At 32.8% G+C, this 72,089-nt stretch overlaps 6 protein-coding genes, 2 long non-coding RNA genes and 1 other non-coding gene across 9 annotated transcripts in view; 5 read left to right on the top strand and 4 right to left on the bottom strand.

Annotated features, from left to right (window-relative positions):
• The window catches only part of LOC25498084 (probable helicase CHR10), a 7,762-nt gene extending 3,916 nt beyond the window's left edge, over window positions 1–3,846 (bottom strand). Inside the window, exons 1-8 of the mRNA XM_039827909.1 lie at window positions 3,406–3,846; window positions 2,324–2,331; window positions 1,698–1,776; window positions 1,440–1,597; window positions 1,199–1,327; window positions 777–957; window positions 321–591; window positions 55–118 (exon numbers count right to left, since the gene is read on the bottom strand). Coding sequence (XP_039683843.1) covers window positions 55–118; window positions 321–591; window positions 777–957; window positions 1,199–1,327; window positions 1,440–1,597; window positions 1,698–1,776; window positions 2,324–2,331; window positions 3,406–3,592 — 1,077 coding nt within the window. The 5' untranslated portion in view covers window positions 3,593–3,846. The remainder of the gene's footprint in view (window positions 1–54; window positions 119–320; window positions 592–776; window positions 958–1,198; window positions 1,328–1,439; window positions 1,598–1,697; window positions 1,777–2,323; window positions 2,332–3,405) is intronic.
• Window positions 3,847–22,024: 18,178 nt separating this feature from the next.
• Window positions 22,025–24,189, top strand: LOC120577020 (uncharacterized). Its single transcript, XM_039827908.1, has 2 exons — window positions 22,025–23,809; window positions 23,884–24,189. The coding sequence occupies exons 1-2, from the start codon at window positions 23,579–23,581 to the stop codon at window positions 24,187–24,189; spliced, it is 537 nt and encodes a 178-aa protein (XP_039683842.1). The 5' UTR covers window positions 22,025–23,578.
• A 7,953-nt stretch (window positions 24,190–32,142) lies between these two features.
• Window positions 32,143–36,958, top strand: LOC120576875 (uncharacterized). Its single transcript, XR_005642954.1, has 3 exons — window positions 32,143–35,477; window positions 35,580–35,699; window positions 36,171–36,958. It is a non-coding gene; the product is annotated as an uncharacterized lncRNA (long non-coding RNA).
• A 1,321-nt stretch (window positions 36,959–38,279) lies between these two features.
• On the bottom strand, window positions 38,280–39,851 carry LOC112416488 (uncharacterized). The gene is made up of 5 exons (XR_005643242.1): window positions 39,715–39,851; window positions 39,478–39,635; window positions 39,264–39,384; window positions 38,738–39,141; window positions 38,280–38,638 (listed from the first exon to the last, which is right to left on the bottom strand). It is a non-coding gene; the product is annotated as an uncharacterized lncRNA (long non-coding RNA).
• A 96-nt stretch (window positions 39,852–39,947) lies between these two features.
• On the bottom strand, window positions 39,948–43,740 carry LOC120577185 (uncharacterized). Its single transcript, XM_039828306.1, has 5 exons — window positions 43,665–43,740; window positions 40,867–41,030; window positions 40,523–40,790; window positions 40,342–40,435; window positions 39,948–40,258 (listed from the first exon to the last, which is right to left on the bottom strand). Exons 1-5 carry the CDS (start codon window positions 43,738–43,740, stop codon window positions 40,090–40,092), a joined length of 771 nt encoding a protein of 256 aa, XP_039684240.1. The 3' UTR covers window positions 39,948–40,089.
• A 5,646-nt stretch (window positions 43,741–49,386) lies between these two features.
• On the top strand, window positions 49,387–49,493 carry LOC112416835 (small nucleolar RNA R71). The gene has a single exon (XR_003007348.1). It is a non-coding gene; the product is annotated as a small nucleolar RNA R71 (small nucleolar RNA).
• Window positions 49,494–55,998: 6,505 nt separating this feature from the next.
• On the top strand, window positions 55,999–63,128 carry LOC25498076 (transcription factor UNE10). The gene is made up of 6 exons (XM_039828025.1): window positions 55,999–56,370; window positions 56,699–57,425; window positions 58,350–58,451; window positions 58,741–58,806; window positions 61,460–61,846; window positions 62,854–63,128. Exons 1-6 carry the CDS (start codon window positions 56,261–56,263, stop codon window positions 62,938–62,940), a joined length of 1,479 nt encoding a protein of 492 aa, XP_039683959.1. The 5' UTR covers window positions 55,999–56,260; the 3' UTR covers window positions 62,941–63,128.
• A 1,678-nt stretch (window positions 63,129–64,806) lies between these two features.
• On the bottom strand, window positions 64,807–65,922 carry LOC120576860 (uncharacterized). Its single transcript, XM_039827435.1, has one exon. The coding sequence runs from the start codon at window positions 65,822–65,824 to the stop codon at window positions 64,922–64,924; it is 903 nt and encodes a 300-aa protein (XP_039683369.1). The 5' UTR covers window positions 65,825–65,922; the 3' UTR covers window positions 64,807–64,921.
• Window positions 65,923–69,470: 3,548 nt separating this feature from the next.
• Window positions 69,471–70,064, top strand: LOC120577019 (protein FAR1-RELATED SEQUENCE 4-like). The gene has a single exon (XM_039827907.1). The coding sequence runs from the start codon at window positions 69,471–69,473 to the stop codon at window positions 70,062–70,064; it is 594 nt and encodes a 197-aa protein (XP_039683841.1).
• Window positions 70,065–72,089: the final 2,025 nt, after the last annotated feature.

Below are 72,089 nucleotides of genomic sequence, written 5' to 3'. Positions count from 1 at the left end.
CCATTAACTACAAGGTGAAAGAAAGAAATAGAAAAAAGCAAGAGCTTTACTAACAGTATTCTGTAGTGATTGGTGATTTGATGTTCCATAAACTAATACTAACTGTTTGAAATTCCACCTTCAATGTGGTCCATCCCTAGCCGTCTAATTGCGGCATTTGGGTTACCTTCATTGCTGCCTCCAACATTTTCATCGTGTTCGGTGTGAATGGGCAGATTTATTCCCACATTGCCTAGAGATAAGGCTTTCGTAGTGTTTAGAAAGCTTGGGCAGCCCTCACCTTACAAGCCGGTTTGTAAGGTTGAGTTAGGCCCAATCAAAATTTTAAGATGATATTAGAGCCTATCCTAGATCTGATGTTGGGGTACAGGCATAATCCACGCTCCGAGCTCATTGGACCCGAGCACGAAGGGTTGTTAGAAATTCCAACTTCATTGCGATCCGCCCCCAGCCACCTAATTGCGGAATTAGGAATGCCTTCATTTCCACCTCCAAAATCTTCATTGTGTTGACTGTGAAGGGGTGGATTTAGCCCCACGTTGCCTAGAGATATGGCATGTGTAGTGTTTATAAAGTTTGGGCAGCCCTCACCTTAAAAGCCGGTTTTGTAAGGTTGAGTTAGGTCCAATCCAAATTTTAAGACTAGTATACAACAAATGGATCAATGACTACAGTAGAGAGCAATCAGATTCTATAAGTGTGCAGCAAACTTCTATGAGACACAACAATTAACAAGCCAGTAATGATAAATTATAGAACAAAATGATAATACTGACCTGAGGTAAGATCACTGATGTCCTTAAATGTAGAAAGAAACTGATCTAGTGTCCCAAAAACAGATGGCATGCAAAAATGCATCAACGCCCACAGTTCAGAAAGGTTGTTCTGAATAGGAGTGCCAGTCATCAACAACCGTCTTGGCATGATATAGCGATCTTTGAGAACATTAAATAAAACCTGTAAAGTTTAAAAAGTTTAACTACTGCAGTTTAATAATCTCAGAGGCAGTATGACTAAATTGTCTTGAAGTTTTGACTATCAAACTGTCTGAAATGCATGATTTGTTCCTATTACACCTAAAGATAGTCAAATATGATTATTGATGATCAATAAAAATGAAAAGTGAAACACAAATTTAACATTAAGAAGCAAATTCTTAATTGAATACTTTTAGGCATTTAAGTTATTTTCTACATACACTTGACGGGTTTTTAAGCCTTTGCGCTTCATCGATGACTGCATACTGCCATGGTATTTGAGAAAGAAAATCCTTATCCATTAGTGCAATGTCATATGATGTTAACAGCACATCGAATGGCAACATGACCTGCCAAAACATTTGATTGCAATAATTATTAGTGAACATTCATTAGGAAATAGAACTGTTGAAAGAAAAGCCATCCAGATTCAACGACTCAATGAAAATATAACAAACTCACATTATGTGTTGGCTGCTTTGTTACATGTTCATGTGTTTTCCTACGTAGACTGCGCCTATATTCTTTATCACCAACATATTTGAAGACTTCTAGTTTAGGGGCATATTTGACTATCTCAGACACCCAACCATCTGTCACACTTAAAGGACATATAACCACTGTAAAAAGTAAAATGAAAGCAGGAAAATGTTTAAGTGCTTATTTCAATAGAAATTTCGTGAAAACAAAACTATCCAAATCAAAGTTTATTTCACTCACAAAATGGCCCGTGTGACAACTGGCGCACTTTCAAATAGCTTAAAAATGAGATAGCTTGCAATGTCTTGCCCAATCCCATCTGTCGATAATTATAAACAGACGGTAACATAAACACATCAGGAATCATATTTTTCATTCCAAATAATGGACTGTGAAATTTGTTTTCGGTTCTTCATATGCTAAATTAGAAAATCTCTGACACTCATAATTTTCAAAAGCATGTGCAGTGCTTATCAGTAAACAATTTTCAGATAAATGCAACTTGTTGCATATGAACAAATGAGACACATGGCAGAGCATGACTAACAATTTACTATGCAGCTCAAAAGCAACAGAAAATTGTACATAACTCCAACAAAATTCCCTCAATTCATCAGAGAACATGACAGAATATTATAAGCAAGTAAATAGAAATATCTACAAACATATGATATTTAGGAAGCACGAAACCGCCTCTCTGTAGGGTATATGTTGATTTTACATAACAATGATAATAATAACACGGAAAAAATTGTCAGATAAACATTTAAGGTAATTTTATATGACTCTAATACCAAATAGATTAAAAGTTATCCATTTCACATTGCATAGAAGCTCTGATACAGATTTGAATGAAGAGTATATACCTCATCCCCTGCAAATAATGGAAACATTATGATCACTAACATTATCAAAAATTGTTTCTTCAGAAGTAATATCAAAACCAACTAGTATTAAACTTTTGAAACACAACAATAAAAATAAAAGACAAATGTTACATGAAATTACTATCAACAACAACAACAACCAAGCCTTATCCCACTAAGTGGGGTCGGCTACATGAATTATACGACACCGTAGTGTTCTATCAAAAACCATGTCCTTCTCCAATCTCTAGGTTCTTCTTAATAGTTTCTCTTATAGTTTTTCTAGGTCTTCCCCTACCTCTAGTGATTTGACTCCTCTCTATCTGATCTACTATATACAGAATCCACAGGTCTTCTCACTACATGCCCAAATCACCTAAGTCTAGTTTCTACCATTTTTTCTACTATAGGTGTCACCCCAGCTCACTCTCTCTCTAATGTTGTCATTTCTAATTCGGTTCCGTCTAGTCTTACCACACATCCAACGCAACATCCTCATCTCTGCTACGATTACCATGTGGTAATATTTTACTTTTAGTTTGTTATTTGTTTTGGTGAGGTGTCATTTGTGAGTGAAAAGAGTCTAGAACATTCCAATCTATCACTTTGTAATGCCTCGACAATATAGCTAGGCTAATTGATTTTGAATAAAAACAACTCATTTATTAATCACTCCAAAATTTCATTTCATATTACATATTTAGTAGTTCTATATTTCAATCATTTCATTTCAGGGTATTCTTTTCTTTTTTCAATATCAAAATAATCACCCAAAAATATAAAATGTGATTCAAATTTTAAGATTTCCCGTGTAATCAAACTGAGAAACAAAGTACTAATTGATTAAGGGCCCGTTTGGATTAGCTTATTTTTTACCTTGTGAAAAATAGATCACGCAAACAAAAAAATTGTTAGGTTAATTTATTTATAAGTCCTCACTAACGAAAATTGTATCTTCACAAGCAGTTTTTTTCATAAACTACTTTGACAAGCTTATATGAATAATACATAAACTTTTATTTATTTGCATAAGCTATTTTGCAAAAGATTGAAAATGAAAGGGTAATATCTCATTCACTCACCAAGAACAACGTTGACACCAAGTTTATATCTCCTTATAAGCCATGAAATTCCATCCACTTGATGAGGTTTCAGTGTTGCTTTAATCCCAAGCTCTTCTTCACTCGGCGCTGCGTCGCCGGAACTTTCGTCGTCGTCGAGTATTATTTTAGCGGCGACTTGGAGCCTCTGTTCGTATTTCAGGTTCATAGCGTCGAAGATGAGTTCGAAACTGTGAAATCGGTGGAGAAAGAGAGTGTGAGTGAGTTAGCGGCGACGTGTCGGTGAGAATGTTTTTGTTTCACTTTTTGCCGCAATTTTTTAGATTGTTTTTTGAACGGAAAAGTAGCGAGTGAATGAACTGAACAAAAATGATGATCAGAAAAGCAGCTCGAAGTGTTTATGAATTGGGAATAAAGTTTTTTTTTTTTTATTTCAAATCGATGTGTATAGATGAAAGAGGGAAAAAAATGATTTTATGCATCTTTGATAATATTGGCTCATTCTCTTTTCACCGTTCTTTTGAGTGTGATGCCATATGTTCTAATCACATTGGCAATAATATTAAATCTAATATTTAATATTATAAACAATGAGCAGTATTTAGTAACATATCATTTTTACCTAAGTGACAAGTATGCCAAGTGATATGAGGAAACCTTTTCCATGACAATATTCATGTGTACAATTACTTCTTTGTCCTCATATATATATATATATATATATATATATATATATATATATATATATATATGTTGAGGGACATAGATATTATCACCCTTTTGTATATATCAATATTTATATTTCTTGATCCCGAAATATACTGAATAACGAATAAGTCCAATATCTCATATTGACTTAGTTCAGCATGGCCATGCAACTTTACAGTCATATTTCATCAAGAGGCCTCAAGATATATCTCATGTTATGAGGAGCGACAAATCCCATCTAGGACACTCATGTCCCTCAACATGATTCATCAAGTACCCATTAGCCAACGTTATGGTTATCCTTTTACAGACAACGTTAGAATGGCAATAAAGAAATGTAAGTCCACATATAGGGATCATAGTGGTTTCAAGTCTAAGAGTGATATACACTATTATCAATCTGAGAATATCTTATGACATTTTCATAACAAACTGTGTAGTATTCTCACGGTGGGTCAATCCAGTATAAATATTACTCCTAATATTTATACCTACTAGACTCTTGACCCGTGCTACCGCACGGGTCCAACTAAGAAGAAGTTAAACGAACAATGTTATCAATGCAAACAAATTTAGTTAATAAAAGTCATGTAAAATTTAAAAGCCATGTTCAAATCTACGATAACCATTACAATACAAAAATAGATTGAAGAATACATGTGAAAAAAGATTGAACTTGAATGATCAAGATACATTACGAAAGACTTCGTGATAAACAACATTTGAGGTCGTATCAGTAGTCTCTCCATCTCCATCAACGATTAGAATTTTCAAACCTTGTTTTGAAGTGACTCTTGAGATTGCAACGTACAACTGACCATGTGAAAACACAGGACTTGGCAAATAAATTCCAACATTCTTAAGTGATTGCCCCTGACTCTTGTTGATTGTCATGGCAAATGAAACAGATATTGGATATTGTCTTCTTTGAAACTTGAAAGGTAACATCAGACGGTGAAAGAGATAACCTGGGTATGAACACTTTTTCCGACATAACAATAGACCAAGTTCGTGCGTAGGATTAATTCAATAGTTGAAAACTCATTTATTTTCCGAAGGTTCAACCTTCACACGGATCATCTTTGTTGATTTGTTAATAGATTGCTCTCCGATTTCAAGGCCACTAAGTCCAGGTGAATTATGACCATCAGATGATCTCTTTGTTCCTGATTTGCTTGATGGAGTGTCTAGCTTGTTAGAATTGCTGACAGAATCACCTCCATCCAAAATTTCCTACAAAAATGAGTCAGGCGTGTTAAAAAGAGCAATGTCGTAATTTCAAAATTATACAGATAAAATTATCACTATGAGTGTTAATATTCTCACCAAATTATTAGCATCACTTCCAAGAGCAGTGTTCTCAGGTGTGGTTTCAACTTGATCTCCCTCATTAGAAAACTGTTAACAAAAAATATAAGTGAATCGATATTCCTTAATATATTTGCATAGTAACTTGCTATATTGATATGCTTCTGCAAGTAAAGTGGCAAAATATTATAACCTTAATAAGACTATACTTCTTGATAAACTCATCAATGATTTCAACATCATCAGTCGCTTTTTTCACTCCATAATTTCTCCACTTCCTATTGACATTGCCATCACTAACTTCCACCTTAAACAACATTTTTTTGTCCACAAAGAAGTTGAATTCAGGCGGATACACATCTTTGTTGTCAAGCTGAGTAAAAAAAAAAGGTAATGCTCGGTAATCATTTGGTGTGATATAATTGGGCTTTGTACTGCTATATACAGATAAAATGCGGTTAGAAACTAATAAGAAACCTTGTTCATTTCTTCAATCAAGTCTTGGACGTTCCGTCCAATGAATTGTGTGACAGTACGATCAAAGAGGACAAACGTTGTCGACCCAGTCTCATCCATCACAATTAGATGCAGCTTGAACCTGACATGAATTGTGTGACAGAATAATTATGTGTGCAGATTTTATTAGCTTTGTTATTTAACACGTGAATAAAAAAGCATAAGTAAGGTAAACTTTGACAACTGATTAATGTAACACACTAAAATTATAACATAAATTAAATAGTCTAACATATTAAATATAACAACTGATTTCATATTACCGCTTTGGACTCTATAAGATCCTCTATTGTCATTCAATTGCAATCAAGAAGCTCCTCAGCAACAGGGCATGCACTGTATGAGGACATCTGACTAACACCTTGTGTTAGTTCAACATCAACATTCTCCATCCTATTTACAAACAATTGGGTGAATGTAAGTTTAAGTTAAAGTTCCAAGGGAATAAATTTGGATTTTATATGCACACTATATGGGTAAATTACCTTTCTCTGTAGTCAGCAACCTCAGGAAGATCACCATTAATTATGATCTTTGAGCCATAAAACGAATTCACGACACCCATGGCACCTATTGGTGATTATATAATTTAGTAACGTCTATTTGAGGCATATTAAGGCTTGGCTATAAGACTGTAAAGTAAATGCAGTAATGATGAAATTACCCATATACTTCAACAATGGCCCAAGTTGTAATGATGAATACAACAGGCTTAAAGTTATCATGAGTTTCAAAATACTTGTCAATATCAGTTGCAAATTCACCCCAAAGGGAGCAATGAATCCTAGAGTGTCTGCAAAAAAGAAAAAAATTATTTCTCATAATCTAATCTGTTTAGTAATTCAATAAAATGAAAAGTTGTGAACATTATATCTAGTGGCTTACTCCAAATCTTCTAGCATAAGATCAATGACTAAGCTTTTTCTTTCATTCTTTTCGGTTTCCTTTAAACTATCCCCTCTCAACAACATGACCGATTACATCTACAATCAATTTTATATGGTTATTTTATATCTAACAAACTAAATACAAATTCTTATAAATAGGTCCGGATAACATACCGGCAACTTTATCCTCCTCATGAGAGAGTAAAATGTCTTTGAAGGCCATAAACTCAAAGACGTTCCTTGGAATATTGGGTGCATTCACCTTAGCAAATCTGGCATTGTTCATCATGCTCAGCTTGTGCTTGTGAGGCAAAAGTTTGTATGACCCCTCGTTAAATCCAACCATTACATTCTCTAGCTTATAAGTGCCGCCTTCTTCGACCATTTTTTGAATAGTTGGCACCAAGTATTTACGAACAGTCGCATGTATCCTTCCTCGCTGAAACAATAACATGAAATTGGAGTATGCATAACGTGAAATCAGAATTGAGTTGATTGTTAAAATGTATGCAGAAAAAGTATTGTAAAAAACCTTCTCATCGACCAACATCATGTTCATGAAAATTATGTCATCTGAATTCTCCTTGTCACAAATTAGCCAAATATGGGCAACATGAACAATCAACTTTATATCTTTCTTACCACAAGAGATGGCTGAGATGGGGGTAAACTTGTTTGCCATTTTTTCAAGGGTTAAGTAACTGTATTGAAATCTGTAATTGGAACTGCTATACTCGTGATGACAAAGTCACACTTATATAGGTGACTTAAAACTGACTTTATGGGCGATAATTCATTAAAGTATGATAACACTTGTCTTATTTTTGTGTTCATCCATGCATTCTAATTTATTTTGAAGCAATTAACCAAATAGTTGTGCATGGAAGGGATTAGAAGAGGCATTACACAGGTATACATTTTTAACCAATTAAAGTAAGTTGAAATGTGTAACTTGTGATTAATGATCAATTGAAACACCTGCCAACTTTATGACTATGTTAGAAACCATGCAATTCAAATTTTAAAAGCAAAGAGTGTTATTACTACAAACTGCACGCCCACACCCTATAGCACATTGGGCCACACAATATTAAATTATGCCTTGGTGACCTTTCAGTTACTCATAGAGCAGCAGTAAATTCAAAAACCACCTGTTCCACTTGCATTTAATTCAAGTGCCTCTGTATATTCTGTCTTACTCGTAAAAATACAGACAACAACTTCATTCATTGTTTAAAAACTGCAATCCACATGGATCTACAAACCCCATGCAACCACGTAGGACACTTGAAAAAAATTACGATTGAGAGTCTTATTTGTTTTCTTTCATCCAACAATGCAAACCAAAGTCATTCAAAAGTTACATTCATTATGAGATTAATCCTAAGGTTTGCAGTATTGTGTAAATAGACTCAATTTGATCCATAACACAAAGTTATTGATGCTTGACAATAGAGACAACTAAGATGATTAATCCTGAGGTTTGTAATGTTCATTTAAATATGGGTAATTTGATAAGTGCAAGTTATTGATGATTTGATCGTAGTTTATATAGACAAAATCTGATGTCTTGAATATAAGAGTAGTACAAATATATGAAGGTTTGCAATTGAATTTGATGATGTGTTGAATCTTCTAAATTTCCAGTTATGTGAGATTGAGTTGAATTATGATCTCTGATTGACATATAAGAAGTATCTACCATTATTTTTATGCTGTAAATTTATTAACTTTTGAGTTTTTATATGCCACAACATAATATCATATATTGGGAGTAAAGTGCATTATGTAAACTCTTGATGTCAGAGACTGCTTATTTTAATTCGTATGCAGATTGTAAATATAAAACATATGTGATCGCTTCATGTTGAAGATTAGATTTGACATAGTCTTGAAACAAAACAAATAACCATATGAAATTCCATTAAGATTGATCAAGATTACATAAGCCAAAATTCTTGAACATGGTCAAGATTAATATTGAAATAGATGGTTCAAAACATTAACTGGAAACAGAAACATAAAGACTCCAAACTTAAATTAAAACAACTATTATACTAAAACTCAAACAACTGTTGGATGTTTCACTTCAATGTAGATTGTGTCGTTCTTTCCCGCGGGTCGAAATCCAACCTTGACCAGCACACCTTCTTCAAGTCTTCGCGCATCAACCATCCTTTTCCACCCTCCTCCAAGCTTGGTATGGTGGTGAGGCCTAGTTCCAAATATAGTGATGCAATTCCACTTGTTCCCACAATCGTCAAACAAAATCAATGAAGTTGTCTTCTTGCCAATGGTCAAATTACATATTCCTTTGTAAATAAGCATCTGCAAACATCTTGATGTGTTAATACAAACATCATATCCAAAGCAGAAATCCAGAAATATATGTTAAAAAGAACTGTTTATGTGAGCAGTACTAATAATTTCAAGTTATACCAGAAATCCAGAGCTAACATCATATACAGTCAACACTTTTTCCCAACTTATCTGAAAATTCATCTCATCATGATGGAATGAGAGGATTTCGGTCGTGACTGGCACACCTTGAGGAACAAACGTTGGCACAATCGTCTTCTCAATTTCAAACTTCATGGGAGGTATAAAAAAAGGAGGATCAACAACGCGTCCTGCTCGATCAAGTACGTTAATTCCAAACTGACCATTACTAGTAAACACCATGACGATAGTTCCGCCTAAACGCACATTGTAAAAGTTACGAATAGCATTGAATCCAGTTGTAAAATAAAAAAAACTCCACTTATCCTTTCCACCATGACATCAAACTTATTGTTGTTTGGGTCGTGGAAAGTTGTGAAATCACCTAACTGAGAACCAAAATCAGCAACAAAAGTCTTTGGCAACATGAGTGCACCCTGGAAATTAAATGTAGAGATCAGTTAGTATTTACAGTATATGATAACGAAAATGAAAGAACTACCAGCGATAACACTCACGTCGGTCACGCGAAACTCAAGGTTAAGAGTTCTATATTGAACTCGCAATCTGTTAACAAACTTGTCCAGATCAGTTATTGGATTTGGAGCCAATGGAGCTGTGTAAAAAAATAGGTTTATATTAGTTATTGCACCATGAAGATTATATAAGACAACATAAAGAAGAAGAAACATTCACAAAGTTTATGGCAAAGTTAAGAGTGTTGTGCATACCCTTCAAGTGCAAAGCTAAGAGATCCAGAGCATCACTTGCCATAGTTGAGATTGAATTTGATGAACGTGATAAGCATGGCATTTGATAGGCATGCAGACGTTTTTATAGAGGGAGAATAGTAAAATCTGAAGATTTAATTGGTTGATGGAAGTATATGAAACGTCAGGTAACAACGACTGAGATTTGTTGGGTGGTTGGAAGATTAACATAGAAATTAAGATGAGTTTAGGAGGGAAATTAGGGAGTGACTAGGGCTAAGGTGACAATGCATCAAGTCTAGCGTTAATAGTAAAGGATGTATGGACTTAATATCTCATATCTATGACCCATGATATGTGGTCATCAGTCTGCATACATAAAAGTCTCGACGCTTTATTATTATTCCAATTCATATTAAAGTTTGACTAAGGATACATTTAATAATAGCGTTCATTAAGATAATGTAATCTCATGATTAAGTCACACTTAATATACCATTATACGAACTATCTATTTTAGGGACTTTATTAACATTACAACAAATATAATAAAGAGTGACATATATTATTTAATAATAGTAATAAAAGTCATGATACATAACATAAATTTAACTTAAACTATTGGCATTTACGGCTTACACTAAAAACAAGATCTTGGCAAAAACTTAGAGATGTGCCAAGATCTATCTATGATTTTTGTCATAAGCTACAGCTCAACCTCTTCTCATAGTGAGAGCTATTGATGATTAACATAGCAATGTTCACATGTTTAACATGATTGCTGGGTCGAAATACGTACCCAAAGGCCACCAGGTTGTCAGGAAGTTGCGCGAAATCATATTTCTCTATATTTTTTCTCATGAGGTTGTATGAAGCTATAGTTAATTCTTTAACCACGTCTTTTCACTTGAATCTCTAAAATCCCTTTTACATTCTTTATTTACTTCTGCATTTTACTTTAGCATCTTAAAATCTTATCTTTATGTTTTTGACTTTGGATCTTAAATAACTATACTTAGCATTTGAAAATACTTATAACTTATCCACTCCAACCTTTGTGGGATCGATACTTTACTTACTCTTTATTACTTGTATCGATAATGTATACTTGCACTTTGCATGTATTGAACAGTAGACAACTATTTTTCAAGGATCAAGGGATTAGCTAGAAACTTTTAAAACACATAAGAGAATAACTTGAAATCTAAAATAAAAATAAGAGTCCAAACATGCAGTTAAACATTTTTTTAAATAAGTTTTTTGTTTCTGAAAATACAGCGAACTTTGATTTTAATCCCTAAAAAATAAAACTGATTGTTTTCATTCTCACAAAAAATTTCATTTTGTTTTTGGTCTTTAATGGCTGATTTATATTCATATTAATGTCAAAAATATGACTTTTTATGTTCAATATGTGTTCATGTTATGTCAATTTATTATGCTTAACCTTTGTATATCCAAGTAATAATATATGTTCAAGAAATATCAAGAATATGTCAAAATTATTTGTATTAAGAACCAAAAAGAAAATAAAATTTTTTGTGATGATGAAAACATCACGTTTTATTTTTTAGGGACTAAAATCAAAATTTATTATATTTTTAGAGACGAAAAAATTATTTAACTTTCATCTATTAATGCAGTCAGGCCGAACTACAAAAGAACTCTATGAGTAAAATGAATATCAGATATGTTCTAACACAAAAGATTAACACAATTAAGTGAAAGATGATTAACATAACGAACAAAACGCAGTGTTTGTTTCAGATATAACAAACTTATTTCAGTGAATTAGATAGGAATAAAAAATACCACTGTTATTCCTTAAAATAAATGTTATTTTTTGACAGAAAAAAATTATCAATGTTTGTTATAAGAGAGTACATAACTATTTTTAGGAAAGAATTATGATCCGAAACTTTTTTATCCTCCCTATTTTTATTATTGAGACTCTACCTTTAAGGATTGAGGATCAGAAGACCAAGGAACTACGAGGGAAAGTAATGTCATTAGTGAAAGTTTCCTGGAAAAAAAAGATAAGTGAAAATGCAATATTAGGAAACCAAGAAAAATGAATCGAATGAATTGTTATCAGTCATTTTGCAAGAGAAAAATGAAAGAAACAAGTTAAAGAATCATAACATTTTGCAACACAGATGAGGTTAAGAGTAAAATGAGGTGAGTAAAGCACATGACTCAAATGAAACTTGGAATTATTATTATTTTTTAAATGAAACTTGGAATTGAAAGACACATTACCAGCAAAATGAGCTAACACCAAATTTCCATTTGGTAAAGAAACATAAACAAGTTTGATTATATAAAAGGAACTAAATGAAGCAATATCACAACATATATTTTCATTAGCACCAGAATCAATAAGCCAAAAAGGGGTTTTACTTGTTGGAGAAGCAACAGAAGCAGATATACCTGCAGAAGGATCATATGTGGAAATGTTGGTGGATGCAATGTGGTTTAAAGTAGCTCTAGAAGGAGAAGGTGCTGAAACAACTAAATTTGATTGTTGTAGAATGGATACAAGTTGAGCTAACTGCTCCTGAGAAAAACCAGTTGATGAAGAGCTTCCAGAAGTACCCAAACCAGAAGAAGATGTTGCACCAGTTTCAGAATCTTCTTGAGAAACAACATTAACTCTTGGTGATGGTTTGTTAACATTTGGATATCCATGCTTCATGTAACAAAAATCCACAGTATGATTTGTACAATTGCAAAAGGTACAAAACCTAGTTGGTTTAGGCTGAGAAAAGCTTTTGACACCACCTTGGGATTTTCTATTATCAGTAGCATTAACTTGAATTGAAGTATCTTCAGATACACTCAATTGAGTAATAGAAGCATTGTTGCTCTCTTCTTGAACAACCAAAGAATAAACTTTGTTTAGAGAAGGAAGAGGATCAACAAGAAGAACCTGAGTTCTAACAACTGAGAATTGATCATTCAAGCCAGTGAGGAATTGCATGATTTGATCCTCATTTCTGTGTATCTTAGCAACTTTAGATGATGCACAACGACATGGATGAACACAAGCACAATTAGGGATTGGTCTATGTGAAGACAATTCTTCCCACAGAGACTTCATTTCCGTGAAGTTGTAACACCCCGTTATCCCAAAGCAATTAAATAATAAATATAACATCAGAGTTTAACACCAAAACGGGCATGTCACAATACTTGTTAAAATTTCTTAAATAGAATATAAAACTATTTAATAAACATCTTTCATAAAACATCAATAATTTGCAGCGGAATATTCTTCAAACATTAAACATCAACATCCAACAATAAATCCTAGCACAAAGGCCCCAACATAAATATTCATCATTAATTGTTTCAAATAACAATAAAAGGCTCCACAATAGGTTTCCAAAATTTGATACATAAGGAATGAAAATAAATAAGTAATCCCATCCCGTACGTATCAGAGCCCTAGACACTTGAGCCACCACCTACTACTCAGGATCACCTGCAAGTTACCCATAGGAAGGGCAACATTTCCAAGCAGAAGGGGTGAGATTCACAACAATAATAATAGATATAAAATTCATCAATTGAATCTAACACCCTAACATAACAATAATTAATCAATATACATATATATTACATATTTAACAACATCAAGAATAATGGTAATTACAACCAACAACAACGACTCATGCAACTGCTCGACAATGCGACTATGCACATGCATGTGGTACCAAATTACCGGGCAAAAGCCCTCACCGAATTTTGAACGGTTAAAGCATTCATCAGGGCATAAAACCTCACCAATTTGAACAATAAAGTGTTCCAGGACATGAGCCCTCCCGCTTTGAACTGATGGGATAAAACTGCAAGTGCACGGTCTTACCGAAGTAGTATGAAAAGAGTATCGTTCCGACAGGGAGTAGTTTAATTCAATTAACCTTTAGAAATGATTAGAGAAGAAGAGAATTGTAAGTTGGGATTTTCAAACGATTGAAAATTAATATAATAAAAGGAGCCTTGGAATCGTTGGTTTCATCTAAATAACAAGTCCTTCACAAACCAAACTAAAAGCTTATAATGTTATGTTAGACCTAATTTCTCAAGACATTTTCTCTTATGTTCCTCTAGCAACCAAGCCTATTTCGCTGACTTGATTACTATTAGATTTTGGTTCCTCTAACAACCAAGCCTATTTCGCTGACTTGATTGTTATTAGTTCCCTTGAAGATCGAAACTATATGTCTCAAAGATTGCAAAGACTATTTCGCTGCCTTTTGCAATCCTTGTCTAAATTCACTTGTTCGAATATCAAAGCTCCACTTTCGTTTTATGAATTGTTATTTGGAATAATGGATAAACAATTATCAAACCCTCCACTTTCGTTTCCACGGTTTGATAATGGTTGATCCATGTTAAAGCGGTGAATTTAGATAAGAAATTAGGGTTACATAAGATTAAGGCTTAGAGCTTGGCTTGATTAGGATTATGTCATTTAGACTTATCCAACAATCCCAAGACAAGGAGAAGTCTACTCACTCATGTTCATCGTAGACATCGGGGAGAAGAGAGAAAGCATAAAGGTAAATGACAAGAAAATAAAGGAAAAGAAAAGAACTTTAATTAGAAAAGCAATTGTCACTTATTGAATTCCAAGTAAAGATGAATATTTGTGATGGATGGCTACTCTATTTATAGCATTCATTCGACTTAAAATCTAAGCAATTACATTCGGGCTAAAAATAGAGTAGCTTAAAATCAAAGCAAAAGCAGCAAAAGACACTCTGGAGGATGGCACGGCCGTGCCAATGCTAGCACGGGCCGTGCCAAGCTTCTGACTTTGGGGAGACATATTTTTGTCTCTCAATCTTCATATTTTCGCATCCAATCAGCTCCAAGTCCCTTTCTTTTGCTCCAAGACCCAATCCATCCAATATTCATTCCTGAAATAAAATAAATGCAATTTGTAGTAAACTATCCTAAAAAGGAAATAATATTAATATAAAATTAAATTAAATTAAATTAAACTAAACTAAAAAGCATATAAAAGTAAGCAATAAATGACTCGTCATGAACGACAAGGCGATCCAGGGCATGAGCCCTCCCACTTTATATGTTTATGCAATGGACTCCACTTGTGTATATCTACATACAACTCCAACAATGCATATATATAATACACAATTGATCATAAATCATGCATACATCAATTCATCCATTTCTATTCAATCATAGAACAAACAGTTCAGATACTAGGCAACTCTCCTCGCGAGTGCATCTGCTCGCTATGGCGAGCTCAGGAAAAAGGTTGCTCGCAGTGGCGAGTACGAGGCGAACAAGAAAAAGGGTGCTCTAGGGAGTTTTGACATTTTTCTCACTAAATCTTCATTTTTAAGCTCCCTATTCATCTTTTTAATCTAAAATTTGTCCCAGTCCTCTCTAAAATTATCCGGGCACTCAAAACTAACCATCTTAGACCTTATAACAACAATCTAAAAATCAAGGTTCTCACTTACTAACTCGCCATGGCGAATGGTTCTGCTCGCGAGGCGGGCTATGAAGATTGTTCACTCATGAGGCGAGACAGGCTACTCGTCGAGGCGAGCGATGAATATCAGTACGGGCAGAATGCAGATTTTTCCTGAAATTGCAATTTTCTCAATTTCACTCCCCAAATCAGTTTACAGATATGAAATGAGATGCTGTATGCACTCAGAACCTATTTCTAACATCAAACCAGTGATTCCTACACTCAATTCACCCAAAAACCCAAGAATTCAACTTAAACCCAAAATTCCCAATTTCTACCATAAACTTGTTAAATCAAAATCAGAATTAAAAATCTATACTACTGAAGCAAACCTCACCCTTACCTTAATTCAGATGAACAAATGCACATAAATCTGTTTCACTTGGCTCTACTTGGCTCTTCTCCCTTTTCTCCCAAAGCTTGTCTGTTGTACGTGAAACTGCTTTCTAACTATTTCTTTTCCTAACTCCCAATACATAACTCCCCTTTATTTCATTTAACTCCCCCTTAATTCTATTAATTTCTAATTAAATCCCCAACCTCTAAAATAATAATAATTCTCACATTATTCTAATTAATATTAAAATAAACCATATAATAAAATATAACACACCACATAATCAACAATAATTATTTAAAATCATATAAAAGACTCTAAATAAATCATAATTAAATAAAATAATGACTAGGGCGTTACAGAAGTAATCTAAAATGGATTTTGAACCCTGTTTCAGATTGATGATTGAAGAACGCAGATTTGCAATTCGAATGCGATCAATCTTTGAAAACGTTCTTTCAAATCAAGCCAAACTTCAAGAGCAGTATCACAAAACACTATAGTTTGAGTAATGGAATCAGAAATAAAATTGATAAGCCAAGATTGAACAAGGTGATTGCATCTTTCCCATGCTGCGCGGTTCAAATCATCATCATCGTGGATAGGAATTGAACCATTGATGAATCCAAGCTTGTTCTTCGTTCCCAATGATCATTCAACAGTTCTACTCCAAGCAATGTAATTGGAACCGTTGAGTTTGGGAGTAATAGAGAGTGAATTGGGACTCTCACTAGGATGAACAAAACACACCGAGTCAGTATCAAGTGAAGTGTTTCTTGGCGCCATGGATGAAGCTCAAGATGAACAAGAACAAGATGCAACAATACGAGAAGATTGAAGTTGAAGAAGATTCAACCAAAAAACAGAGAAAAACAGAGATTGAATGAGAAATTCAATCAAACCGAGAACAAGATTGAAGAATCAAGGTGTGAAATCATGAAGATTATCACAAGAAAGAAAGGATTGATCAATGAAGATCAATGAAGAAAGCACAGCGGAAAAACGGTTACAAACTGTTATGGATCGTAACAAACTCTTCCTCTTTGGAAAGAGCTCATGATACTATATTAGGAAACCAAGAAAAATGAATAGAATGAATTTTTATTAATCAAATGAGAGCTTACAACTAGTATATATACAAGAATCTAGATGTATGACAAGCTACTATGGACAAACTATAGAGAAATATAGTCCTAAACTCAGTTACTTGCGCAACAAGAAATAACTACCTATGTGATATTACTATCAGCAATATCACCAGGTAATATGCAACTTAAGAAATCGAGAGCAACCTGCATGCTTTGTGATGAGGACACAGTCCAAGACATAAGTGATGCAATACAAAGCCTAGGAGGTCCTATGACAAGGGCACGTGCAAGAAGAGTCAATGATGCCTTAGTTCACTTCATAATCAAATCAATAGAAGGTTCAGCTCAAGTTGAAGAAGGTGTGGCCCAAGTGGAAGAAAAAGAACCAAAGTTCATTATTATCATCCAAGAATGTGATAGTGGCATAATAAAAGCATAAGAAGAGTGGAATATAAAGAGCTACACGAAAATGGAGCACTAAGCAATCAAAGAGCACCACTATCTCTTGTAATAAATCAGCCCCACTATCATTAGTGGCTGAAATCCTTTTTGTTTTCTTAGGAGTTACTTTTGCTTATTCCATCATCATAAGCCATTCCTATATAAGGGGGGTTGTAGCTCTTGCTAAATCAATGAATTTTGTTAACACTTTGTGTAATTGTGAGTATTTGCTCTTAGGTTCTGGATTGGACCAAAACTGATCTTATCAAGAAATCCTTTTCTTGTGGTGATCCTCATCCATAGGCTTATCATTCTCTCTTGGATTAGAAAGAGTGTGGCGCCCCTTCTTCTTATTCCATTTCTTTTGTTTTTTTTCTTATTTTATTTGGTCTCAATTTAGTCTCTAAAAGTGTTTGTGTCTAATTCTATCATCTTCTCATTTATAACTCAAATATCCATCTTTCAATCAGTTTATTCCCTATTGAATCACGTGAATCTAAAGGTCCAAAGATAACAAAGCTATTTCATGAAAGGAAATGCTTAACTTTCTGTTGTTGGTGCATATCAAGTGGTAATCAGAGCAAGGTTCCAAAAGGGACAAACAGTGGTAAATTATTTTTATTCTTGTTTATTGTTATTTGTTACTCCATTATCATTACAAAATCAAAAAAAAAAAAAAGGTATTAGAAAAAAAAAAAAAAAGGTATTAGAAAAAAAAAAAAAAAAAAAGGGATCTGATTGTTAAAGAGTTGTGATTCTAGAAATTGCTATCTTTTGTGTGTTTTTTGTTTTTTTTGTCACACTCAAAAAAATTCTGTTGTTTCCATTGTGTTTGGAGTCTTATCTTGTGTCCCTCTCTTCTTGTTGTTTTTTTTGTTAAGCTTTTTGTGTGTTGATTATCATTTGAAATTGATTTCCTTGTGTTGGTTCATTTTGGTTTCTCTAAAGAACTGAAAGAGCAAATTGAGTGGTAAAAGGCAGAGTGTTTTCATCATAAAAAAAAAAAAAAGCCAAAAGTGAGTGAAACACGAGTGTTTGAGTGTAAACACGTGAGTAGAGTGGTGAGGTCCAATTTTTTTTATACTTGTTACTAATTTCACAAATATTTCACAACCATGTCTAGCCCACCTTCACCTAGAACAGCAGCTCTAACTGTTCAAATGAGAGCCATGCGTGAGAATTTTGAGAGATTGTTAAGAGAACAAGGTGAACAATTCCAACAAAGAATTGATGAGTTAGAAAGGAGGCCTCAAAATTCTAATGATGGTAGTGGCGATGAGGGGGAAAGAAGGCGTAGAAGGAGACAAAGGGGAGATCAATTGAGGGGCATAAAAATTAAAATTCCATCTTTTGTTGGGAAGAGTGACCCGGAGGCATATCTAGAATGGGAGACTAAAATTGAGCAAATTTTTAATTGCCACAATTATTCTGATCTTGAAAAAGTGCAGATTGCTTCCATTGAGTTCAAAGAATATGCTTTAGTGTGGTGGGATCAAGTGATCAAAGATAGAAGGAGGTATGGGGAACGACCAATTGATAATTGGGAAGAGATGAAGAGAATCATGAGGAGAAGGTTTGTTCCTTCTTATTATCATAGGGATTTGCACAAAAAATTACAACGTCTCACTCAAGGTTCTAAAAGTGTTGAAGAATATTTCAAGGAGATGGAAGTTCTCAAAATTAGAGCTAATGTGGAGGAAGACAATGAAGCAACCATGGCCAGATTTCTTCATGGTCTAAATCATGACATTAGTGACATCGTTGAACTTCATCACTATGTTGAAATGGATGACTTGGTACATCAAGCTATCAAAGTGGAACAACAACTCAAAAGAAAAGGCCCAGTTAGAAGAAACATTTCTTCTTCTAATTCTTCAAGTTGGAAGGATAAAATAGAGAAGGAGGGAGCCTCGTCATCAATTCCAAAGGAGTCCATGGCTGATCCTAAAGGTATACAAACAAACCCTTCTCAAAGTACTTCTACTAACAAAAGTGTTAAGTGTTTCAAATGTCAAGGTCAAGGTCACATAGCTTCTCAATGTCCAACAAAGAGAACTATGATGATTGAGGAGAATGAAAACGTTGAGGTAGAGAATCATGAGGGGTATGTTGAAGAGGAGCCTGAAGAAATACCAAGTGGAGACCTTTTGATGATCAGGAGGTTTTTGGGAAATCAAGCTAAGGAGGAGGAATCAAATCGAAGGGAGACTCTTTTTCACACAAGATGCCTTGTTCAAGGGAAGGTATGCTCTGTAATTATTGATGGAGGTAGCTGTACTAATGTTGCTAGTACACGCTTGGTGTCTAAAATGGAATTAGAAACAAAACCTCACCCAAAGCCTTACAAACTTCAATGGCTTAATGAAAATGTAGAAATACTTGTTGATAAACAAGTAGAGGTCTGTTTTAAAATTGGAAAGTATGAAGATGCTGTTTTGTGTGATGTAGTACCAATGGAGGCTAGTCATTTGTTGTTAGGGAGACCTTGGCAGTTTGATAGAAGTGTTCTTCACGATGGTCGAACCAACAAGTACTCTTTTATGCATTCTGGTCAAAAGATTAGTCTTGCACCATTGAGTCCTAGTGAGGTTAGAGATGATCAAAAGAAAATGAAAGAAAAATATGAGCAAGAAAAAAGAGAAAAATCAAAAGAAAAATCAAAAGAGACGAAAGAGAGTTTGCTTGAAAAAAAAGGAGAGTTTCAAGAAATAGTCATGAACAAACAGCCCCTATATTTACTACTTTGCAAAAAGGTGGCTTTGTTGACTAACACTCAAAATTTTTCAAGTTGTACTAAATTTCTCTTGCAGGAATGCGAAGATGTATTCCCAAAGAAGGTGCCACAAAAATTTGAAAGAATTGTGTTTGAACCTGGAGGTTGTATAACTTCAAATTCGAAGACGAATTCTTTCGAAGAGGGGGAGTATGATGAGGGCCACGGTGGAATGGAGGGAGGGCTTGCTTGCTGCCCATTTTGATGTTTTTTATTTTTATGTTGTAATAAAAGTGTCTAAATTCGAGGTCGAATTCTTTCCAAGAAGGAGGGAATGATGAGGACACAGTCCAAGACATAAGTGATGCAATACAAAGCCTAGGAGGTCCTATGACAAGGGCACGTGCAAGAAGAGTCAATGATGCCTTAGTTCACTTCATAATCAAATCAATAGAAGGTTCAGCTCAAGTTGAAGAAGGTGTGGCCCAAGTGGAAGAAAAAGAACCAAAGTTCATTATTATCATCCAAGAATGTGATAGTGGCATAATAAAAGCATAAGAAGAGTGGAATATAAAGAGCTACACGAAAATGGAGCACTAAGCAATCAAAGAGCACCACTATCTCTTGTAATAAATCAGCCCCACTATCATTAGTGGCTGAAATCCTTTTTGTTTTCTTAGGAGTTACTTTTGCTTATTCCATCATCATAAGCCATTCCTATATAAGGGGGGTTGTAGCTCTTGCTAAATCAATGAATTTTGTTAACACTTTGTGTAATTGTGAGTATTTGCTCTTAGGTTCTGGATTGGACCAAAACTGATCTTATCAAGAAATCCTTTTCTTGTGGTGATCCTCATCCATAGGCTTATCATTCTCTCTTGGATTAGAAAGAGTGTGGCGCCCCTTCTTCTTATTCCATTTCTTTTGTTTTTTTTCTTATTTTATTTGGTCTCAATTTAGTCTCTAAAAGTGTTTGTGTCTAATTCTATCATCTTCTCATTTATAACTCAAATATCCATCTTTCAATCAGTTTATTCCCTATTGAATCACGTGAATCTAAAGGTCCAAAGATAACAAAGCTATTTCATGAAAGGAAATGCTTAACTTTCTGTTGTTGGTGCATATCACTTTGTATCCAAAGTTGTTCGTTTCAGGTCTAGAGTCGTTCCTAACGTTTTATGGATCTTAGGCATAGTATAAGAAAAAGAAAAAAAAATGAGAAGTGAGAATGAAACTTAAAAAACCGAGAGCAACATGCATGCTTTGTATCCAAAGTTGTTCGTTTCAGGTCTAGAGTCGTTCCTAACATTTTACAGATCTTAGGCATAGTATAAGAAAAAAAAACCTCTTATATAATACTCTTTCTGGTCATTTTCATAAGCAAAAAACACTTTGTTAGATACATTTAATAATTAATGTATCCAATAACGTTTATTGGTCAGATACATTAATTATTTAATGTACCTAAAAATTTGTTTTTTTTGCTTATAAATGTGAACATCATAAACTGATTTACCTTCTTGTTGTGATTTTATGAGCTCTTCTTATCATTTTTTCGCTTTTCATTACCGGATAAATATTTTTTTGGAAATGTTAACGAGTTACGGTGAGATACATTTTAAGAACCATAAGTAACAAGCAATTATGAAAATATGTGTAATCAATGCATTGAAAATCGAAGTATTTAACTTTTTTTAAAGAATAGTTGCTTATTAAAAAAACTCAAATAACACTTATTAAGAAAACCAAAATATAAGAATTTGGAGTATAGTTTTTTGTGTTTTCTTGATAATAAGTTTCATGGGAAGATGTAAAAATAATTTCCATTGTCTATTGGTTATGAAGAAAATGGAAGAGAGTGAAAATTGATTTTAATTTGCATTTAATTTTATGAGAATAAGCAAAAGTTTTTCTTGAAGAAAATGATTTTTTTTTTTTTAAAAAAAAAACAAGATTAAATAGAATAAAAATTTATCTATTTTGCTTATATATTGGGACAAACAAAGTGAGTTTTTTGCTTACATTTTGGGATGGAGCAAGTATCATAGACTAATTATAGTCTAAATACATAATTTATTCAATGAATTTGAAAAATGAATATTTGCATATAACCAGAGGGAGTAATGCTTAAAAAGTGCCTCGTAGGCACTCGTTAACAAGTCCCATGTTTTTTAGGCAACATCTTAAAATAAATCAAATACTCAATAGAAATCAAAACAAAACAAAAAATCGCAGAAGCATAGAACAATAGAACATGCGAAGTAGACTGAAATTTTAGCACCTGAGAATAATAGCACCAAAAAAATAAAAGAATATCAAACACTTATTAATTAAATTTTAGCCTTTTAGATGCATAATTCTCCAATATTAAACCCACAACTAAAAGCAGTGTTAGACTTTTCAGAGGAATCAAAGAGGCAAGAACTCCTTTATACGTTACAAGTACATCATTCTTCTTTTTATACAAATTTCTCCATCAAGTTCATTGAGACTAATAACATACCCGTGCATCCGCACGGGTACTCGTTGGTCGTGGACGATTTTGACAGTTGGAAATTTACAATTAATAATTATTTTTATTAAAATTATAATTCATATTGTAATAGAGTTTAATATGAAATTAGAAATACATTAAATTCATGTATAATGTTTAGTTAAATAACTTATGATTAATAAATGAGTAATAAGATATGAACAATGATATGAAATAAAATGGTAGTGCAAAGTGTAAAAAGGGCATGAGTAATACATAAATATTGAGATCATATTATTAGAAAGACAATTGATGAATGGTTAGCTAAAATAATAGTATAGAGGTTCAATCAAAGATGTTGAATAATCTATACGAATCTTGTAGCTACAAAAATAATAATATTAGAAATAGTAATATCACTGATAGATAGGAGACATATTATTTTTGAAGTTATTGGATTTTGATTTGTCATGTTGATTTCAAATGTAACATCTTTGAGATTGGAAGTAGCCAATCTATGATAGCGTGGATATTTAATGGTTGTTGCAGACCATTTGAAAATGTCGATTTGGAATACACTATTTCTTAAATATGTTTAGGACATAATTGGAATTTTTTTAATTTGATAAAAGTTTTTGAACTCGTGCCAACCTTGTTTCAGTAGTTCATTGTAAAGTTCAGAAACAATAATGGGATCCATTTTTGTTGCATGTGTGATTGAGTTGTTACATTTCAATTTTTCAGTCGGTACGTTTTTGGGAAGTTAAAATGACAAAGTTTGTACAACATATATTTATCTTTCAATCAAATTTAAAAGCATGAATTAGCATAGTCTTTTACTGAACATGTTTTTTTTTATATTAATATAATAGACATATAATTTAACTAAAAGAGGTGAGAATATTAATTAACCGAACGTATATTTTGTAGAAGAATTAGTTGGGCCTTTTTATACCGGGTCATGAGTAATATGAAACAAATATTTGACCCGATTTCAGGTTGTAAATAGTAACTGTCACAGTCATTTTTTTCTAATTAGTTTGCATTGTATAGTTATTTTTGATGTGGCTTTTTAACATGTCTTCTCCCAGGAAGTTACATTTCGATTCATCTAGCATCAGTGTTGACGTGAAAAAAACTAAGCCACTGGAAGACGTTGAATCTGAAAAATCGAAAATGCAAATTCTTGACAATTATCGTGAGCCAGTTGAATTGCCTCCATTCTTGAATGTTAAGAGAAATTCATGGGAGATCATTGTCAATGAATCTCATATTCAACCCAATCACAAACTTGTAAGTGTTATTTTTATAAATTTCTTGGCTATTTTATATTGCATTAATACAAGCATATCATTTTGAATATGCAGCGTCTCCCTACTCATCTTACATATGAAGGTATTTTGAGCTCTGAGAAGAACATTATGCTGACTCAAATTGATCGAGATCGAGATGCAGTGGATTCATTTAACTACGAGATTTTGACTGAAGAAGGAGATCCTTATAAGAGATACATATCTAGTGGTGTGCATGCATTTGTTAAGGCAAGCCAAGTTGAAGTTGGTGATAGGTTGTTGTTCTCCATTGAGAGTTATGATAAGAACATATTCGTTAGCTTTGTCTACGAAAGTGACATTGACAGTGAATATGATAACTGGAGTAATTATGGTGTTTGATTTAATTAGTTTTTATTATTTGTATTTTGTAATAATGATTGAACTTAATATCTTGTTTTTTCAATTCTAAGTATGTATTACGAGCTTTGAAGTTGGTAGTTTTTACTTGTCATTATTTTATTTTAAGTAGTTTGAATTTATTCAATTATATAGTTATTTATACATAATTTATATATATATATATATATATATATATATATATATTTTCTATATACATATATATAAAAAATTATTAGTAAATTAATTTTTTTTTGAGATTGTATTAATTTATATTAAGTTAATAATTGTTTAGTACGTTTATTTAAATCTATTGATAAAAAAAGTTATTGATGTAGAATTATTAGTAGAATATATCGATATTGAATTGATATTATAAATAGATAGAAGAAATGTATATTAATTGTAAGGTAAAGATGAGAATGGAGTCAATGGAATATGCAAATAGACTGATAGTTAACTTAGATATATCAGAGTTGTTGGTACATAATAAGTTAAAGTAGATGTCTTAGTATTTAATATTACAAACACAACACAATAGTAGAATGGGTAGTGAACATTATTGCATACTACACCAAACTATTTGGAACAGATGTAGGCTTTATGGCCGGATAAACATGACATTTGGTCAAATTAGAGGTGTCAAATTTGAAGCAGATTTTCTGATAATATTCTTGAAATGGTTTGATTTGCAGAATTTGTCCCTGTTAATTCCCAGTTGAGTAGTAAGGTTGTAATCATTTAGGAAATAAACTTCAAAAGTTTGATATTTCCCATTATCTCCACATAGTCTTAGCTGTTGGATTCCATTTTGCTTTATAAATATTGCAAAATCATCTTCCACATGATGTAAATTTAATAAGACTATTAGAGTAAATGTTGAATAATTTAAAATAATAAGAAAACTAAATAATGTAGACATTTTGATATTCACCATGAAAGTATTGATAAAGTCGTAGCTAGTAAGATGAGTTTCAAAGTGTATTGTATGCAGAGACATTTTGCTTTGACTATGGAATGGAGGAATCAATGTTTTATCATTGATCTCCTTGAACTTTTCTATAAAGTACAAATTATGCCCATAATAGCTAAACAGGACCTCAACATTATCTGGGAAATCATGATAATTTTGAAGTTCAGACCATCCTTTAGTTAATATAGGATGAATAAAGCTTTTGTTGTACTCCAAGTAATGAATCTTGTCACTATGGTTAAGGATATACCAGGAATCCTGTATCTCATTAAAATGCCTTTGAACAAATATTGGTTCAACTTCAGCATAGTCCTAATGTCATTTGAACAAAGAAATGTCAACAATGTAAAAATTAATTGTTTTGATAAATGTTAAACAACAAACAAAATTTAAAATAAATTTGAAACATACAACCGACACCAACAATTTAACTGCAGTAAATTGTTCAATTGGGTCTTGCTCAAACAATTTTTGTTTTGCTGCCATGTTGTTGTATAGGTGATATTTGTTGTAGGTAATTGCGGTAGTTATGTGTTGCAGGTTATGAGTTATTTATGAATACTTACATGTGAAACAGTAAAACACAGATGTACGAAAAAAAGATGTAAATAATAAGTTATTAACATAATGGTATTGACATAAGAGAATATATTATAATATGATATATATTTTTGTTTGTACATAGTTCGTAAGATTTGATTGAGTATTTTTTAATGAAAAAAATAATCATATTTTTATATTATTTGAGAATTGAATTATATATTTTATGGTACGTAAAATAACATTATATTAATGTTTGCAGATATAAGTAGTGATTTTGATAGGTAAAAGAATTGATGAACAATATGTGAGAAGCCAATATGTGAGAAGTGTCTTTTTATTTGTTCATAATTTTTTTTGTTACTTTGCAGAATTTCGACATTGTGGTTTGTCAATATTATGAACTAAAATGTCACCAAATTATTATCCGTAATAGAGAAATTTAATTGTAAATAAATTAAGTAGATGAAAATGTAGAAATGGAATAACTTGCTTAAGTGATAAATATTACAAAGAGCACAACAGATAATATTGAAAATACTATAATAAGAATGCATTAAATATAACGTACAATATAAACTAAAACGGTACAATCATAAATGAAAAACGTGACAAACATAATAATTATTGGTAACAAATTTAAATCTTATATAGTCTCCAATATAAAAATTCTGCTGAACAATAAATTGGTTCCACTTCGGACCAATTTGTGTTGTGTTGTTGATGTTGTTTTTCTTCATAATCTCCACAAAATATAATGTTATCGCACACATTGTAGCACAAATAATTTGCAAAATTTGAAGGTAAAGTCTGCAATATATATGAAAAATAAAGTAAATAAGTATAATTTGACCAGTAAATTTAAATGTGAAAATAATAAATGTTTAGGCATAACACTTCTACTGTGGAATCTTGGAATTGTAGTAATACATGAAATATGTTTAGATTTAGTGACTTTGAATACATTGAATTTATAATAAGCCAATGTAACTTCAGCACTGTCAGAAAAATTGTGAATTTCTTTGAGTCTTTGCCAGCCAACAGTAATAGTAGGATTATGATTACTTTTTTTTATTTTCGACTTGAATAACTGATCCATCTTCATTTACAATGTTCCATGTATCTTGAAAATGGTGTCCATATCTTACGATTCTAAAAATGAAAAAAAATAAAACAGCATCATTAAATTATTCAGTATAAACAATTATATGAACATTTATTTAAGTCTTGTTGTAATAAATAAGATAGTGTTAGATATAAATAACCTGGTAATACATTTTTGCGATACATAAATGGTCAATAGGATCCTTTTGTAAGAGTTGTTGAAGAAAAGCCATAATGTTGTTTGATTACCTTAAAATGTAAAAATGAGAAAAGGTTAAAGTGAGTATGATATGACTTAGTTTTGTGATATTTATAACAGAAGTAAATTGTGTCTAAATGAAAGACACAATTTTTTTTTTATGTTGCAAGTGCTAATAAAGATTATATTATATAATAAATGAAGACACATGTATCCAGCCAAAAAATAAACTTGGTGGTGTGTAATAAAATGTATCCAGTTTAATTCTGCAAGTCCAATAAAAAGTATTGATGTGCCAAAGCATGCCTGCCATAGCTGTCCTATTGAATTGATGTTTGGCTGGGAATCTATTTTGGCAGTATAGTTATCGTTTCATTATTTTCATAAATGAAATTGAAAATAATGTAAATGTCGTAGCTGTTAAATTAGAGTGTGAAGAGCTAAAAAAAATTGATGCACTTTATTGGAATCGACAGTTTGATTAGTTGTATATTAAAAAAGAATATAGATATTAAAATTGAAATAGGAAGAAGGACAAAGTTTGGAAGAACATTTGTAGTGCATAATTAAAATGTCTGAATAATATAAAGCATGCATTCGATACTCTGTTGGAGAAATATTCGGTGGCAGGTGTAGAATATGAGAATATTTAATGATAGTTGGCTCCATTAGTTGTTAGAATTTATGTAGCAAAGAATGATAATTATATAAAACAATTATATTATGTATTTATAGTTATAGGAAAAATGGTTGTTATGCAAAATTGACTAATGGAGTTTGTATTCAGGGATTAAATGGACTAAGAAAATCTTAATTGATAGACTATTTTGCAATTTATCTATACTCAGTTACTAAAGTGACAATAATTGATATATAATATCATATATGTTATTGATTCTAACACCATGTTATGTACTCCCTCCGGTCCTTTATATAAGAAAAGAAATCATAAATCATCAAAACCAAGACAATCATTAGTTATTGTAATATTTTGAATGTTTTTACAAATATACCGTATTATAAATTTTTGAAGTATTCAATATACCCACTAATTTTGAAAAGAGAAACATTAAATGAGGGTTAGAAAAGTCTTTTAAACAATAAATATATCTTAAAAGTTGAAACTTTTTCTTATATATAGGACCAAAATTGTTTTTGAATTTTTTGTTTTTATATATAGGACCGGAGGGAGTAGTTAGTTATGTTGTTTAGAAGTTTGTTAGTCACAAATTCTTAAAAATTGTGGTTAATATTCAGATATTTTATTCAACTGTCAAAATAAGTAAAATACAAACAAAAACAAATTTACTTTCTGAAAGTGTGGATATCAATATGAATCCAGTTTTATATATAACGTGTAATGCATTGTATATCCTCATGAGGACAAGTACCATCAATCAATTATGCTTTGATATCCACTACTATTGATATGATGTATGCCTAAGATTTGGACAAAAACAGTTTTCGTGTGGTTGACACTATCTATTGCAAGATCTCACTCTACCATACTTACTCATATTGTACTATATAACCTCTATTATTGAAGCTAAAATTGCTCTATTTTTTAAATAGTCATATGATTTGTAATTATCCAAAAAGTTTGGATATGTACTCTCTACAACTGCTAGAACAGGATCATCATACTCCAAGATTAACATATCATTTGGGATTGGTATATCTGCATAATCGTCATTAGCTTCAGATATCTTGCCTTCACCTACACTTAATAGCCAGTTAGAAAATTCTTCAATTTCCTTATTATCCTCAGCATTTGAACCTTGTTTCAATCTCATATTTTGTGTAAGTGTAAGCACCTGACAATGATCCCATATGTATGAAGCACTTATTGTAGCATGTACAATGTAACGCCTTAATTGTTATTTAATTATTTTTAGTTGATTTAAAGTCTTTTATATGATTTTAAATGATTTATGTTGATTTTGTGGTGTGTTGTATTTTATTAAATGGTTATTTTCATTATTTAATAGAATAAGTGGAAATTATTATTATTTTAGAAATTAGGGAGTTAATTAGGATTTAATAAAAATTAAGGGAGTTTAATGAAATAGGGAAGTTATAGTTTGGGAGTTAGAAAAAAAAGAAAGAAAAACAGTCTGAACGTTTTAACGTAAGAAAACTAGCTTTTGGGAGAAAAGGGAGAAGGAGAGAAGGCAAGGAGAAAAGACCAAGAGAGAAGAACTTAGGAACGGATTTGCTGTGCTTTTTGTCTCTACAATTCTAAGGTAAGGGTGAGGCTAACCTTCAATGATTATAATATATGGTTTCTGAAAATTGTTTGATTAGAATTGTTCTTGAAAAATAAGAATTGGGAATTAGGGTTCTATACTGATTTTGGAGAAAAGAGTAAGGATTCATGTTAATTATGCTTAGAATTCATATTCAGATCGATTTTAGGAATTATAATGTTGTTGTAATCCGAATTTGGGAGAGGTTAGGATTGTTGGAGAAAAATTGAGGGAAATTGCAAGATTGTGAGAATGAGATGAATTGTTGTTGTTGATGCATGTTTTATGTTCCTTTAGATGCCTAATTGTATAATGAACCTGTAAACAATCTTTGAAAACATGTTTGGGCATTGGGAGATCAAAATTGGGAGTTTTAGGGTAAAAAATGGTTTAAACCCGTGAAAAATTATGCAGAAACGATGACTGTTCGCTTAAGCGAGCCGGAAGCGAGCTGTAAGCGAACAGCTACTGTAAGTAGTTCGCTCAAGCGAAGACTCGTTCGCTTAAGCGAAGTGCCTTTTTACAGCATTTCTTATTTCGCGTTCTTGTGTCTTTTTCACACGTTTCTGTTTTGAATTGGCCTTTGGTGTAAACATGAAAGTTGTAGATAATTGTGTTAGCTTTCCAATGGCTTTGGTTTGACTCTAAAATGATTTTTGGTTTAGGAGTTATGATGAAAATACTCCAAGTAGGTCTTAGGGAAATTTTATGAAAATTCAGCAAAACATTTTCCAAGTTAATCCAAAACTGGTGGGATAATTCCAAGGCTCAAAACTAGAAGTAATATGAGTGTAATTAAGGTGTTTAAGAGTATTTAACCCATGTTGTGAGTTGACCCTTGGGGTAGGAATGGAGGTTGATTATAGTACTGTTGATGTTGAGTGAGTCAGATATAATATGATTTGATGTTGTTAGTAATGAGATATATTTGTATATGCATTATGTGGATTATATAAGATGTTTAAGTTGATATTGATTATCATTTGATATTGTTATATCTTGAGATGTTTATGTGCTGCCTATGTTGCCGTTGTTGAGCTTAGTGAATCTGGAGATGATTAATTGTGTATTTTCTAGAATCGTTGGATCAATTATGATGGATTATTGTTGACTGTGATGTATATTTATATTTAAATAAATTATACATGTTGCTGAATTCTTTTCAAAGGTTGAAGTATTATTGATTGGATTGTCGAGGTGAAGTCATATTTACATATATGCATTGATGAGTAGTGGTTGTCGTTGATGTTGTTGAGTTGTATGTAGATATACACAGGTGGAGTCAGTTGCATTAAGGGGTGGTGAGTCATATAAGTACATATGCATTTGTTGTTGAGTTGTATGTAGATATACACAAGTGGAGTCGTTGCATAAGCATAAAAACGGTGAGGACCTCGGTCCTGGAACGCCTTGTCGTTCAAAGCGGTGGAACACTATGTTGTTCAAAGCGGTGTTAATGGGAGGACTCATGTCCTGATAAAAAAGAATGCTTTAACCATTCTATAACGGTGAGGGCTTCGGCTCTGATATGGTACCACATGCATAGTTGCATTTGTTGAGGAGTCTTAGTAGAGTTGTCATGTCCTGCATGAGTCTTAGCGGTGGTGTCGAGTTGTGGCATGAGTCGTTGTTGTTGGTTTTAATTATCATTTGGTTGATGTTGTTAATGATGATATACTTATATATTGATGAATTATTATTATGTCAGGGTGTTAGATTTAATTGATGAATTAGATATCTATTATTAATGATATTGTTGATTATGAAATGTATACATATATTGGATAATTGTAGTTGCAGTTGTTCTTGAGAGATTAGGTTGTTGTCGTTGTTGTTGAATCTTGTTGTTATCGTTGTTGTTGGTTGAATTAGTAAGTATTACTAAAGTTAAAGAAGTAAGAACATTATTGTTAAATATATGTAGTTGTTTATATTGTTATGATGTGATGATTATGTTGTGTCATTTATATTATTATGAGAAGATGTTTATGATATGATGAATTATGTTGTTAAATAACGAGGTTTATGATATGATATTGATTATAATGTTATGATGACTGTTTATGGTGTTGAATATGAGATTGTTATGATGTTACATGATGATGATTATGAATGTTGTGATGTTATCTACGAGTCGTTAAATGTACTTAATGATGTTGTTATGTTGTATATGAACTATGAATATGATGTTGTTACGTTGTTTATGTCATTGCTTATGAAGTTGTCATGTTGTATACGAATTATGAGTATGATGTTATATGATTATGATTAAGATGTTGATTATGATGTTAAATGATGCTGTTATGATGTTGTTTATGATATCAAGTTATGACTGTTGATATGATGAGTACATGATATGGTTTAGGAGTCGTTAAAAGAATTATTATTACTAATTGATGGAGTGTAAGTTGTTAGATGCATTTGATGAATTATATATTATTATTATTGATTGTGAATCTCACCCCTTCTGCTTGAAAATGTTGCTCTTCGTATGAGTAACATGCAGGTGATCGAGAGTAGGTTGCTGTGTTTTTGCTGTCGTGAGTGGCTATCCCTCACTGAGTCGTCTAGGTGCTCTGATACGTAACGGGATGGGAACTTGTTGCATGCCTTTCTATTCCTTACGTATTGTTTATAAATTTACAGATTAAGTTGTTAATTGGATTTTTATGAGATGTTTTGATGAGGCCTTCGTGCCAAGACTTTTTATGTTAATAAATTTAATCCGCTGCAAAGTTTGAATTAATATGTTGAAGGATAAATTAGTTAATTAACTTATTTATGATGTTATGAAGTGTAGCATTCCGTTTACATGTCGAATACTCTGATTAATTAAATGAAATTTTTAAGTCGGGAAAACGGGGTGTTACATACAATATCAGATCTATCTCCTCTTGGAATAACTGGCAGTATTTGTCTAAAATCACCACCAAACACAACAACTTTACCCCCAAAAAATGGTATCATACTTTTTGTCAGGTGTACTCGTTATATCTTTAAGTGTTCTATCCAAACACTCAAAAGTGTATTTATGTGCCATTGGTGCTTCATCCCATATAATTAATTTTGTTTGTCGAAGCAGTTCTGCAAGATCACTGTCATGATCTATTTTGCATGTTGAGTTGTCTAGAGTTGGAACAGGAATTTTAAACTTAGAGTGAGTAGTTCTTCCACCAGGTAGTAGCAGTGATGCGATTCCACTTGTGGCCACAGTCAATACAATTTCATGTTATGATCTTAATGAACTTGCCAGTGTACGCCACATAAATGTCTTACATGTCCCACCATAACCATGCAAGAAGAATACTCCTCCTTTTTGTTTTAAAACAGCCAACATGATCTTATCATATATCTTGTTCTGCTCATCTTTACATAAAACATTAAACAAACAACATATATGAGTCATTGAATTTACATGAAATCATTCAATTTTGTCATAACTACTTTGTCTTATATTACCTGTCAGAGAAGCACGCAACTCAGCAAATTCTTGTTTTGAAAGTGTTGGGTCATAGTTCCACTCATCATAGATAAGTCGATTACCTATCTGTTCTAAGACATATCCCTTAGGATAAGGAATGCAAGGGAATTCCTTTAAACTACGCCTACTTGATTGCATTAGCTTTTCAATCTCTAGCAAAGTTAAGTTTTGGATGTCTTCATCGGTAAGCAACAAATCTATTGTGTAAATGAAAGTTTATGTCAAATACTATTGAAATATTGGTTATGTTTTGAAATTTGTAAAAAAAAACCTATTATTTGCGAAAACCAACTGTGAGACAGACATAAAAGTAAGAAGTATACCTTGATTGTTTGCCAAAACCCTCTCACCATGTAATATTCCATATGACAACAAATGTATGGTGCTACGCCAAACATGATTTTGTCGATTCATTGCTTCAGATAGTAGCAATATCACGAACCATCTTCTAAGAAAAAATCCAGATCCCCATCGGTATGCGTCTCTTATGGCACCTATAAATTCCTTATCATCATCAAGGAAACCCATGGCAAAGCATGCATCTCTAAAACTATGATACTGAATTATACCTATTTTCCGGATATCTTCATAACTTGTGGGACCTTTGACAACAGTCAGCATTAACCGCAGATAGAACAACTCTCCTGTAGTTGGTGGTACCCAGATCAGTCTACCAATGGTAAATTCCCTCTTTCTTGGTGTCCAAACTCTATCTTTTTTGTTATAAACAAACTTGCTTACAAACTGACCATAAGTGAGTTCTCTAGCAGCTTGATATTGTTGATTTGCAATTAGCCATGCTGTAAACATTGATTCAGTAACACTTGCTTTTTCTAGTACATTTCTCATTCGAGAATGATCAGTAAAGTATATGGCTTTCTCTCTAACCATATGAAAAAACATGCGTTCAATTGCAAGTTTTCGGCCATGTGTTTTGAACGAGAAAATTCTCCAACATGCCTCACTTAGAGAAATGTACCTACAATCAAGGTATTCTTTGATTTCATCAACTGGCTGTTTTTCAATTTTTAAATGTTGGTTTGATGGAACAATTGTTGCACAGATACGATCATATCCCTTATGAATGTACTTGAATAAGTACTTGATTGAAGTGCTCTGATTACACCACTCCATGTTAATATGAGCTTGGTATTTCAACAGTAATTTGACATTGTATGGAACAACATGTCTATTGTCCAATGAAATACCATTTTTTTCAATTGTGTGTGTATTTGCACTTCTCTTGTAAACTGGATAACCATTTTGATCCACAATAGTAGTTTCAGTATACTGTTTTGGAAAGTAATTGGAACATTTATCGTTTCTCATGCAAGGCGACCCAATCCGAGCCAATCCGCATGGACCATGAATCATATGTTTCTTGACTAAACTGTATAGCTGAGGATGTTGGTTTGGATCAGGTATTTCTGAAGATATGATTTTATCTATATCTACCAGTGCTGGATATTTGCTTACTGGCTGTAAGAATATTAGAATATGAGCATGTGGTAACCCTCTCTTTTGAAACTCAATAGTGTACATGTCTGTTAAAAAAGAAAATGTGTTAAGAAAATGATAAGAACAATGATAAGCAATTAGTACTAAAAATATTTGTTTGGAACATTAAAAATATCGGGTAAATACTTACGTGCTAAAACTTTGCCAAGTACATGTTTTTTGGTCAAGTCTGTCATAAGCTCGTCAAATTTAATCTTGAAGATCCTAGCAATAATATCTAGACGATCTTGTGGTTTTAGATCATTTTTGGCAAGCTCTCTTGTTATTTCTGGCTAGGTAGGATTACATGTAAATGTAATAAAAATATATGAAAATTCAACCACATTGAAAATAGCCATACCATAAAAATATAATTGATCCATGTATCTTTTGCTACCAACAAAAGTTGATGGTAACACCACCCTTTTTCCTTGAAATGTTGGCTGATTCTGATTATTATTGGTAGAATTTGCATTGATCTGTCTGTATTTGCCTACTCTTAATTTGGATTGATTTTTCCTAAGCCAATTTAGCCTATCTACTTCCATCATTGTGTAACCATCAACCAAGAATTGCTGAAATAGTTTTCTTGAACAAATCAATGTCTTTGCTTCACCATTTATGTTTTGTATTCTAAATGATATCCAATGTTTAATTGTCAACCTTGTTTTTTTTTTTTTTTTGTAACTTTAGTATCGTCAACATAACGTAGTAAAATGGAAGGACGGTATCCATCTTCTCCATATGGAAATATAAGAGGATATTGGAAACTCAAATAACTGGAATGAAATTCATCTATTCTTTGCAAATTTCTAGTTTGTCCTTGCATGATGATATCTCTGTGGGAAGCAGAGTCTATATCACCTAGGAAGTGCAGCAACTTCAGATATTGTTGGTTTGTTGTAAATTCTACCATCAGTTTTTCGGTCAGCAATCAGTTTCAATTTGACATCTTGGAAGTTTCGATCATGCAGTATATCTCTTGCCATTCGGAAAACTTGTGCATGGACATTATTCTGGTCTGGCATAACCTTGAGTCTCTTCACAATATCTTCATCAATCTCTTTGTTTGATCTATATAACCACAAAATTTATATTAATCATAAGCAATATGAAATTTTATTCTCCAATGAAATTTTTAAAAATTAGTAATAAACATGTGTATGTTGTACCTGTAGGTTTTCATTCTATTTGAAATTTCATTCTCCGTATCAAATATGTATAGTTGAGCATATTTTGGACTCTCACCAGGTAAAGGCAACATACTTCCAAATATGTGACATGTTTGTCCTTGCCTTTTTAATATTGGGGGACCTCTTCCATTGTTGATGTCATTGTCCATTTTCATTTCAGGTGAGGTAAATGAAAACATTGCCTTTTATGTCCTGGTATTTGCTTGGTAATTCTTGCTAGCTACTGATTGGTTTCCATCTAAAAGATCTTGCAACAGTTGGGGAGGTGGTTCTAACAGAGGTAGTTGCACTTTGCCACCTCCGCAACATAACTGAAATTTTGGTATCGTAGTATTCCTTGATTTATCTTTTCTTTCTTGATACCATATCAAAGCTCCACATTTCTGGCATTCCCACACAGAATCACCTATATCAGAATAAATTGTGGCATTGCAAATGCCAAAGACATTGGTTATTAATTACAGGTTAAGTATATATGTATATTTGATAATCAGTAAGTAGTTGAGGTTAAGATGGTACGTACCTTGAGCATAATTCTCAATATTTTCAGACTCATCCTGTTCACTATCATCAGATTCAGATTGTTGACTATCATCATATTCATATTCATCTGATGATGACTCTGAAAGATTATCTAAAGGATTTGTGGCATTAGGTTCATGTATGCCATTTGCAGCATAATATTGAGCATGTGTAGTAAAGGCTTTCCTTTTGGTTCTATTGGATTGACCCTTCCCATTTGTGTTTGTAGGTTCTTTACATGTTTTACCATTAGGAGAAGGAATCCTTGTGGGCATTGAAAATGGATTGTAATATGTTGGTGGTATATTTTCCTTTGATAAGTGTTGCTTTCTCTTAGCATTTTCCTAATTTGGCGCGGTTGATAAATCACAAACATCTGCAGTTCTTATCTCACTTAAGAGTCCAGTATGAGGATTAGTTGAAGTACTTGCTCCAGGATCAAAATACCTTGATCGTGAGAACTTAACATTAGACGACATTCTGTTAAATTCATGATTATATTCTATAACCAATTGTGATTGAGGGATTGGTTTGACATTTGGCCTGGACTGATTGAGTTGTTTAGCACAAATAGGTCTTGAAGATTGACATTGGGGATTACCAAGATTTCTTGAGTGTGTTTGAGTTTGATTAGACTTAGATATCTGCAATGGAGTTGCATTAGGCCGAGGAACTTGTTGTTGAGGCTGATTAAGTGATCTTGGCAGCTTTCTTTTAACATTTGTCAAGACAGTAGTTGTTGTTTTTCCAGAATCAGGTGTTGGAGCAGCAGTTGGTTTTGGTTCATCAGTTGATGCTGAGGCAAACTTGTTGAGTAGATTAACACCAGATACATATTTCCTTGGTATTAGATTCAATGGACATATTCTATTTTGTTGATTAACTGAAGGATTTGTCTTATTTTGAAGAGATTGGTTGGAAAAATTTAGCTGGTTCAGTGTAACTGAAGTGATATCTGCAAGTGGTGTTAAAGAAGGGGAACTTTTTATATCAAGTGATTTTTTATTGACTTTGGAACTGGAAACCTCTTTCTTTGTTGTCTTTTGTTTAGCAAATTGGGACAATCTCTTTCTTCTTTTTTGAGCATCTGCAGACTTTGAATTAGAGGTTGGACTTCCTACTTTGTCCATTTTCTAAAATGAAATAGTTGATGAATAAGTGAATAATTTAAATGGAATTTAAGTTCACATCATGGTTATATAATACGATTGATTGTTAACTCAATAAGGTTAATAATGTTTTTTCAATATGCAATGTTATATTAAGTATGCATAATTTTCAATGAAGATATCTCTATTGTAGACACTTGTTAAAATGACATAATAGGAAACAAAGATTAAAACAAAGAACCAAACAAATATGAATAGAGTTTAAGTTAAAATGCAAGGAAGACATGAATGCTTACAACACACAGTAACTAAAAAATGCAGATTTCGACAAAATACTTACCGGATGTGATACTTTAGTGTTAGACCAACATATAAAAATTGCAGCAATATGTTAAAAAGTAGCTGGATTATCAAAGGGATTAGCTGATTTTTATGATAAGAATGCAATGTGCAACCAATGTCTCAAGCACAGCTTGTACTAAGATAGAAAATGATTCATATCTTGGTAATAAGATAGTAATAATGAAGATAGAGTGTTTGTATGTTATAATTTTTTTTTGTAAGTAATTATTAAAATATAATATCTAAAAGTTGCAATTTCCATACCACGTTTGCCAGCAGACCACAAAGTTAACTCAACATGTACAGTATAACAACATTTAATGCTTGGCAGAATTTGCTATGATATTTCCCTCACATGTCAAGTCCAAAAGAAAGTGATGAGTGAAAAATTGTACACAACTAAGTGTAGATGTCATTGAGTAATATTGGCGGAAAATTATATTAAAAAATATAATCTTATGCAATTCAATATGAAACGGCGTGTAATGTTACAATTATAGACTACTAAAAATATCCCATTAAAACAAAAAACATAATGAGGTCAATTGGTAGATCTGGATTTTTTCATTTATACCTCAAATTTAAACTTGGTATTTACTATTATAGTGTAATGTGTTCTTAAAAGATTTACAAAAATGTGAATGCGTAGTTTGAGAGATAAATGTATAAGATTATACTCTAATGTGTTTTTGTTAATATTACTTGTGACCCCTCTACATAAAACTTGCTCACTAAATGTATAAGGTTGATTGTGTAGTTCTACGTCAATAATAATTTATAAGATTATTGTCAATACAATGCCACAAAGGTATGTTGTATAGTCTGTTGGACGTGTAAGCAAGATATGTATATGAAATCAAATTTAAAAGATGTTGCCAGTTATAAAATTGTGGTAGATCAATAAAGAACGTTTTGATCAATCAGTTGTGCCGGAAGCAATTCGCAACATTATGTGGAACGGTTGCATAAAGAGACTAATCAGGAATATTGTTAAAACATGATGAACAGAGATCATATTTCACTTCTTTTCAGTCTTGATAACCTTAACCCTCTTCGACGAAGACTGCTTGGCAGGAATGATCTCTTCATATGCCGCAGTCGTAGTAGGCAGGACTGGTTTGGACATCTTCAAAGGCGTGAATTTATCATCAGACATATCATTGCTGATCTTTCCTTGAGACTTATCACTCATTGGGGTGAGTTGGCTCAATGTGACCGGATTGTATTCAGCAGTTGCAGATACATCCTGAAACAAAGGTAAAATACCATGTCTTAAATATTTATATTTTAAATAGTATGAATCAATATTTTCATTATATCAACTTTACAACTAATCAATACTTACAACAGACATGGTGACCTCTTCCGTAACGGTAAGACTGTCAGAAGTGTTTTCAACATCATCGGCTGACTCAGCATGTAAGTCGTTGATCTCGTGAATTAGACAACAACATTTATGATGTGGCAAGGGTCTCAATAGTTGTTAATATTAGCATATGGATTATAATAATGCAGTTAGACATGTGTATCTATGAAAGTAATGACATAAAACTAATTTGAAAAGAAACTTAAGGCATACCACAGCTTCGGGGAATTTAGAACTGACCAACTTAGCCAAAACATCTCCTTCTCTACAGCAAACGACAGATATTTTTTCCATTTTAGCTGCCATTTGATCTTAAAAGCCATAGTCTTTCCACCTATGTTATCCATGAGCATTGGATATTCTAGTCAGCTTGTAATACCAACCTACATGATTAAACATCTCATTTACGTTAATATATGAAACATATAAGGAATTATTTGGATATTTGAGATATATATGAAACTCATCACAAATATTGTCAAATAAAATATCTTATTGATTAAACCTGAATCATGTTAATTCGAAGTTGGGCAGCAGAAATCCCTAGTAACTGTGTGGATTCACGATCCCAAAATACAAGTGTAGTCTTCGTATCTCCATACAAAACATCTAGCTCAAGTTTGTGCCTGAAAAGGAACAATATATATGTAACAATATATAGTGTCATGTTTTATGCATGTTAGAGGACTATTAGTTATAAAGTATGAACTATATTTTACCTAACAATTTCTGTCTCAGTATTGTGGCCTTTCTCACAAGTGTATGGAGGGTTGTCACCCTTAGCAATCTTACCACACTTGTAGCAAGCCAAGTAGTACCAACCAAATTTAGTTGAATTCACCTTCTCTATTTTTGCAACAGTTACAACATAAGAAATCTGAGAGAAATCAAAATACAAAGTATCAGATGATGTTAGAATAATATATAAGCAAAAAACATTACGAAAAAAGATATACTTGTTCAAGCTACAGAATATCAGATAGTGGCATGATTAACGGATTAGATAGCAAGTCATCATCCATACTAAATTGCGACCCAGCTGATGATTGTGTACACATAACTTGGCTTTGGGTCATCATCTGATCATTCTTGGGCAAACTGCACAATATTATAGATGAATTAGTATTAAATTCAACACATGTTTGTGGTGTAAGAGATGCATGGGTGCTATTAAAATACTTGCCTTTCCCTGAACGTTTTGATATGGGATATATCAGCATTGATCAACATTTTCGTAGCACCATACATGTTAGTAACACTGAGAGGGTATTTACCTGTAATATTGATCATTTGAAAAGATCATCCTCATAAAATATATATGTATATACAATTTAAATATAACAGTATAAGAGAAATATGTAAAAAAGAAAACAAGCTTCTTCCATAATCTTCCCATACTTCAGCATTAATATAACTGGGCCACTTTCCTTGTTATCATTGTTAAATTTGATGAATTTTGCAGCATAGTCCTCCCAAAGAGTGCAGTTTAAAGAGATGTCACTAAACACATTTAAAAAATATTTAGTGATATCCACAATATATGGTAAGAAACAATGTAGCTTGAACAATATTGTAAATTTCACCTAATATCTTTCAAGGTCAAGTTCACTTGCAGTTTCTTAGACACTCCTTGATTTACTTGACAATATCCAATTTCATGAACATAGCCTATGACATCTGATGTAAAAAAAGTGTTGTTTACAGCTGGAGTAATAGTACATAAAAGAAGTAAATCAATAAAACACTGTAAGTTAATGTACTAACGGTATAATAGATCAGAACGCCATTTCCCAACAACAATTTCAGCAAATGGTTTGAACTTCAAGTCATTATCAGGGATATCATGAACATTAGGGTCTACAGTAGTTGTTCCACCAGTCCAAATCAACTTGTACTTGTTATCTGATGGTTTGAAGAACAAATCATTTGTCAATACCAGAAAGTTGCTCAGTGTATAAGTTGTATTTTCTTCAATCATTTTGTCGGTTTCAGCCTTGTATGCCGTTGGGATGACGACTTGAGCGTCAGTACCCTATGATAATAAAGAAAAACAACGTATTATACCAACATTCATAAAACATAAACTCATATCCTTGTAACCAAATTACCTTTGCATCCACAATGACCATTTCTGAGTGCTCCCTTCCGTCCTTAACAACTGTCCATTTGTCCCTAACCTTCACAACCATTTTCCAAAAGTCCTTTTTTACGTTGATGTCTTTTATGAATACAAAAGGTCTAGTTTTGACTTCAAAGGGTGTAGCCATTTCAGCTGATGGAAAGTTCAAACAAATGAGATTAGAACTCGAATATATGGTGAAGTAAATCAACAAACACAAAATAACAAAATTAAAACCATAAATTCAAATGTCATTAAACAATGAACATTAAGTAGAAAGAATAAAAACATCATATCAACAACAAAAAAAATCACATGAACAAACATATATATCAGATATGAATTATGAGACATATAAAATTAGACATAAAATATTAAGAAAAATTATTGCTTTATAAATGAAGAAGGATTACCAGGTTGTGTTTCAAGATCTATGAGACGAAAATATTGTTAGAGTGAAGAGAAATATAAAATGTGTATTGTCTTAACCAAATGGATCTGTGTTGTTTTGTGTGATGTAGAGTAGTAGTAGAACATAGTGAGTTGCAATATTGAGAAGTGTGAAAGTTTGAAAAGAGTGAGCCATTGTACTTTCGATTTGATTGGTTAGGTAGATTGTTTTTTATTTATTTTACTTTAGCATTCAGTTCGTCCAGGATTTAAAACGTGACATGTGCAATTAGATTGCAAGTATATGAACATTGTGAAGATACCTTTAACCAAACCAAGTTGACAATGACCTAATTAAAGTTAGTCATAGGCAATTCTACATATTTAGTTCGATTTTATGTTTTACAGACACCTTTTACCCTTAATTTGATTGCCTGGCAGAAGGGCAGTTTGGGTTATAAACGAGTTTTCCACAACATGTTTTTTTTCCTTATATTAAGAAGGATGATATAATATCAGTGTTAGACCGTTGTTAACAATGTGCCTCCAATGGGGAATTTAGGCACACTTAATCACTTATATCAATAATTTTATCACATTTATGATAAGAAATTGCCTCGCTGAAATTAATGAGACATGCGTTAATTTTGACGGTTGATATCTCAGTTACGTTGGCACCCCAAAACATCATGTTTCAAATACACATCATCCTATATATTAATATTAGGGTTAATAGGCCTTTACCCCCTGTAATATAGGTCATTTTTTGTTTTCCCCCCTGTAAAATATTTTTTGTCAGATTTCGTCCTTGTAATTTTTTTTTGTTTTAGACCCCCCTAAGCCTGCTGACTGTGCAATTTTTTTATCCAGTACACGTGGCATTTGTTATTTTTTTTAAAAAAAATCTTACAAAATTCTGATAAAAATGAAAAAATACCGCAAAAGTTTAAAAAAATCTGGTAAAATGATAAAAAAAAAATCTGGAAAAATAAAAAAATCTGAAAAATTTTAGAAAAATTCTAGAAAAGATTAATATGTATAAAAAAATTATGAAAAATTTCGATTTTTTTCATGAACTTAATCTTTTTTAGAAACTTAATTTATATATAATTTTTTTATAATTTTTTTTCGAAAATTTCGATATATATAAATCTTTTCCAGATTTTTTTTTCATTATTTCTAGAATTTTTTAAAATTTTTTAAGAATTTTTGTTATTTTTTAAGATCGTGAATGTGACTTTTGTTATATGTGATTTAGAATTTTTGTTATTTTTTCAGATCCTGATAAAAAAGAAAAACAAAACAAAAATAAGTTGGGTGGTCTGCATGATCCTGAATGTGTCTCGCACATGCTTTATCAAATTGAATTATGCAATCCTTGAAAACAATCCAAGAAAGTTGACACTTCTATATTTATACTATATATAAAGAAAATAACATCTTTTAGCTCTTTTGGGTTGATTTTTTTCTTTTTCTTAAATTACTCTCAACTTTAAATACAAATAGCACATATAACAAATAGATAAAAGTAAATTCAAATATTCAAAAATAATGTAACAAATTCAATCTTTATTGTCCACGATATATCAATTTTTTTTTCCTTATCCGTTATTCTTTACCAAAGATAATTGATGGGAGTGAATTCCAAATTTCAAAAAAAATATAACAATCACAATATGAATATATGTCTATTTTTATTTTCCTTTATGGTTTAAAAAGTGTAACAAACTAGATCGAATATATATATATATATATATATATATATATATATATATATATATATATATATATATATATATTGGATGCTACTACTTGGTATCTTAGCATGCCTACATCATTGTCAGTTGATTTTGCAAGAGACAGACATGGGCTGCCTAACTTTAGATTTCCGTAACCCTATCTAGTCTTTCTTTTTGTCGTTTATTTTATATTTTAGAGGGTATTGGCCTAGTCCCCCCCTCCTTTGTACATATTTTTCTCTTTTCTTTAATAAAATTACGTATTGGAAAGGCGGTAGAGGATGGGTGTTTCTGTTAGGTGCCAACGTAGTTGGGATGCTTCAGAATTGCCCGGATACCCTACCTTTCTCTTGGCCTATCAAATATATATATATATATATATATATATATATATAATGAGATTTAAATTGATGACATGAGATGATTGAAATAAATAGTAATTTTACTATATTTATATTTGAAAGAAGTGCAGCATCCTGTTTTAGTTGTTTACTCTCATTTACGCAAAAAATTTCAAGTTGGGAAAATAGGGTGTTACAATATTAAACAATAATAAAATTGTAATGATTGTCAAAAATAAATAAATAAATAAATAAAATGATGAAAAATTGTATATAAGGTAAATACAAATACGAAAATGATTAGAAAATAGGTTTACCGTAAGCATCGGCTACAACGAAAAATAGGGATAGAAAAATGATCATAACATAACCAAATTTGACAATGTTATTCATAAGTTTCCTCGTACATGGAATACTAGTTTTATCACACTTTATATAATATACAAAATCCATGCACTATTGATTTATTTCAATAAAATATTTTTTACCACTTTATGAAAATGTAAGAGACCTTTCGTAAAATTAAAATATTAGTTATCAAACACATATTTGGTACAATGATGAGCTCTCTTTGTGCTATTGGCTCATTTAATGATCATTTTTTTTTGTGTAAACGGGTATCCTCTGCGCGCAACTGCGGAGACTAATTGATGAGATAAAACCGCAAGTGCACGGTCTTACCGAAGTAGTATAAATGAGTATCGTTCCGACAGGGAGTTCTGAATTCAATAAACTTTAGATAATGATTAGACTAGTTTTATAAGGTAGAATGTTTTGGGTTTTTAATTGAAAGTAAATAAAAGAAAAGATAAAATCCTTGGGGTCATTGGTTCATCCTAACGACAAGTCCTTCACAAACCAAACTATTAAACTTATAACCTTATGTTAGACCTAATTTCTCAAGACAGTTTCTCTTATGTTCCTCTAGCAACCAAGCCTATTTCGCTGACTTGATTACTATTAGATTTTGGTTCCTCTAACAACCAAGCATCCTTTACTGACTTGATTGTTATTAGTTCCCTTGAAGATCGAAACTATATGTCTCAAAGATTGCAAAGCCTATTTCGCTGACTTTGCAATCCTTGTCTGAATTCACTTGTTCGAATATCAAAGCTCCACTTTCGTTTTATGAATTGATATTTGGAATAATGGATAAACAATTATCAAACCCTCCACTTTCGTTTCCACAGTTTGATAATGGTTGATCCATGTTAAGACGGTGAATTCAGATAAGAAATTAGGGTTACATGAGATTAAGGTTTAAAGCTTGATTTGATTAGGATTATGTCATTAGACTTATCCAACAATCCCAAGACAAGAGAAGTCTACTCACTAATGTTCATCGTATACAAGGGGAAGAAGAGAGAATGCACAAAAGTAAATAACAAGAAAGTAAAGGTGAACTTTTATCAGAAAGACAATTGTCACATATTGTATTCCAAGAAAAGATGAATATTTGTGATGGCTAGCTATTCTATTTATAGCACACATTTGACTTAAAATCTAAGCAAGTATATTCTAAGAATATTCCACGAGAGATTGCGCGCTAAAATAGAATAGCTCAGAATCCAAGCAAAAGCAGCAAAAGGTGTGGAGACGTATTTTGTCTCTCAATCTTCATATTTTCGTGTCCAATCGGCTCCAAATCCCTTTCTTTTGCTCCAAGACTCAATCCATCCAATATTCTTTCCTGAAATATAATAAATTGCAATTTAAAGTAAACTATCCTAAAAAGGAAATAATACTAATATAAAATTATATAAAATCTAAATAAAACTAAACTAAAAAGCATATTAAAATAGTATATAAATGACTCATCAAACTCCCCCACACTTGAATCTTTGCTTGTCCTCAAGCAAAAGGCATAAACATAGTAGCACAAACGGTTATATCAAATGACAATTCAATTAAAGCACATGTCCCCTCAAGGGCTTAAATCCCAAATGTACACTAATCACAAACTCAAGCATTTCTTGTAATTTTTTATTCAACCCAACGATCAAGTTTCAAGTGAGTGTGTGTGTGAAGTCCAACCCTTTTCTTGCTCCTGTATAAGATAGGCATTATGAGGAAACATGGTCTAATCCTAGCACTAAACCAACCAAGAAAGATTCCTTCTATAATTCATATAAGAGAGATGGGAGTATTTGAGAATCTTTGTTCTTTGCCATTTGCACATTTTAAGTTCTTTATTTAAGGAACAACATCTTCACGTAGGAGGTCGGAGGGCCTACCCCCTTCCCCAATCTAGATTCAATGGTATCCCTTAAAACATCATCTTCACGTAGGAAGTCGGAGGGCCTACCCCCTTCCCCAATCTAGATTCAATGATGCTTTTTTTAAAGTTTTTCCTTAAGATAACAATCATCTTCATGTAGGAAGTCGGAGGGCCTACCTCCTTCCCCAATCTAGATTCAATGATGAGATCTTGGAATTTATTTGGCTTTTTGGCTTTTTATGAACTCCCTTATACTAACTTATACTACTGGCACTTTGAGAATCTTTAAAGGTTAATGCACCGCTAGGATTAAAACGCGTTTCCTTAAAATACCTATTCATACATTTACTCAAGGGAAGCAACTTTGTGTTTTTCTCATTGGAGAGTTTTATTCACTTTAAAACAAGATGTGGGTATATCAAGAAGACTTAAAACACAAGAGTTTGCTTTCATGTACAAGAATCAACAAAATAAAAGGAGACAATGAAAATTTTGTGTCATGATATTTTCAATAAAAATTAGCTACTTAACCATGCCTTTTACAATAAAACAAAACAAAAGAATAAAGTTCAAGGGAGTTTGGAAACACTACGACTAAAGACACTTTATTAGGCTCCCCCCACACTTAGGAGAAGCATTGTTCTCAATGATTCAAGATAAAAGAAAAGTAGAAGAGAAGGAGAGGTAGAAGAGTGAGATAGAGATTAAAGAGATAAGGTGAAAAAGAGAGGAAGAGGAAATCTCACATTTTTATTGAGGTCCATAGGGAGGGCCTTGGAGGTTGAAGTGTTGCATCATGTTCCGAAGCATTTGGTTATTTTCTTCGGATATGCGGTTGCCCCGTAGGACATTATTTCTTAGCCCGGATAATTCAACACCTTGCCTTTGTTGCTCGGTGCTTATCCTTTGTACCTCGGTTTGCATCCATGCCCATCTTTCATTGTTGTCGTTATGGTCATGGGGCTCCTCTTCATGGTGCATGTGTGCACCTTCTTCGTCACCTTGATTATGCTCTTCATGTACCAGTAATCCATCACCAACATACAACAAATTTTCCTCCACCTCGGGGTTAGTCCGAGATGGGTTAGGAAGTAGAAATAAAAGTGGTATGCGAAGTTGAAGTGCATAAGTCATGGGTGACTGAATCTTAATGAAGTTCATAGCAACAAGGGTTTCAATATTAAGTCTATTGTTGCCCTCAATTGGATTTATCCCATCTTCCTCACCCACTCCAAACTTTCTAGCAATGAAGGTAATGATACCACCGACTACTATCTCATCTCTATTATCAGGTCTAGCTCCTATGGAGGAAAGGTAATCAAGTAGGTAGAAACAAATATTAACGGGATTGTTACTAAGCATTGCCCAAAGCATAAAAAGTTCATCCGTCCTAGTTGTTCCTACCTCTTTTCTACCCCAGATGGTACAAGCCATGACTCTCTGGAGGTATCTAAGTACTGGGTTGTGAATGTTACTAGCCTTATTGTTGCGGGGATTATATTGCCTTAACCCGGTAATGCGTTTCCAAAAGAGAGCGGGGTCATAGTTTTCCGACTTTAAATTTGGATTCCAAGAGTCATGGATGAACCCCGCATTTGCAAAGTCCATCTCTAAACAGAAATTTTCAAGAGACATCTCATAATCCATATTCAAAAGTCGGAAAGAGACTCTATGATCGGGGTTGTCAAAATTCACCTTATCCTTCGTAAATTCAATAGAACTTAAGAATTCATAAGTGAAATTTTCGAAACCTTTCATAGGTCTAAGCATATCAACCCATCCTAAATTTCCTAAATTTCCTAGTAATTTAAACACATTATCCCTTAGTCCTAGCACACTCAAAGTATAAGGATCTGGATATCGACAAGGATGCAAAGGTTTAGAGAGAAGAATTTTATACCTTTCCCTTTGCTTGGTGTCCTTGAAGATTATGCCATGATTCTTGGCTTGCGTTTTCTTCTTTGATTGTGGTCCTCCGGAAGAGCTTGCTCCACCTTTCCTAGATGCCATTATCCTTAACCTTGGTGGGCCTTTTGTGTTTTGGGTGAAGGTTGGGTGATGGGGTTGGGGTTTGAGTAAGTGTTAGGAGTTGGGTTGGGTGAATTGGTGAAGAATTTGTGGGTTTTCTAGTTGGTTGAATGGGGGCTACAAATTTGATGGTTTTTTTGGTTGGGATGGAAGAAAGTTGTTTTTGATGGAAGGGTTATGATTGAAATGTGGATTGTGGTTGATGGGGTGAAGAAATTTTGAGAATTGGTGAGGTTTTGAGGGAGGTATGGAGTTTGTAAGGTTTTTTGGTTATGGAGGTTTTAGATAAAAATGGGAGGATGAGGGATGTGAGTAGTTGAGAATGGGGGATGAAGAAGATGAAAAGTTAGATAAAACTGAACCTGGGATCGGGCACGGCCGTGCCAAACTTAGCACGAGCCATGCCAACTTTCTAGATTGTGGGTCAGTTTTTGGGTAGCAAGGTATGGCACGGCCGTGCCAGTGTTAGCACGGGCCGTGCCAAGGTTCTGGACATGGGGCCTCAAAATTTTCTCGTTTTCTTGAATCACCTTCGGACAATTACCTACAAAAGAAAAAAAAAACAACAAAAACAAAACAAAAGCAGTTAAAAGCGTGGGTTGCCTCCCACGAAGCGCTTCTTTATAGTCATTAGCTTGACGTTCAAGAGGTTTCTCTACCCTATACCCAATCTTTCCCAAAGGGATAGTGGCGTCAACCTAGCATTCTCTCCCAAATCACACATGGCTTTCTCAATGCTTTTGGATCCTATGACACAAGGTATGAGAAAACTTTCTAGATTCTTAAGTTTAGATGACAATTTGTTTGGAAGTATTTCAATTAAAATTCTAAATTCGTCATCTAACTTTGATTTGACAAAACCTTGTGTTAATGGATTTTTAGGCTCATGAGGTGGTGAAACAAATGGCTGTTCATTTTCTCCTATAGTTTTCTCACTTTGAGGCTCATCACTTCCTATTTCTCCCTCATCGTTCTTAATTTTCACAACGGGGTCCTCTAATTGGTTACCATCCCTAAGAATAATAGAACTTATATGGCCTTTGGGGTTGGTTTCAGTTTGACCTGGAAAGATCCCGATGGTTTGAGAGGAAGTAGACACGTGTTGGGCCACTTGAGAGATTTGGGTTTTAAGTATCTTATTGTGAGTTGCTATGGAGTCTACCTTGGATGTGATTTTGGCAAGAGAATCATTCAAAAATCCCGTTTGGTTTTTAAGCTCTTGGAGCTGCTTGGATTGATTTATAACATAATTTTCCATTAAAAGTTCCAAGCTGGATTTTTGAGGGACTCTTTGGTTGCTTGCATAACTGGGTGGTGTTGCTTGTTGTCCAAAAAGATTTTGAGGGGTTTGATAAAATAATTGGTTGTTTCTAAACCCTCGATTATATTGAGCATAGTTTACTTGCTCAGGACCTCTAACAACACTACCTAGTTGGCAATCAATGCCAATATGGCCAAATACACCACAAACTTCACAAGGAGGTGATACAGGAGCAGGTGTGACAACACTAGTATTCATTGTATCAAATTTTTGTGTCAGTGTGTCAACCTTAGCAGTTAGATGATCAAGGGAGGAAATTTTGTACATACCTGCCTCTTTTTTAGAGGGTGAAGAAGCAGTGATGACTCTCTCACTTGTCCACTGATAGTGGTTTTGTGCCATGCCCTCGATCAAATCATATGCTGCTGTGTAAGTTTTATTCATCAAAGCTCCACCTGCAGCTGCATCAACATAGATTTTTGTGGTATACGAAAGACCATTATAAAAGGTGTGGATAATTAGCCACTTCTCTAAACCATGATGGGGGCAAAGCCTAAGCATTTATTTGAAACGCTCCCACGCATCGTAAAGAGATTCACCATCTTTTTGAGTGTATTGAAAAAGCATCGCCCTGAATTGAGCGGTTTGAGAAAGGGGAAAGAATTGGGCAAGGAAAGCTCGCCTCATTTGGTCCCATGAAGTGATAGAACCAATAGTCAATGAATGAAACCAAGCACTAGCTCTATCCCTTAAGGAAAAAGGAAAGAGGTGCAGCCTTACGGCCTCTTGGTTTGCCTTCAAAGTTCCACTGAGTTTTAAAAAATTTGAAACATGAAGATTCGAATCCTCAGTGGGTGATCCGAAAAATTGATTTTGCTGCACTAGGTAAATAAGTGCAGGCTTTATTTCAAATTTACTACCCTCAACCATTGGGTACACAATAGCATCGTACGGCTCATCTGAAGATGTGATTGCATACTCTTCGAGAGCACGTTTCTCATCCATGTCGTTATTATTGTCTTTGAGCCATGCCTGAAATCAAAACGGTTAAAGATAGAAAATAAAAAATAAGGAGAAAGGGAGGGAGATATATATATATATATATATATATATATATATATATATATATATATATATATATATATATATAAAATAAAAACAAAACAAGATAAGGAAATAAAATATATTATAAATATATAAAAAATAAAAAAAAATAAAAAGGTAAGAAAAAGGAAATAAAATATTTTATAAATATATATATACTATTTTATATATATATTTTTTTTATATTATATATATATAATTTTTTTTTTTAGACTAACCACTATTAAAAAGTTAATCAAATTACAATAACTCCCCGGCAGCGGCGCCAAAAAACTTGATGAGATAAAACCGCAAGTGCACGGTCTTACCGAAGTAGTATAAAAGAGTATCGTTCCGACAGGGAGTTATGAATTCAATCAACTTTAGATAATGATTAGACTAGTTTTATAAGGTAGAATGTTTTGGGTTTTTAATTGAAAGTAAATAAAAGAAAATATAAAAGCCTTGGGGTCATTGGTTCATCCTAACGACAAGTCCTTCACAAACCAAACTATTAAACTTATAACCTTATGTTAGACCTAATTTCTCAAGACAGTTTCTCTTATGTTCCTCTAGCAACCAAGTCTATTTCGCTGACTTGATTACTATTAGATTTTGGTTCCTCTAACAACCAAGCCTCCTTTACTGACTTGATTGTTATTAGTTCCCTTGAAGATCGAAACTATATGTCTCAAAGATTGCAAAGCCTATTTCGCTGACTTTGCAATCCTTGTCTGAATTCACTTGTTCGAATATCAAAGCTCCACTTTCGTTTTATGAATTGATATTTGGAATAATGGATAAACAATTATCAAACCCTCCACTTTCGTTTCCACAGTTTGATAATGGTTGATCCATGTTAAGACGGTGAATTCAGATAAGAAATTAGGGTTACATGAGATTAAGGTTTAAAGCTTGATTTGATTAGGATTATGTCATTAGACTTATCCAACAATCACAAGACAAGAGAAGTCTACTCACTAATGTTCATCGTAGACAAGGGGAAGAAGAGAGAATGCACAAAAGTAAATAACAAGAAAGTAAAGGTGAACTTTTATCAGAAAGACAATTGTCACATATTGTATTCCAAGGAAAGATGAATATTTGTGATGGCTAGCTATTCTATTTATAGCACACATTTGACTTAAAATCTAAGCAAGTATATTCTAAGAATATTCCACGAGAGATTGCGCGCTAAAATAGAATAGCTCAGAATCCAAGCAAAAGTAGCAAAAGGTGTGGAGACGTATTTTGTCTCTCAATCTTCATATTTTCATGTCCAATCGGCTCCAAATCCCTTTCTTTTGCTCCAAGACTCAATCCATCCAATATTCTTTCCTGAAATATAATAAATTGCAATTTAAAGTAAACTATCCTAAAAAGGAAATAATACTAATATAAAATTATATAAAATCTAAATAAAACTAAACTAAAAAGCATATTAAAATAGTATATAAATGACTCATCACTAATCCATCGAGCATTGTGGGACCCAAATGGACGGCAGGCTCTCCCTAAGAGTTTTAACACTGCTGCATAATGATCATTTGATAACACATAAGTATATTGTTGTTCATTCAAGTTAATTATTTTTTAAAAGATATTTATTATTACTTTTGTTTCTCTTTAATATTTTCATAATAGATTACGGACATTCCAACAACATAATAATATTTTTAAACATCAAAGATTTAATTCTAGGAATAATGGACAAATAGGTGATTCCACATTTATCCATAAATTCAAACTTCTTAAGGTGATTGATATGCCCCATGTGCATGGGATCTGTCGTCATAATAAAAGTATTGATCCATAAGGACTTGTGATTATCAAAGCTATTTTTCCCAAGTGTTTTGTTAGATTTACTTTTTGATTGATTGGGAGTTTTGATGATTGGTTTATTGTTAAGAGTATGCAATTTAATAAAAATTTTATGGAATAAACAGAGTTCATCACAACAACTCCAATCTAAATCATTTCTATTGTTATGGGAAATCAATACTCACTACAAGGAAGTTAACATTGATTTATCGTCACGGTCGTGGAAAATATTCGAGAGCTCGAAGCAAAGCAGTAGTGTCCAATGGACTCTAAGTAGTGTTCATCTGAAGAGATGCTATTATGAAGCTAGCATATACATATATGGAAGACGTTAGTATAGATTCAATTTTTTTTTTGGACTCAATTGATATGATTTTGTGTTTTTTGGCTTTAGTAGAGTCCGTTTAGCGGACGCTATTAGCATCTGCTCATGATGGATGCTACATGTTATGATATACATAAATGAAACAAGTGCAATAGAGATGTTGTTGTATAGAAATAACTTAAGCAGACCTATATATCTTTTAATGGCACTTGATATAAGCATGATACATTTTTGTAGATGCCATAAAACATAGTATTGTATATTATGAATTATCCATTGTATTAGAGTAATACAATGATGTTTAATGAATTTTTATTTTTATTTTACAAAATGATGTTTAATGAAACTTATTTATATGATTTATTTATCTGGATTAGATTTCTTCAATCTAGGGGTTGTCTCTTGAAATTCATCCAAGTAGACTTGAATAAAATATTATATATGGAGAATAAATTTTATCGAACGTGGAGGCATTTTCAAAAACAAAATATTTTGTAGGGACCTTTTTCATAATCAAAAGATTTTGCAAAGACTATTTCTCTAATAAATGGATTCAGTCATCATGTGTCACGTGTGCAAATCATCACAAAAGTTGAGACAGGGACCAAAAACAACAAATATTTTTACATGGACTAAAACCAAAATGAGACATATTTGCAGGGACCAAAACCATATTTTAGCCTTTTTTAAATATCAAAATTTCATAATTTTTCTAATAGATTATTAAAGATATTTAAACTCAAAATTGTGTATTACCATACATGACAGTGTCAACTAAGTCATATAATATGGGACGGAGAGAGTACTTTATAACAATTCTATCTTTAATATGTCTAATTTGTTTAAAGTTGACCATTTCAACGTTTGCATAAAAGATCCTAATTTTATTCAAAAGTTCATGTCACTTGAAATACTATGACTAATGACCGAAGGGTTCATTTACCTAAAAAATTCAACTTTTTCTTAAAATTAAGTATTCCCTTCGATCCTTATTATAAGAAACAATTGATTGTTTAAGTTTATTATGTAAGTGATGTATCTAGTCTATATTTACATCAAGATACATTAATTACTCAATGAATCTAAAAAATCAAAAGTTTCTTATAATAAAGACAGGAGGGAGTATAATATTTAGCTATGTATTTAGTCATAATCTTTTTGAACTATGTTATAATTAAGATCAGATATGAGTATTAATTATCAACTATAATAGAGTTGATCAAGATTAATTCCTCTACTATATAAATCTATCAATAAGATTCATCATCACCAGTTTATGGATATTCATGAATAGAATCCTCTATTTGGCTAGTCTCTCCATTGTTCTTCCCATCTACACCATAGTTCTCCGCTTCTACATCATTGTTCATGCAATTATAAATTTTGAAGCGACTAAAATCTAACGTGCTTTATAATGGTATTCTTGATAAAATGTTTTAAGAACTAAAATATAACACTTAAGTTGAAAAACATTATGCACTAGAATAAAAACTAAAAGGGTTAATAGTGCTTTTCACCCTGGAATATATGTTATTTATGGTTTTCGCCACTATAAAATTTTCGGTTTGATTTGAACCCTCGCAAAATTTTTATTTTTCAGAAAACACCTCTAATAGGCCATTTTCAGAAAAAAAATTCAAGAAATTTTTGTTTTTGAATGGCCTATTAAGGGTGTTTTCCGAAAAATAAATTTTTTACGAGGGTGCAAATCAAACCGAAAATTTTATAGGGGCGAAAACCGGAAATAACATATATTACAAGGGTGAAAAATACTATTAATCCAAACTAAAATAAAAAATGACAAAAATAACAAATGAATATTAGAAGTTAGAACCCATAAATTTAGAAGAATGTCATACCAAATCAGAAAAAAAAATTGTATTGCTCATCTAAACACATTGAACATGTCAACCACATGAATAAAAAAAAGGTATTACACAAAAACCAGAGCATATTTAACACTGAAAGGCTAACAAATGAACATATACACATATTTAAACATGATAAATGAACTTAGGAATGAACAATGAGAGACATCTGTGACCATTTCCTCACAAATGAGCTCGACGCAAACAATGAGGAAGAAAAACAAGTGAGACTTATAGAATAACGATGACGATATATAAGAGATTGAAGTCGAAAGTAGAGAAAGAATTAACAAGGAGATGGTGTGAGACGAAAAAGAGGGTAGTGAAAAGAAAAAAAAAGTGGAATACGATGGTAGGAACAAGGGTTTCTTTTGCAATCGAGAGTTGAGGAATAAATTACAGAAACATAACTTACACGAATTTATAAACCATGTTTAACAGGTTTGAAGTTGGATGTCTAAATAATTAGCTTAAAACATATAACATTTTCAACTTAATTTTAATAGCACCGCATATACATTTTAAGCTATTTGTTACAATCAACTTAAAACAGTGTTTTGTAAATCAATTTTTTGCACCATTTTAAGCCAGTTTTATGTCAAACTAACTAATTTTAAGCCGGTTTTGTGTAAAACAAGAATAAAAATGATCATTCGGTGTTTGAAATATTACACTTAATAACGAAAATGCAACATACTCATAACTAACGAATTACAACTCTATTGTACTGCAATTGGTGCATTGGTCCTTGCAGCCTTAATGGTTTTTGCTAGTTGGTTTAATTATCACAAAGCTGCTACAAAATTGGCTTGGTTCCAGGATGTAGAATCCATGTTGAATGACCATTTGGCAGGGTTCCTAGGACTCGGGTCTCTTTCTTGGACGGGGCATCAAGTACATGTATCTTTATCAATTAACCAATTTCTAAATGCTGGAGTAGATCCCACTTTCTCATGAATTTATCTTGAATCAGGATCTTTTAGCTCAACTTTATCAAAGTTTTTCTGAAGGAGCAACCCCAGTTTTTTTTACCTTGAATTGGTCAAATTACACAAACTTTCTTACTTTTCGTGGATGATTAGATACATGTATCTTTTGACCGATATTGCACGTCATCATTTTGCTATTGCAATTCTTTTTCTCATTGTCGGTCATATGTATAAAACTAACTGGGATATTGGTCATGGTATAAAAGATATTTCAGAGGCCCATAAAGATCCATTCACAGGCCATGGTCATAAAGGTTTATATGAGATCCTAACAACGTCATGACATGCTCAATTATCTATTAACCTAACTATGTTAGGCTCTTTCACCATTATTGTAGCTCACCATATGTATGCTATGCCTCCTTATCACCTAGTTAATGGAGATATTTTAATCCCCATTTTGCACTAGGTAGTTTAGTTTATCCGCTATTTGTTACAAAGCAAAGCCCATAGTTTAATTTGTATATGTTAAGAGTCTCACATCGAATATGAAATGACTTGACAATACGTTATAAGTGGGGGCAATCCACACCTCATAAGTCGGTTTTGTGGGGTTGTGTTAGGCCCAACCATCATTTAGGCCACATTAGGCCACATCCTATCAGGTTTTCACTATCGGGTCGCCCGCTATTTATGTCCACAAACCAAGCCCAATAGTGCTGGTCATGAGGGTGTGTGTTAAGAATCACACATCGGATAGGAGATGACCTGACAATGTGTTTATAAGTAAGGACAATCCTCTCATCACAAGCCAATTTTTTGGAATTGTGTTAGGTTTAACCACGATTTCTAAGAGTATCATTCAATAAAACTGATTTTGATTAAATTATATTGTTTTATCCATTTACTATAAGGACCACATTTGACGCGCAACAATATAATAGGATATATATATATATATATATATATATATATATATATATTGTTAAATCTATTTCCAAGTAGTTCTCTATTTATTTTTTGTTGACTAGGTAGTTCCCTATTTATACTTATGTATCTGTATATGTAATGCATGCTGTATTTGTATAAGTATGAAAGGCACTACTCAACAAATCTAACATTAATCATTTGAAACGACAAAACAGAACTGAGTCCACACACAAATCTTGTCACTCCAATACATATGGACTAGATTCTCCCCTTTTACGTAGCCAAATGAACTCCACAAGCTACTTTCACTACTTGCTCTCATATATGGGCCCTTACAACTAAGATCAATATTTTCCACTCTCTCTGTCTCCAAACTATGCATTCTTTCCTTAATATGTGAAAAAGAGCAAAAACACAGTTAGGAAACACTGTTTTCATTTCTTTCCTAAAATGAGTCAGTGTGTTCCTAGTTGGGATGTTGATGAAAATCCACAACCACCTCCAAGATCAGTCTCTCTTCGTTCCAACTCTAATTCAACTAATCCTCATGATGTTCCCATGTTAGATTACTCTCCTTAATTTTCTCTTTTTATTTCGTGTTTTTTCGAAAGTTTTAATTCAGTGGTTGCAACCTAATGAATGTTCAGTGCATGTTTGGATTGACGATGATGTTGTCAAAATTACGATGGACTGACGTAATTTTGGTTAAAGTTACACCTAAGGGATGTAAGAAAGACATTACCGCATGATTTTATCAAACTTACGGTCAATCCAAATTTGCGCGGAATATGTCAATAACCATGGTTACCAATCAAATACCGTACCAAAAAGTATAAAATCACATGAACAGTGTTGATGATTGAATTGTACGTTGTTTTATGAATTCAGGTTAGACTATGATGTTGCAGAATTGACATGGGAAAATGGACAGATTTCTATGCATGGCTTAGGGTTACCGAAAGTGCCGCATAAACATCCATCAACCGCAGGTACAACACCTTCCAAGGAAACATGGGAAAAGCCTCGTGGTAGTGGTACCTTGGAGTCTATAGTGAACCAAGCCACAAGCTTTCCGCACCGCGGAAAATCACCCTTTCTCGCCGGTGGTGGTGTTTATGGAAACATGTTAGTCCCATGGCTTGACCCACAACGAGCGGCAGCCATCGCAGCCGCCACAGCCGCCTCCAACGGCATGGCTGTGGATGCGTTGGTTCCCTGCTCCAATACTACTAAGGAGCAGAGAACCCATGCAATGGATCCAGTCCCTAGATCAGGGATTGGATCATGCATGGTTGGCGGCCATACACCCGTGGGATCCTGCAGTGCTGTCGTGGCCGCAACGCAAGACGAAGGAGGTATCCTTGCTGCGTCAGCGGCAAAGCGTGGGAGGGTGGCACACGTGGCGGGGAGCGGTAGGGACCAAAGTATGAGTGGCAGTGCAACCTTTGGGAGGCAGAGCCAGCAAGTGACACTTGATACGTACGATAGGGAATTTGGTATGACTGGTTTCACTTCAACTTCAATAGCTTCTATGGATAACACCAGCTCTGAGAAGCAGTGCACCAGGACCACCACCATAGACGACCATGATTCTGTTTGTCACAGTAGACCACCGGTAAGATTCTCACTCACTTGTATAAATGGTACTTTGTGTGTATGATTATGAATGATCATTGATTGGTTTTATATATAAAGTGATATCATACCTTAATAGTTAGTTAAACTTATTTATCATTAAAGAAATAGTGTCAAACATTATTATATATTTTGTATAAATCTCTATGCACCAACGCTATAAATCTTACTATGTATTGTGTTAATTTTTAAAAAGATTTTACAATATATATGCCTAAATTCAGAGGAGGTGTTAAACACGTGAGATCATCACATTAGGTTAAGAGTGAGTGAGTCTCCAACATCTTATACTCTTAATGTTGTTATTACCAACGTAACACGTCTTGTGATTACACCGTCAAGAACTTTTTAATACGGGTATCCACTCTCGCTCTCCATCAAGCCGCACCACCAGGCTTATGATATCACAAGTTATAGAGTTCGGAGAGCGTTCAAATCAACAAGTTAATGATTTAGGATCACTAAGTGATCATAAACCACATATGTTCATGCTTAAGGAAGACTAAAATAGTTGGGATCATTATATTAAATTAAGAGCATCCACACAAACGAGTTGACAACCACTAAAATTTTAAGTCAAGAGGGATTTCTAAATCTAAAATTTTAAGGCAATAGAGATATGATAAATTCCTTAATGTCTTAATCAATGTATATATTCCTTAATCTAATTTGAAACTTCCCACTCACACATGATTAACTACATCAACTTAGATTCTCTTGGTTTTAATTTAGAGATTAATTTAGTAGTTGAGTTTGAGTTAGATTTCTAGCTTTTTTTAGATATAAAGTAATCATATAGATTGGATAATTGTCGGCAACCCTTGTTTGGTTGACTTAATGTCTCCACTTGTTTGATTCTCAATTTTCATGTTAATTTAATGATTTGTGATTATATATATAATAGAGGGAAGAAGCTGACGTGGATGAGAAAAAGAGAGAAAATAGAAAATCATCAGTCTCCACAAAAAGGAGTAGAGCTGCAGCTATACACAACCAATCTGAAAGGGTAAGTGAGCACATAGAATGTACTTTAATTTATATAATTTTTTTTACCATTCGCTTCGGTTTCCGATCTACTAAAGGTAGACAATTAATCTGACTTATGCATAGAGGTATGCGCACTGACCAAACGTTATTTCCCTTGAAAATCGAATTCGGTATTTCCCAAGTATGTCATTGGAAGGAGCTCCTTGTCGCGGGAGCCCAAACAACTTGGTTTAATTTATATAATATTTTAATAACTTTAAAATCAAGAATTAGTTGTTGATTGGTTGATTCTTTTATTGGAATTTCAGAAAAGGAGGGATAAGATAAACCAGAGAATGAAGACATTGCAAAAGTTGGTCCCAAATTCCAGCAAGGTATTAGAATATATATATATATATATATATATATATATATATATATATATATAATTAATTTAATTAATTGGTTTCAACTATAATATAGCTATTGGAATTTTGAAAAGCCAACAATGATTGTTTATATGTGGTATATGAGCCAATTATTAGGTATCTAATGGTCCCAAATTCTTATCAGTTTTTTTTTTCAATGATGCTATAAATTAAACAGTTGCTATGATGTAACGTTATTTTTTTTGCTCAATCACTTTCCAAGACTTCAAGTATAGGTCCCTTGATGATTCTGCACTATAAATCTGATAAGGTCACGTTATAATTTTGTTTCTTCTTCTTGGGATCTTGTCTTATAAAAATTATTTAGGATTTCTTTTTTTAAAACTTCATGTAAACAACACTGTTTTTCTTTTTCTTTTTTGTGTGGTTACTAGGATGTTTCTTTTTTGTGTGGTAAATAATAGAATGTTGGAAATATTTTTAATAACAATACTAGGAATAGTAAAAATTGTTTGAAGTAAAACTATTTTTTTTATAAATTATATAAGGAAATGATGGGTTGTGTATGTTTTTTCTTTTTGGAAATTTTTTAGATTTAATTATTTCTGAGTATAAAAAAAAAAACAGTTTTCGTAAATAAATAAATAAATTTCTACGTTAATTCATAAGTTCTCATTAACAAAAATTATTTCTTTTTGACAAAAAATATATCTTCATAAAGTGTTTTTTCATAAACTATCTTGACAATCTTATGAATAATACATAAAAATTATTTATTTCTATAAGTTGTTTTTAATAAATTCAAAAATAAGTCAAATCCAAATGGGTCCATGTTTTTCTTTGATTTGTGATTTTGAGGCCATATTTTTGTTATTTTCGGAGTCTTATATGGGACGGACTCATGTTATTCCTCTCTTTGCCATATCTCATGATTATTGGATTTGATATTTCAATTTTTTTTTTACAAATATAATTTTTTTTTTTGAAGAAGGAAGATAATAAAAAAAAATGAACCACCTCTTATTTAATTTTTTATTTATATTCGTTTGAGTGTTTTTATAGTCAACTATACAATGAAGATAAATCACCACCAAAAAAAAAAATACAGTGAAGATAAAAAGTTATGATTATTAGTCATATCACAATTTTTGCAGTAAAAAAACAAAAAATAATTTCACAATTTAAATAATTCACAGAATACTTTCAACTTGAGTTTCAATTTGAATTTTCAATCTTTATTATTTTTCAAAATATATCTTTTCGTACTTTAATTCAATGCACGCATGATTAAAGTTTGTCCACTTGGACCACTTTAAACTTGGATCTTGTATACCATTTTACTTGACTTTTGGTTCATGTTATATTTGAACATCAAACAAATTTCTTATGCATTGTAGTATACCTTTGTATATCCAATTAACTATTTTTTTGTACAAGTATATCTGATTAACTTTTATTGAGTCAAAACAAAATGTTATAAACATTTACAAAAAATATTAATGATGAAACCATTTTAGTATATAATTAATCTTAACAATTTTACATAAACATATTAGGTGTGTCTAATATGAACCTTCTTAAAAGAGTTCAAAGATGAACCTTTATCATTTTAATAATAGAATATAAATTTTATAATAATAAAAAAAAGAGAAGAGATTCAATATTTTAGTAAATTTTAAACACGTTTGAGTTGGTATAATGATGTTGCATTCGAGTCTTAGAATGCGCTCCTCTCATGTCTCAAGTTCAATGTTTCCGGTTCTAATTTCGGAAGGATAATTTGATTTTTTTAAAAATAAAAAATTGACTAAAATTGACTAAAAATAGTAGAGTTTATCTTTAAATCATTTTTGGGAGGTCTATTTTAAACTAATCATATTATCCATATAATTAAAGATAAAGATTCAAAACGATGTGATTAATTGAATGGTCATGAGCTTTTTCCAATCATATATGGCTATGTATGCATTGTTTTCATTCATCTTTGTCCACACAAAATCAATCTCACTACTTGTTGTGACACTTTGACATGGTTGGCTATTTGGTGAGGAAACACCCAACTGCTCCCACAGAAACCCTTTCTAGTTGTAGGGCCTAATGCTCTTTAATGACATAAACATCTAGACAATTAACGTTTTGGCCACACCCTAAATAGAGGGGACACAAAAATAGTTGAGAAGAAAATCGCACGGTCTTTATAAACAAAAAAATTCAAAATAGTTTGTAAAAAAGAAATATATTTAAAAGAAAACATGTTAATTATTTTTTTTACTCTCGCACCAGTTTCTGACCCATCAATGGTGGGCGACTAATCCAGCTCGTGCGTAGAGGCATGCACACTGGCCAAGTGTTGTTCTCCCTGAAAATGAAACCCGGTATTCCCGGAGTACGTCCTTGGAAGGAGTTCTTTGCCATTGGAGCCCAAATGACTTAGTTAACATGCTAATTGCTTACTCATGAAGTTGTTGTAGTCCAACTCTATGGTGAAAAAATATAATAAACTTTGCATTATTTATAGCAGCTTTGTTGCATATGTTTAATTACTAATCGATTATACATATATTGGACTCATTTATGATCATAGATTTTATGATTTTCATATATGAACTTAATTTAAATTTTCTTTTCTATAATTTACTTTATTTAACTGTTGATACAGACCGATAAAGCTTCAATGTTGGATGAGGTGATAGAATATCTGAAACAATTGCAAGCACAAGTGAATATGGTGAATAGATTCAACATGTCATCGATGATGATGCCGATGACAATGCAACAACAACTTCAAATGTCAATGATGAATCCAATGGGCATGGGAATGGGGCCGATGGGAATGCCCGGGATGGGCATGGGTATGGGAATGGGCATGGGAATGGATATGAACACCATGAATCGCGCTAACATACCTGGAATGCCGCCCGTACTCCACCCTTCTGCATTCATGCCTATGCCTTCGTGGGATGCCGGCGGTGGTGACCGACTTCAAGGCCCTCCAGCAGCCGGGATGGCTGACCCCCTCTCCACATTTTTTGGTTGCCAATCACAGGTAAATAAACATTTTATATAATCTTATTCATCCATTTAAAAAATAACAATAAAAAAATTATTATTAATTAAAGTAACACTACTCGCAACTCCAATTTTATAACAAAAAATATTATCGACCATATCACGTCATGCAATCATAATAACATTGTGAAGCATGATGTAATATGGTCCACAATTTAAAGCTACGATTGGGTGTGAGAAAAATTCAACTTTCTTATAGTGATGGTAAAGCAAACAGCTGGTTTTTGATGAACTGGCTAGGTACTTAAATTTAGAGACACAATAGATAAGGGTGTAGTAGACAGTCAAATCAAATCCATCGTGTGATAAATATTGTCTTTCAGTTTATTGAGATAGTGACAATGTTCTGTTCGAATAGTACTTAGAAATGTCAATAGCACTTATCCAAAAGAAAATAATCAATAAACACAAACTGGTTTGTGTAAGTGATAATGGTGTAGGACATATGGACATAATTTTCAATTTTGACTCTTATGAATTGAAAAAAAAATAAAAAAAAATAGTTAGGCATGAAAATCTACATTTTTTTATCAGGTAGTTTAGTGGCTAGAATTCACCTTATAAGGTGAATAAGTGGGATGTCCGAGATTCAAACCCTAACCCCCACATATAATAACGCATTGTTCTACCAACTGAGCTAAATATGTACATTCTATGCTCAATAAAAATCACCATAAAAATTAACTCTATAGTTAAATATAAATGACTAATTTGACAACAACAAAAAAAAAAAGACTTGTTTGAAATTCTAAATTAAGGGACTTCTAGTGTAATAATTTTATCTCTCTTTTATTCATTACCTTGAAACTTATATGCTTCATAAAATGTCTATTACATAGGTGATTTTTATTTGGGTATAATATTTGTTTTACTTGATATCTAAGAAACCAACATTGAATATTAGTTTTTGAATATATTTTTTTTAGGAGTAGTTTTTTAATATATATTATGTTATAATTAATAAAGAAAAATAATTTTGTGTAGCCTATGACCATGGATGCTTATAGTAGGATTGCTGCCATGTATCAACAGATGCAACAACAACCTCCAGCACCAGGTTCAAAGAATTGATCTGAATGCTAATGTTCTAGTTGTGTGTTAATTAGCAGCAACCATAATATATCATCTGAATTTATTTTTTGTGAGTAACTAAAATGTATATTAGCTCCAATACAAGTATGAGAATAAATATACTGCCTTGGGGTGTGTAACTTATAAAAATTAATTACATGCCTTTTTTTGTTGTTTTATTTTCAATATATGCAAGTTTCATTGCACCCAAAAAAAAATGTATACAAGTTTCATTTAACTTGCCATTCTAATATTAATGTGTTTTTACTTTTGTTTGAATAGTTTGAATTAATTAAAATCTTGTTGATATTTTTATAATATCAGATATTGCAATAATTAAGTATTATAGCTCTTTAGTTGTTAGATACAGGATCACATAATTGGACTCATTGTTCTAAATGAAGTTGTGATTATATTACAAACTTTTATATTGCGAAAAAATGTGAGAAAATGAGGTATAATCGGTTGAAATTGCGGTTGCAATGTCGTTGCAAAAACCACAATATCCTTTTATATTGAGACCATAATTATTTTCCCTCGCCATCAATGGGCCACACCACCCTTCACCGAGAGCAACACGACCAACTATTTGGTCTTGTTTCAACTGTTTTTTCTTCCCATGTGCGTCTACGAAGCACCCCATAGGAAGTACACTCCTCTCCTTTCTTATGTGGCGTGTACTTCCCATGAGCAGCAGTCTATTAGTGCTGACATTTGTGAAGTGTTTTGAAGAAGAGGGAAATATATATCCAATATATGATGATGAACATGGTCCCGATGACATAAGTCTTTGAAAAAGAGAAGCATGACAAACCAATATATGATGAAGAATATATTCTTACTGAATATGGTAAATCTTGGAAGGTTAAAAAAAGCTCGCAAACAACAGCAGCCAAAAAAGAACCATGGCTAGAATATGATATCTTTCAAACTCTTTCACCTCTCAAGACATGACTTGTAACGACATCATCGATAACACAAGATATGAAAACATTGCATCAAACTATATAATAATTCCTATTTTTTTTTTTGAGCAAATATAATAATTCCTATTATTGCATAGAATGTTGAATTATTTGACATTATGAAAGCAGGTTTGCTTTGCATTTAATGCTTGATGATAAGTGAGACTTAAAAGCTAATTTTTTTCTCAGTAAATTAAACACTATACAACTGCAAAGGAATGCAAATGCAGACTAACATAAAGTAAAAACACTTTTCAACTTTCAAACATATCTCTATAAACAATCTCCATAATGATTACACTTTACAAGGGAAGCAGGTTAAATAAAAAGAGAATTCTAAAATACAATGATAAGTGTGAATACACTTTCGAAGAACAAGTGTTGTTTAGTTTGCAACATAAATTAGAGACTCGAAATTTCTAACCACTTTTTTTTTTTGGTTGAATAAACATCTCTTCAACTATACTTGCAATTCTCCTTGACTCTATGAGTTCTCCCGGACAAAACAGGTAATCATTGCATACTATGTACCATGGACTAAATCAGAGTTGCCTATCTTCTTTGTAAATTACTCTCTTCGGAGATAAGAAAAAGTCAAAATATATTTACCAAATACATTTTAACTTTTGCTTATATTTAAAACATGAGTACTGCTGTTGACACATTTGATTTAGTTGAGAAACACGAGTAAATTACTCAAATGCTCATCGACAATTAACTGTCGAGAAATTTCAAACTTGAAATTAAATAAGGAAAGATACCTAAAATGTAATTTTCATGAGTTGTCCACGACTATTGAGTTTGGATCCTCTACGGTTCAGGGGCGGATCCAGACATTTGATATTGGTGTGGCAAAATATTCAAATCAACTATATTTATTAACAAAGTAAATAATTGATACCTTAAACAATATAGTGAAATGGTATAGGTGGAAGCATTTTATGATTGTGTTGCAGGTTCGATTCCTTGCAACAACCTTTTTTACTAATAACTTAAAAAAATAAAAAATAAATTGTTCAAAAGCGAGTTGAGAAGCACACATCATCAAAAGACGCATACCGCTCGGCTAACCATGGAACTGGTGCCACACCATGTTTCATATTAGATCCGCCCATGCTACGGTTGTGGCGGATGAATGGAACTATAGGACCATGGTAGGTGAGTGAAGGATTCAATTTTTTTGAAGGGGTAATATACGAGCGAGATAGCCAACATGATGTATTCGGTGAAATATGCCCAATGTTGACTTGTTGCGAAGGTGAATTGATTTGACTGACCAAGGTTAAGGAGTCAGGAAAGGCATCAAAGTCAGGAGCAACAAGACTATCAAAATTGACCTGGGAGCCATCAATTTGAACAACATGATAATCAGCAGTATTGGTTAATTCTTCTGAATATTCAGTAGGGACGTGCAGATAAAAACGAAGAATGATGAGTGGATAACTGAAAATCGCTCCAGCAATGACCAAAAACAACTTTATCTTCATGAATTGTAAAGTTAGATATCCGCAAAAAAAATACAAAAGATCAACTTCGAACCCAAAGTGACTCTGCTTTGACAAACCCAGTGACATGATAGCAAACGCGGCACCTGAAACCAAACTGTATACATCTGGTTTTCCGTTAACTTTATCAAAGAAATAAGAGTAAACAGTGGTGATTGTGAAAACAGAAAATACCAAATGAGCTCTCATCCGGAGACTTGGTGAGTTTTGCCATTTGTTTGCAAAAAGAATTGCAAGGCAAATAATGAAACTGAAAAATGTGTAAAGAATAATCTTCAACAAATTCCAGTTTCCGAATAGATGGTTGAAGGAAGAGCTAAGAGCATAACAGAGGAGTCCTGCAACAGCTGAAACAAAACCCACAAATCTCCATATCTTTGGTTGCCTTACCCATCTCACAATTTCGCTAACCATGTTATTTCTTAAGCGACCAAGTTTTACATTAACAGAGAAGCAACATTTACTAATAGAGAATAGATGAGACGCGTTTCCCTTTTCGGATGAAATTTCTAGGAAATTCTAAAGAAAACAGGAAATTCTAAGGAAACTACCAATAACCCACTCTCGTTCAGTGGCGTATCCAAGACCCCGAGTCAGGGGGTGCGAAATTTTAACTTTATCAATTATTAAAATTATAATTTATACATACATACATAATAATCATAATCTTTATATACAAAAGATAAAGAGTAAAAATATGACCGGAAATTAGCGAGTGGAAAGATTTTTTTTTTTTGTTTACATTATACTCTTTCTGTCTCAAAATAACGAAGTCTTTTGTTTATTTCACATATATTAAGAGAAAATGTAGTGGTGAAAAAGAGAAAAGAAAAAATGGTTGAATATCTTTGTTAAGTGCTAATGCATTCATCATTATCATAAATATAAAATATAATATGTTGAATTGCTTATTATTAATTAGAGTGTATTTGGAACAATTTTTTTCTTCTCAAATAACTCAATTATTTTGAGATGGAGGGAATATTATTTATCTACAAGGAAATAACAAGTGCATTTGATTTGATGTGGCGTGAGTAATTGAGTCAAAAGCCTTAGGAAATCACTTCAATGTTATGCGTTTTGGCTTCATGGGAAGTCTACTATATCAAAGAAAATAACAGTATTAAAGTCCTTTTATGATAAAATTAATAACATTAAAATTTAAAAGTCAAATGTCACCATTCAATGAGACGCATGAGTGTGATTAAGTCTTGGCCTCTTGGGCGAGGAGGTGCAAAGCAAAAATTTGAGGGTGTGCAAATAACATAAAAGTAGGATTATTGGTGCAAGTAGTAAAAACTCAGGGTGTGCAGGTGCACCCCCTCAGCTGCACCTGGGTCCGCCTCTGCTCTCGTTGACTTAGTATTAGTCTATGATCAATGATAAACTAAAAAATTAATACGATGATAATTTATTAATATCTATACTATACCTATGAAAATAACCCTTTTCAGTTTTTTTTTTCATTGATTCTTTCTCTTTTTAATATTATCATTAATTTTCACTGCAAATAACACATCTAACAAATACATAAAAGTATAGAGTCTTGTTAACTAGTGTCCTGGGGCACTTGTTAAGGAAGCAAAAATAGAAATTTCTTGTTAAAAATAATAACCTTTTGACTTTCATAAAGTTGAAGATTTTACTTTTCACCACTTCCCAATACAGAGTTTCTACATTAGTTTTCTTTAAATGGTGCCCGAGACACGAGTTAACATTCTCCAAAAATAAATTCAAATATTAAAATAAAAATATAATAAACTTGATATAAATATATGCATAATTTTCATAAAAAAACGTGCCGATCTTTTTCTAGTCAATTATAATAATTTAGAATACAATACAAACATGAAAACGCCAATTTGTCTTTGAATAGATAAAAGAACCAAAGGACTTTAAAAATCTTTAAAAATCTTCAATATTCCTAATGCAATTTGTTGAAAATCAGACTGAGACATTTTAAATAATGTCAAAATGATGCGAAAGGGAATTGGGTTTAAATAGATAACGGATAAATATGTTTTTGTCATTATAAATATATCCATTTTAGTTTTAGTTTCTAAAATTTTCAATCACTACTTTTGGTCCATATTTTTAGGTAAATTTTTTTATTTTTTAATAATATTGTGCAGAAATATATAGAATATTGTAAAAATCACTCCAAAAAATACTTTTTTTAACAAAACATAAATTAAATATGAATTTTTTACGGTCAAAAAATTAAATTGTTGTTACAGACAGGTAAAGCTTCAATGTTGCATGAGGTGATAGAATATCTGAAACAATTTCAAGCACAAGTGAACATGGTAATAGATTCAACATGTCATCCATGATGATGCCGATGACAATGCAACAACAACTTCAAATGTCGATGATGAATACAATGGGCATGGGAATGGGGCCGATGGGAACGGCTCGGATGGGGAAGGGTATGGGAATGGGAATGGGAATGGATATGAACACCATGAATCACGCTAACATCCCTAAAATGCCTCCCGTCCTCCACCCTTCTGCATTCACTTCCATGCCTTCATGGGATGACGGTGGTGGTGACCGACTTGAAGGGTCTTCAAAGGCAATATAATCTTATTTATCAATTTAAAAAAATAGAAAATAAAAAAAAATTATTAATTAAAGTAGCATTAATCGTATCTACAATATTGTGACCAAAAATATTGTGGACCATATCACGCCATGCAGTCACAAAAATATTTGGAGCATACGACGTGATATGGTCCACACTTTAAAACTATGATAGGGTGTAAGAAAATTCACCTTTCTTATATTGATGGAAAGCAAACAACTCGTTTTTGATGAATCGGCTAGATACTTAAATTTACAAACACTATAGATAAGGGTGTAGTAGACGAATTCTGCTCATTACCCAAACAGTATCGCTCATTCCAAAGTAAAAGTCGAAAATGCCCCTATACATGTTCACTTGCGTAGCGTGAGTTAACATGCGCTAGTTATAAGGAGAACGTAACTTAAGTCACGCAGCATGAGTGAAGTGACGTAGCGCATGTTAACTTGCATTCCAAACCCAGCAGGCAACCAAAAAGCTCCATCTTTTCTTTCCCTCCACCTCCAAAAACCCCAAAAGTGCAAAAGTTTGGGTAAAAATCTTCATTCCAAATCATTGCAAATCGTCAGGAAACAAGTTTCTACGCTCATCAAGCATCAAAGAACAGGTAATGTACCGTCAAAACTTTTTCATTTTTGCTGGTAGTTTCATTTTTCATTTCAGTAGGCGTAGGGCTCAACGTGAGTTAACTCACGCTAGTTGTAAGGGCAACGTGACTTAAGTTGCGTAGGTAGATAGCACTAGCGTGAGTTAACTCACGCTACTGACAGTAGCCTAGAATTTTAAATTTTGCGCCACTTTTTTTATTTGCTTTGCTTGCCGCACAAGTCACTTATTTATTTTTCTTTGTTTTTTTTTTATTGAGTAGACATTGAGTGGCATGGTTGAAAATGTGGCGGAGGATGGCGTTGATCCGAAACCGGGCAAAAACAAAGCTTCCGGCGAAGGCAAACCAACCAATGATGTGAAGTTTAAAGTGAAAATTCCTTTTCAAGTTGAAGCTCACATAGTTCGCAACCAAGCAAAACTGGTACATACCGGTAACTTTGAAGAGAAGCCTAAACCGGTACCTACCGGTGTTCGTGTTATTCAAGTAAACACCGGGTCATTTTTTACAACAAATGAAAGATGGAAAGATCGAGAAGAATTACTTGGTTGGATTCGTCGACAAGCGCCTAGGGCTGGATTTACTATTTCTACAGATAAATCTAGTACAATAGTGCCATACATGACGATGCAATGTGAGAGGAGTGGTGAATACAATCCACCTAAGACGAGGAAGAAACCGAAGCTTGAAGGCACGGGCTCAAGGAAGTGTAATTGTCCGTTTAGGTTGAAATGTTTCTTTGAAAAAAAACACCAGAATGGTGGATTGCAATGCTTTGTGGAGTTCACAACCATGACTTGGCGCTAAATTTATCCGGCCACCTTCTTGTGGGTCGACTAAGAGGGGAGGAGAAGCAAAGAGTTATCGACATGACAAAGAGCTTGGCAAAGCCTAGGAATATTCTCACGGATTTGAAGGAAAGAAACAAAGAAAGTGTGACACTCATCAAGCAAGTGTATAATGCACGAACTAGATGGTGCAAGGGGCAAAGAGAGGACAAGACCGAGTTGCAATACTTGATTACAAGGTTGGAGGAGAATCAATCTGTCTACTTCACAAGAGCTAATAGCGAGGAAACCACACTTGAAGATTTGTTCTTTGCTCACCCGAAATCAATTGATATGCTCAACACTTTTCCAACCGTTTTGGTCATGGACTCCACCTACAAAACCAATACCTATAGAATGCCTTTATTTCAGATTGTTGGTGTCACCTCTACCAAATTGACCTATTCGATTGCGTTAGCATTTCTTTCCTTTGAAAGAGAGAATAACTTCATATGGACACTTGCGATGTTCGTTGGTCTTTTGACCTCAAAAAACAACATGCCTAAGGTGATTGTCACCGATAGGGACCTCGCTTTGATGAAAGTCGTTGCCAAAGTTCTCCCTAAAACGGACCATGTATTTTGCTACTTTCATATTAGGAAGAATGTCAAAGGGGCATTTTTGCTTTGGGAATGAGCGAATCCATTTGGGTAATGAGTAGAATTCGTAGTAGACAGTCAAATCAGGGGCGTTTTTAGGGCCCAGCTAGCCTGGGCACACGCTCGGGCTTAACCTATACTTTCTTTGTATCGCTAAAAGAAATTTGACTATAGGGAAAATATTCGTCACTACAGCCAAAATCCGTCACAATAGGGCAAATATCCGTAGCTAAATTTTTCTGTCATTGCCAAATGGCTGCCACTACATGTTTTCAACAACTTAGACAACATCAACAACTTCAGACTCCAATACTTTGGAATGATAACTTACAACTTAGACAACTTAAACCAACATCTGCAACTTGATCAATATTCAACAGCAACAGAAACAACACAAGCAATTCACAACATAACAATATTAATGAAAAGCATTAACAACTTAAACATCATACATTTTCCACATAAGGCATATAATTATTTCACATAACCAACAACATTGATCATCTTAATTTCAGACTCTCTGAAGAACATTAATATTATAAACAACCTCGTTTCTACCTCAAGGACCAACTCACAACATAGGTTAAATACTCTTAAACACCTTAATTGAACTTATAGTACTTATAGTTTTGAGGTTTGGAATTATCCCATAAGTTTTGGATTAACTTATAAATGATTATGCTGATTTTTCATAAGATTTCACTAAGACCTCCTTGGAGTATTATCATCATATCTCAAACACCAAAAATCATTTTCAAGTCAAACCAAAGTCACTGGAAAGCTAACACAATTATCTACAACTTTCATGTTTACACCAAAGGCCAATTCAAAACAAAAACGTGTGAAAAAGACGCAAGAACGCGAAATAGGGGATGTTGTCAAAGTGTAGCTCGCAAGGTGCGTAAGTTTACTCGCTGTGGCGAGTTGCGACGGACAAATCTACGGGAACGACCAGTTTTCACTCCAAAAGCCCCAATTTCATCAACCCAAATCACAAATTTGATAGGAAACTCAACCTATGTTTATTCTACAGCCTGAACTTCAATTCTTATGTTAATTCATTGAATTACCTACTCTTTAACAATCAATTCCAAACCAAAACCTAATTTCTCTAATCATCAAAATTACCACCTACATCATGTTAAATCCAGTTTTCAGAATTAAAATACTTAGAATTAGAGAAAGTTAGTCCCACCCTTACTTAGAATTGATGATCAGTGATCTCTCTCCATCTTGGTTCTCCTCTTCTCTTGTTTTCTCCCTTTTCTCCAAAACTGGTTGTACGTGAAAAATAATTCTAAATCTAGTTTCTCCTATTTATCTCTTCCCATCTATTTTATCTTATTTCCACTTAATCCACTAAACTCTCTAAATTCTTAAAACAGCCCCACAATCTTAATCTTATTTCTATTTTCAAGACATATTATATTAAATAATAAAATAACACTACTTAATAAAATAACGACACACCACAAAATCATTTAAATCACATAAATACTAAAATAAGCCACTTAATAAATCACATAATCATATAAATATATTCTAAACCTATTAAAACAATCAAATAATTCAAAGAGGGCGTTACAACTCTACCCCCCTTAAAAGAATTTCGTACTCGAAATTCAAAGCACAAGAAAATGAATTCAACTATTGCTTAAAGGCCTCATCAAAACATCTCATAAAAATCTAATTAACAACTTAATCATGTAAATTCATAAGCAATACCTATCAGAGTATATCCCATCCCGTTACGTATCAGAGCACCTAAAGACACACATGAGAGATGTAACACCCCGTTATCCAAAAATAATTAATTTGCAAATAAACATCAGAGTATATCCTAGACGGGCATGCAACACTACTTTTCAAAATTTTCTTAAATAGAATATAAAACTATTTAATAAACATCCTTCATAAACAACAATAATTTGCAGCGGAAATATTTCTCAACATTAAGCTTCAACATCAACATTAAATCTTGGCACAAAGGCTACAACATAAAATCATCAATATTGTTCAATTAACAATAAAGGGCTACATCAGCAAGTTCCAAAAATTGATA

The sequence above is a fragment of the Medicago truncatula genome, chromosome 7 (assembly GCF_003473485.1).
Source record: "Medicago truncatula cultivar Jemalong A17 chromosome 7, MtrunA17r5.0-ANR, whole genome shotgun sequence".
NCBI classification, from domain to species: Eukaryota; Viridiplantae; Streptophyta; class Magnoliopsida; order Fabales; family Fabaceae; genus Medicago; species Medicago truncatula.
This window is presented reverse-complemented; position numbering and strand designations above follow the sequence as displayed.

Excerpts from the sequence above, each read along its gene's own strand:
- LOC120577020 (XM_039827908.1), top strand. The coding sequence starts at position 23,579 with ATGTGGCTTTTTAACATGTCTTCTCCCAGGAAGTTACATTTCGATTCA. Across the intron at positions 23,810-23,883 it reads TTCAACCCAATCACAAACTT|CGTCTCCCTACTCATCTTAC; the intron begins GTAAGTGTTATT and ends TTGAATATGCAG.
- LOC120577019 (XM_039827907.1), top strand. The coding sequence starts at position 69,471 with ATGACAAAGAGCTTGGCAAAGCCTAGGAATATTCTCACGGATTTGAAG.
- LOC25498076 (XM_039828025.1), top strand. The coding sequence starts at position 56,261 with ATGAGTCAGTGTGTTCCTAGTTGGGATGTTGATGAAAATCCACAACCA. Across the intron at positions 58,452-58,740 it reads TACACAACCAATCTGAAAGG|AAAAGGAGGGATAAGATAAA; the intron begins GTAAGTGAGCAC and ends TTGGAATTTCAG. Across the intron at positions 61,847-62,853 it reads TTTTTGGTTGCCAATCACAG|CCTATGACCATGGATGCTTA; the intron begins GTAAATAAACAT and ends AATTTTGTGTAG.
- LOC120576860 (XM_039827435.1), bottom strand. The coding sequence starts at position 65,824 with ATGGTTAGCGAAATTGTGAGATGGGTAAGGCAACCAAAGATATGGAGA.
- LOC120577185 (XM_039828306.1), bottom strand. The coding sequence starts at position 43,740 with ATGAATAACATTGTCAAATTTGGTTATGTTATGATCATTTTTCTATCC. Across the intron at positions 40,791-40,866 it reads TGGTCATTGTGGATGCAAAG|GGTACTGACGCTCAAGTCGT; the intron begins GTAATTTGGTTA and ends TTATTATCATAG. Across the intron at positions 40,436-40,522 it reads GCGTTCTGATCTATTATACC|ATGTCATAGGCTATGTTCAT; the intron begins GTTAGTACATTA and ends TTTTTACATCAG.